Source organism: Megascapheus bottae, chromosome 19 (assembly GCF_031878675.1).
Source record: "Megascapheus bottae isolate mThoBot1 chromosome 19, mThoBot2.hap1, whole genome shotgun sequence".
NCBI classification, from domain to species: domain Eukaryota; kingdom Metazoa; phylum Chordata; class Mammalia; order Rodentia; family Geomyidae; genus Megascapheus; species Megascapheus bottae.
This window is the reverse complement of record NC_143527.1, coordinates 29782828-29851188: the sequence shown is the minus strand read 5'-3', so window position 1 is coordinate 29851188 and position 68361 is coordinate 29782828. Positions and strand designations below refer to the sequence as shown.

General features: G+C 39.2%; 2 protein-coding genes across 7 annotated transcripts; both read left to right on the top strand.

Annotated features, from left to right (window-relative positions):
• The first annotated feature begins 6658 nt into the window (after positions 1–6658).
• Positions 6659–27682, top strand: Rnf125 (ring finger protein 125). The gene is made up of 6 exons (XM_090353582.1): positions 6659–7040; positions 19007–19160; positions 21855–21949; positions 23127–23217; positions 25405–25512; positions 27312–27682. The coding sequence occupies exons 1-6, from the start codon at positions 6877–6879 to the stop codon at positions 27396–27398; spliced, it is 699 nt and encodes a 232-aa protein (XP_090209708.1). The 5' UTR covers positions 6659–6876; the 3' UTR covers positions 27399–27682.
• An 11534-nt stretch (positions 27683–39216) lies between these two features.
• Rnf138 (ring finger protein 138) lies at positions 39217–60703 on the top strand. 6 transcript variants are annotated; one of them, XM_090353281.1, is made up of 8 exons: positions 39217–39311; positions 39843–40031; positions 48474–48639; positions 50665–50780; positions 52670–52720; positions 54120–54228; positions 57449–57556; positions 60520–60703. In XM_090353281.1, the coding sequence occupies exons 2-8, from the start codon at positions 39922–39924 to the stop codon at positions 60586–60588; spliced, it is 729 nt and encodes a 242-aa protein (XP_090209407.1). In that variant the 5' UTR covers positions 39217–39311; positions 39843–39921; the 3' UTR covers positions 60589–60703. The 6 variants fall into 6 exon arrangements, with proteins under 6 accessions (XP_090209407.1, XP_090209406.1, XP_090209408.1 ...); XM_090353280.1 differs by having other exon boundaries at positions 39219–39311; positions 52664–52720; XM_090353282.1 differs by lacking the exon at positions 57449–57556 and having other exon boundaries at positions 39219–39311; positions 52664–52720.
• The last annotated feature ends 7658 nt before the right edge of the window (positions 60704–68361 follow it).

Here is a 68361-nt window from a genome sequence, read left to right as displayed (position 1 = left end):
AAACAACAATTCTTTTTATTGATTATATCTTTAGAGTAGAATTAGGTCATATTTTGTGTTATCTTTGTTATCCAAACATAAAAATGGTTTTGTTTAAAGCCTGCTAGTTCTGTGTACTTCTACCTCTCCATAGATTACTATCAATAGCTTTCTTTTTCTTTTTTTTTTTTTTAAGAATACTTTATCTAGTCATTCTCTTTTGGCAATGGAGTCCAGATGATTTTCAGAAGAAAAAAAAAACTACCATAGTGGTATGCCTTAAAATCATTTGCTTGTTCAGTATTATGATTAGCAACTTCGTTTAGGAAGGTTAAATATTAGAGAAGCTTAGAACTCCTCCATTCCTTATTTCCTTCCTTCCTTCTTTCCTACCTTTCTTTTTCTTTCTTTCTTGGGGAGCAAACCTGAGCCTTAAACATGCAAAGCATGCAATCTTGATCCACTACTACCTTGCCCCCCGCCCTAATTAAGTTTTAATTGATTTTTTAAAAACCTACACATTTATAGGGTACTACGTGATATTTCAATATGTATAATGTTCACATCAGGGTACTTTGTTTCTTTGAGACCAGATCTCACTGGGTAGGTCTAGCTGGCTTCAAACTCGTGATTTCAAGGTTGCATAGAATCCTCTTGCTTTAGCCTTCCGAGTGCTAGGATCATGGGCATAGAGTACTGCACCAAATCCAGTTAACATATCTATTTCCTCAAGTAGTTGGTATTTCTATGTGTAGTGAGGCTTTACTTGTAATTAACTAGAATTATTTTTGGTGTGTCTTATACAAATATTCAGAGTTTTCAATTTGACTATTTATTGATTTATTTTGAAGTTACCATATACAACTTGACAGTTTGTATCAATATATCTTCTAATCAGTAAATTGCTCAGGCTGGCACTGGCGGCTCCTGCCTACAATCCAAGCTACTCAGGAGTCTAAGGTTTGAGGATTCATGATTGAAGCCAGTGCAGCAGGATGTCTTTTTTTTTTTTTTTTGGTTGGTCATGGGACTTGAACTCTGGGCCTGGGTGTTGTCCCTGAGCTATTCAGCTCAAGGCTACTACCCTACCCCTTGAGCCACAGTGCCATTTCTGGTTTTTTTTTTTGTTTTTTTTTTTTTTTTTTTTTGTGGTTAATTGGAGATGAGTGGCATGGACTTTTTAGTGCTGGGCTGGCTTTGAACCTCAATCCTCTGATCTCAGCTTCCTGAGATGGGCTTCCTCCTCAGCCAGGCTTCCAGGAGATTTTTATCTTCAATTAATTACTTAAACTCCAGAAGTGGAGCTGTGACTCAAGTAGTAGAGTGCTATCCTTGAGCAAAAAGCTAAGGGCAGTGCCCTGGACCTACTAAAAGGAGGAGGAGGAGGAGGAGAAGGAGGAAGAGGAAGAGGAGGAGGAGGAGGAGGTGGTGAAAGGAGAAAAAGTTGCTAAGTATAACTACGTTGGCATTTTAATAGTCTCTGGCTTATATGATACAAGGGAAGCCAATTTTGTATTAGAATTAATATAAGAAGAAAATAGGCTGATCCAATTAGATCACATTACATACATAAGCTAAAACACAATTATTCCCTGAGTTCAAGCCCAAGGACTGGCAAAAAAAGAACAAACAAACAAAAAACCACACACACACGCACAATTATTATCATATTATTTTCGTACTGGATCCAATTACACAGAATCTTGAAGAATAAATAGATTTAAATTCTCTTCATAAGATCTTTCATATTTTCTTGAATATTGTGTTTTTTTTAATTTTATGATTATGTGAGACAAGATCTTACCCTTTGCTTCCTGATGCATGCTCCACCCACCCAGGTCAGAATTTGTGCTTTCTTTTTTTTTTGTTCATTGTGGGGCTTGAGCTGTGGGACTGGGCACTGTCCCTGTGCTCTTCAGCTCAAAGCATCATTTCCTGTTTTCTAGTGGTTACTTGGAGAAAAGAGTCTCATAGTCTTTAGTGCCTGGGTTGGTTTTGAAGCTTGATGCGCAGATCTCAGCCTCCTGAGTAGCTAGAATTACAGGTGTGAGCCACTGCGCCTGGCCAGAAGACGTGCTTCTATTGTAAGTGATGAAACATTGCTTTTAGTGTATTGAACTGAAGGGAAGAAATGTTAAGCCTTTCTTCCAATGCTCACAGTTGAAGTCTTAAAATTACTAAGCTTGATTCCAGTGTTCATTGAACTGGGATGTCTCTTCTTTCAACATATGTTACCAGTTATAGGGAACAAACAACCCTCATTAGCTGCTCTGCCACCTAAGCTGCAAAGGCACCAGCCGTGAGAAGGCAGTATGTACCTACCATGACCTCTAGAGAGTCGTCACAAAGTCATTGCTTCATCTAGGCCTGAGTCCATGGGTCATTTAAAAGTGGATTATGTCTCACCACTTCCTCTATTCTCTCTCTTCTCCTGCTTGTATGAAGAACCAAAGGTCTAAAGGTTAACAAGAAAGAAAAGAAAAAAGTGGAACATAAAGCAGTGCCTACTACCCAAACTGTGTTGGCTTTAACAATTTCTTTTTGCAGAGCTAAGGATTATTTTTAAAACACTATGCAGGCTAGGCCCAGCCTCTATTGATATTTTTTCCTTTTTTGCCAGTTCTCAAGTTTGAACCCAGGGCCTGGGCACTGTCCCTGAGCTTCCTTAGCTCAAGGCTAACACTCTACCACTTCAGTCACAGCACCATTTCTGGCTTTTTCTGTTTATGGGGTACTGAAGAATGGAACCTAGGGCTTCGTGCATGCTAAGCAAGCACTCTATCACTAAAACGCATTCTCAGCCCTTCTAATGCTTTCTTATAGGCAATTGTTCATTTCAATATCTGAAGATATGATTTAGAAGGTGCATTGTTTCACAAACATTGATATCCTTTCTCATGTTTTGGTTCCCATTTCCCTCCCCCACCCCACCCCTCATCTTGTTTTCCCCCCTTCCCTATCCTATTTCAAATAACCAAATAAACATATACACAATATATCAGATAACAAAGTAACATACTGTAACAATATGAGATAATCAAGGGCAGCAAAAGAGATATTTCTTTGTCACTCAAAGAGTTGAAAAGTTAATAAAAAAATCAAGAGAACTGGGCTGGGAGTTTGGCCTAGTGGTTAAAGTGCTTGCCTTGCATGCATGAAGACCCGGGTTTGATTCCTTGGTACCACATACATAGAAAAAAGCTGGAAGTGGTGCTGAGGCTCAAGTGGTAGAGCTCTAGCCTTGAGAAAGTCCAAGGACAGTGCTCAGGCCCTGAGCTTAAGCCCAGGACTGGCAAAAAAAAAAAAATCAAGAGAACTAACATGAAATAAAAGCAACAATACAAAATAAAAGTAATAAACTTACAAATTAACATTCAAAAAACATTCAACATGTATACTTTCACTATACACCCATATATCTTAATACCTCCTCTTTCCTTCCTTCATTCTGTTTTTTCTTTTCTCATTCTTTCCTGCCTGCCTCCCTTCTCTCTATATCCCTCTTTGTGTTTCCTTTTGTTGTAATAAAGATTTAACCTAGGACCATGTACATACTAAGCAAGTGACCTACCATTCCAGACAAGCCCCAAAGCTTACCTTTGCCCACTTGTAAAATGGGTATACAATATTTATATCCATTTTATCATATGGATATATACATATTTTTTTTTCCAGTCCTAGGGCTTGAACAGGGCCTGGCCACTGACTTTGAGCTTCTTTTTGCTCAAGGCTAGCACTCTACACTTGAAGCACAGCTCACTTCCAACTTTTTTTTCCTGTTTATATGGTATTGAGGAATTGAATCCAGGGCTTCATGCATGCTAGGCAAGTAATCTTCCACTATGTCACACTCTCAGCCCTTATAGGGATTTTTGTTTGTTTGTTTGTTTTTCTTTTGTTTCTGTTTTTTTAATTAAAGATTTTATTAACATTGATTTTACAGCATATTTCAAATGTCACGTTAAACATATATTTAAGAGGGGAATCTCTCTATATAATCACTGGCACATAGATTTTAGAACATAATTAAGCTGAGTGTTTGTATGTCATAGATACATATTAATATATATAAGAAAACATTATGTTGGGCCGGGGGTTTGACCTACTGGTAGAGTGCCTGCCTAATATGCATGGAGACTCGGGTTCGATTCCTTGGTACCACATATATAGAAAAAAGCCAGAAGTGGTGCTGAGGCTCAAGTGGTAGAGCTCTAGCCTTGAGAAAGTCCAAAGACAGTGCTCACACCATGAGCTCAAGCCCAGGACTGGCAAAAAAAAAGAAAAAGAAAAAGAAAACATTATGTCTATAGTATGTCTATAAAATATATAGACCATCATAGATTTTTATGTCTATGTAATTATGTTTATATCTCTAAGACCATGTCCTTATAGGGATTTTTAAAAAAATAATATAAATGTGTGTGTGTGTGTGTTTCTAGGATTGGGCCCACCACTTGGTATGTACTAAGCACATGTTCTACTAGTGAGTTACATCCCCAGCCTTTGCTATATTTCAAATGATGTATCTTGTGCCTTAAAAAAAAAGAAAAAAAAAAAAGACTTCCAGTTGTGTTCCTGTGGTTCATGCCATGCCTGTAATCCTAGCTACTCAGAAGGCTCAGATTTAAGGATGGAGGTTTGAAAGCAGATGAGACTTGGAAGCCTGAGAGATTTTTATCTTCAACTAATCAACAAAAAACCTGAAGTGGAGTTGTGGCTTAAGTAGTAGAGCAAAATAAACTGGAGGGCAGTACCCAAGCTCTGAATTCAAACCTCAGGACCAACGAAAACAAACTTTCTTTCTTCCTTCCTTCCTTTCTTCCTTCCTTTCTTCTTTTCTTTCTTTCTTTCTTTCTTTCTTTCTTTCTTTCTTTCTTTGTTTCTTTCTTTCTTTCTTCTCTCTGTTTCTTTTTTCTATCTCCCACCTCTTCCCCTTCCCCCACCCTTTCTGTCATGGGCTTAAACTCAGGATCTAAGCATTATCTGATCCTTCAGCTTTTTGCTCAAGGCTAGGGCTCTATCCCTTAGATCCATGACCCTACTTCAGCTTTTCTGGTGGTTAATAAAAGATAAGAGTCTCTTGGGCTTTCTTACCTGGCTGGCTTCAAGCTACAATCCTCAGATCTCAGCCTCCTGAGCAGGATTACAAGCATTGTCACGGAATGGCACAATGCCTTTTCTTTCCTTTCTTTTTTTTTTTTTTTCCAGCTTGAACTCAGGGCCTGGGCACTATCCTAGGACAATTTTTGTTCAAGGCTTGTACTCTGCCACTTGAGCCACAATGCCACTTCTGGCTTTTTCTGTGTTTGTGGTTCCTGGGAATCAAATCCAGTGCTTCACGCATGCTGGGCGAGCACACTACCACTAGGCCACACTCCCAACCCAAGACTTTGATTTCTTTAAGAGATGTGACTTCTTTATATCTTTCATCTCTACCCCAGTGATCTCTGTGTCCTTTTCTCCTGCCTCATTCCTGCTCCCAGTACTTATCAAGTTTCTCTTAAACCTCCATTCTGCTCTAACATCTTCATCCAAAAAGCCTTTTCTGACCTCTTTTCCTCATTCTCACTTCCTGTTTCTATCTTCTTCATGGTTCATATCTGAAATGACCCCATCTATCTTTGTCCAATACTTTCATTTTGTCATTAAGAGTAAAGATTGAGCCAGTGACTCATGCTTATAAACCTTCTTACTTAAGAGATGAGTTCTGAGGATTGTGGTTCCAAGCCAGCCTGGGCAGAGAAGTCCATAAGACTCTTATTTCTTAATTAATCACCCAAAAAGCTAGAAGCAAAGTTGTGGCTCAAGTGGTATAGATCTATCCCTGAGTTCAAGTCCCAGGATTGGCACAAAAAAAGAAGGAAGGAAGGAAGGGCAGGAGACAAACGTATGAACTTCATAAGATTGTTAGGTATTATATGTGTTGTTGTATTCTACATGGTTGCATGTAGACTCATCGTATATGTGAGATGTTGAATATGTATTACTCCTTACTTCTCCATGTGATTATACAATTAACTCAAACTTTTTGATTTTTATGTGTGTGGCAGTACTGGGGTTTGAATTCAGGCCTTTAAATAAACTTTGTGATTCTGTGAGAACTAAGTTTGTTTGCACATTGAAAGCTGTTTTCACCAGACCAAGTCTGGCCCTAATTAAACCTTCCTTAAATGCAGAGATCAGCATTACAATAGTTGATCCAGTTTACAAGTAAGCAGGCAGAGTAGGGAAGAATGCACAAACAGAGAAAAATCCAAAGAAACCTGAATTTCTGTCCTGGGGATTTGAATTTGGATCCCGCAAAACATTCTCCACCACAGTCTACCTTTCCACTAGTGGAGTTATCTAGGTAAATAATGAAGTGTCTCAGAAGGCACACAGCCCATCACAGGCTGGTTCTTGTTCTGACTAGTGCCTGGAGGCTTGATAAGGATCTCTGCCCAACCCGGAGGTGTTATCTAATACCAATAAAGCACTGGCCACTTTGCTCAACTTGTGACAGTGGAGAGGGAGGCCGGGTGAGCGGGTCTGGAAGATTCCCAGGGCCCAGCAGGAGAGGTTTCGGGTTTCATTCCTCCCGGGACTTCAAATCCTGCAGCCGGCCGCGTGCTCCGCGCAGCCTCCCCCTCCGCCCCACCGGCGCGTGCCAACCCCGAAGCGCCCCGGCCCCAGAGTTTCAAACCTTGGGCGGCGCACTGGGCCTGCCTCCACCGCGGTTGGGCGCAGCGGCGGCGGCGAAGGAGGCTGCTTGCTAGGCTGCACTCGCTGAACGAGCTAGGTAGGCGACGGATCCGCAGCTGGGCCTGGACTTCCTTCCTCCAATCGCTGGGACAAAGCCACCACGGGCAGCCGGCCTTTGAGCCCTGGGCAGCTGCCCCCGGAGCTAGCGGAGCAGCCATGGGCTCCCTGCTGAGCAGCGACAGCGGTAAATCCGCGCCTTCCTCTGCCGCCCCCCGGAACCTGGAGCGCCGGAGGGACCCCGAGCTACCCATCACATCTTTCGATTGCTCCGTATGCTTGGAGGTGTTGCACCAGCCTGTCCGCACCCGCTGTGGCCACGTGTAAGTGTCAAGGCAACTGTGCACTTGTGCGCCTGCAATTTAGGAGGGTGGCGACCCGGGAGCCCTGGGGTGTGCGTGCTGTACTGGGAGGAATCCACCAGCCCGAGCTTTAGCAAACTGCTGCGAGGGCGAACCTTCCGGAACCCCGGAAGGTTCTGCTGTATTTGGGAGAGGCCAGCAGCCTCCTGAGGTCCCCTCACGTGCCAAGCTCCAGAGATGGAGAACCCAGGACGCCCACTACGAGGAGAGTGGGCTCCATGGACGCCCTGAGCCCGCTGGGCTGGGCTGAATGGGCTGCGCTTCCTTCTCCCTGAGGAACCCGGGAGGGTTTTGTTTAGCTGGGGCGGTGCACAAGTCCCAGGACTCTTTCCCCCCACCCCGCCCCTGCCCCCCTCCCAGGCTGGTTTTGAACAATTAGGATCTGTGCAAACTGTCCTTACACTCGCACCCCACCTCTGCCTCCCGCTTCCTCAAATCACCAAGTCCAAGTGGAATGTCTTGTAGTGACTTTCTGTCGGGGCCTTAGAATCCAACAACTCGTTAGGGTGGGGCATTGAGCTGCACCGGAACACCTAGTCAGTAAACGCAGCCCTGTAAAACCCAGCCACAAAGTGACAGGAGGTGGCATTCTACCTGGAATACAGATGAAAATAACTTTCTGCAAAACCATGTACTCCTGCATTAAAGTCTGCTGTCAGCACAAAGCAATGGCTGGTTTCTAAGAGGGATTTAAGAAGCAAGTTCCCTATATAAAATTGGCAGATTCTCCTGGTGTGTGAATGACTGGGTAGGGGGAGGTGAGTCTGAATTTGTGGTCACTGTTTACTTGTGTGTGTGTGTGTGTGTGTGTGTGTGTGTGTGTGTGTGTATCTCTTCCACCTCCCAAGCACTCATGCATAGATCAGGAGCTTAGCCCATTTAATGTCAAGGCAGGATAGTGGACTAACTTGCTTGCAGGTGCATATAATCAATGCAAATGCACAAAATGCTTTCAAAAGGGTTTAGGTGGTAGCTTTGGACTTGAGAAACAGTTTTCATCACTAGCCATGAGTGAGCTGGGATGAAAAATGTACTGCTCACATGATGTTTAAATCAAGAATGTTAGGGGCATTGTTTTGTGGGATTATTTTCAGGCCCTGGGTTTTTGTTGTTTTGTTTCATTTTCCAGCTTTGTATTTTAAACTCCAGTCTAAATGTATCCCCTTTGTTGTATGGTCCTGCTATCTCAATGTAGCTCACTGACTTAATATCCAAAGGGCAGGAGAGCAGGGGTGCAGTCTTGTAACAGGATAAGATGTATTGATTAGTTAAGAAGTAATCATAATGACAGTCACATTTAAGCTTTGTTGTTTTATAGTGCTGGGGACCAAACTTAAAATGTTGCTCATATCAGGCAAGCCCTCTATTATTGAGTTTCATCTCCAGCTTTTTAGGTTTAATCTTTCACTAGTATTAAACTTTTTTTTTTTTTTTTTGCCAGTCCTGGGCTTGAGCTCAGGGCCTGAGCACTGTCCTTGGACTTTCCTCAAGGCTAGTGTTCTACCCTGACCCACCACACCATTTCTGGCTTTTTCTATGTATGTGGTACTGAGGAATCGAACCCAGGTCTTCGTGCATGCTAGGCAGGCACTCTACCACTAGGCCAAACTCCCAGCCCCAGTACTAAACTTTTTAAACTTGTACCAAAAATGAACAGTCTTGAATATTCCTTCAAAAGAACTAGAATGAGCAGCTTTGCTGTTGTAATCCTCTTCTGGAATTGTTTTCCAAGCCTGAATTTGGGATGTTATAATTTATTGTTTATAGTCTTGCTTCTACTAAAGGATAATATAAATTTGCAAAAGATTAAATGTTTTTGTTTAATCTTCCTGCACTGTTAGAGTAGATGGGAAACTAGTCACTGGAAAAATAGTCATAAAATAACATAACAAAAGCTGGACAAACTGTCTTCCCTCTTTGTTTTGACAAACCTGTGTCCATTGTTCTGGCCCTGGGCAGAATTTCCATATTCCTCCTTTGGCAAACCTACTTGGGCCACTTCCACTTTATAAATGTTATCCAGAGTCTCTTTCACTAGAGATGGTAAGTGTTGCTAACACTAATTGTATGTTCTAAATGAATTACTTTTCCCCTAGAACTTAAAAGGAATGTTAAGCAATGAGAAGAGAATCTCTATTTTAGATTTGAATTAGGTTGTTTATAAACTTATTTCAAAAGAAACGAGCCTAATAACGACAATATCTTAATAACAATAATACCCTGAATGAATATGTACATAACAATTTATCAATTGTGTTGTGGTGGTAGAAACTGAATATTACAGAGAGTTGGATTTGAAATTCAATAGTGAAGCTAGCCAGCTGAGTGTCCAAGTTGCTTAATTTTTTTGACCCTCAGATTTTTGTAAAAATGAAATTTTAGGAAGTGGCAATGTGGCTTAAGTAGCAGAGGGCTAGCCTTGAGTTGAAGAGCTCAGGGACAGCGCCCAGGCCCAGAGTTCAAGCCCCATGAACAATCCAAAAAAAATTTTTATAAACATCTGTGTGTGTGTGTGTGTGTGTGTGTGTGTGTGTGTGTGTGTATCCATGAGCACTTGTGGCTGACCTTGCACTTAGAATCCTTGTATCTCAGCTTCCCGAGGTTACAGGTGATGCTACAGAGAATATAGATGTGTATCACCATGCCAGATTTTATATATATATATATGTACGTTTTTTTCCCCCCAAGGGCTCTGTTCCTGAGCCTCTTGTGCTCAAAGCTAGTGCTCTACCATTTGAGCCACAACACGACTTCAGAGTTTTTCTGAGTAGTTTATTGAAGATAAGAGTTTCATAGCTCTTTCTGCCTTGGTTGGCTTTGAACCACAGTCCTCAGATATCAGCTTCCTGAGTAGCTAGGATTACCAGCACTCTACTCTAATTTAAGAATTTAAGGGACTGTGAGTTTGGCCTAGTGGTAGAGTGCTTGCCTAGCATGCACAAAGACCCGGGTTCGATTCCTTGGTACCACATACACAGGAAAAGCCAGAAGTGGTGCTATGGCTCAAGTGGTAGAGTGCTGGTGGCCTTGAGAAAGCCCAAAGACAGTGATGAGTCCCTGAGTTCAAGCCTCAGGATTGGCAATAAAAAAAATATGTAAAAGAAGCATATATCTATAGCTCAGTGGCAGAGTATTTGCAACATGCATCAAGACCCTGGATCTAATCCCTATGCCAGGAAAAAAATTTAAATTATAGGAAGGAAAAAGCCTCGAAATTCATTTTCTATTTCCTGTAATCATTTCACAAACAAAACACTCATGAACACTTATGATGTATTATTTCTTTTTGTAGGTTGTGAGTCTGGCCTGGGCACTGTCCCTGAACTCTTTCAAGCTCATGGCTAGTGCTCTACCACTTCCAGGTTTCTGGTGGTTAGTTAGAGATAAGAGTCTCACTGACTTTTCTACCCAGACAGTGATGCTCAGATCTCACTTTGCCTCCTGAATAGCTAGGCAGGAACTACTGGGTACCTCACTGTCATTTAGCTTTTTCCATCAAGGCCAGTGCTCTGTCATTTAAGCCATGGCTCCACTTCTAGCTTTTTGATGGTTAATTACAGATAAGAGTCTCAAAGACTTTATTGTACCAGCTTGGCTTCAGGCTGACTTCCAACCACTATTCTCAGCTCTCAGCCTCCTGAGTAGTTAGGATCAAGACCTGAGTGAGCCATGATATCCAGCTAATCTATAACATTTCTAAAATGTCTCAAATAGCCTTAATCTTTGTTTAGATCTTTTATCTCCAGTGGAATCTTTAGAAGTTTCATTTTAATTTCTGATATACTCATATTACTTCTAGTTTCAAAAATAGATTTGGGAAAAAATTCTATTTTCTTTTTTTTAATATTTTTATTGTAATTAATAAAAGGGTTACATGATATTTGCCAGATAAAAGGTGCATTAATTCACATACATTGTTGATACCCTTTCACATGTTTTGGTACCCATTACCCTCCCCCCTAAAATTCTATTTTCTTATTTTCTCTTGAGAACTGGGTCCAGAGGAGACAGATAAACAGACAGATTCATAGTTCTTTGAATTGAACTAAAAAAGAAAGCTTACAATTAGAAGGAATGGTAAACAGAATTTGTTGTCAGATTAGATAGGAGAAGTCCCAGACAACTTGACTGGTTTCTTTTTGAGCCTGTTCAGTCTGAGGCTTGAGCTCATGACTTTGGGACTGTTCCTGAGCAGAATGCTCAAGAGGCATTCTACCACTTTGTGTAACACCTCCATTTCCAGCTTTTTAGTAGTCCATTGGTCTCATGGACTTACCTACCAGGGCTTCTTTCTAAGCACTGTCCTCAGGTCTCCTGACTAATTAGGATTTCATGCATGAGCCACAATGACAAGCCAACTTCAGGGTTTTAAAGATGATGGAGACAGAGTTTGGCTGTGGAGGAAGTTAATGAACTCAAGAATGACTTTGTTAAATACAACCGTAAACTGATGAGGAGATACACAAATGGAACTTCCCCAAAACTCTGGTTTGGGGAAGTGGCCAGAGGCAAAAGGAATTACTACTAGGGCCTAAAGTTTGAGAATGGACCTAAGCGCCACAACTCCTAAGAGAACAAAAAAGACAGCTCCTCTATGTCATAGGATGTGCCTAATTATCCATAAATGAAACTGTTAAAGGTAATTTTAAAGTTCTTTCAGGTAAGTGGATTAAATGTAACATTTGTGGTCAAGTAGGTGCAGTAAATCCTATCTCAAATTGTTGGTTATCTAAGCAGAGTCTGACAGGCTTCCTGATGAGTAGTAAAAGGATCCAGAAATATGCATCACCCTCCTTCCCCCCTTATTCTCCCCCCTCTCTCCTCTCCCACTCTCCCTCTCTTTCTGTCTCCCACACCTTTCTTCAGCCTGGTATTGAACCCAGAGTCTCTATCCAGCATTCTGAACAAACACTTTACTACTAAGCCATATTTCCAGTCCCAGTGCTCTCATTTTTTTTTTCTTTACTAGTTCCGGGGCTTGAAGTCAGGGCCTGGGCACTGTCCTTGGGCTTTCTCAAGACTAGCATTCTACCACTTGAGCCACAGCACCACTTCTGGCTTTTTCTGAGGAATTAAACCCAGGGCTATGTGCATGTTAGACCAGCACTCTACCACTAGGCTATGCTCCCAGCCCTAGTGCTTATATGTGTAAAATCTCAATGATTTCTTTTTTAGTCTAGGATTGAATCTTTCTTTTTCTATCATAAATGCTTCTCACCTTACCAGACTTATCTACAATCAGAGAAAAAACAACTTTGTGTGTGTGTGTGTATGTGTGTGTGTGTGTGTATTCCTACCCCCATCTCCATGTATTCTTGGGCCTGCTCAAATAAATTGATAAGCTAGCAAGATAAAAGGCACACTGATTCATTACATGCTCAGGTGCATTATAGGAGAATGACTACCCAGTTATTGAATACGATTTAGAAAATTAGACACTTTTTCTGTATGGGAGAGAAGTAGGACCTGTAAACACTTTTAGAGAGGTAGCTTTTACAGAAGATGAATGGAGCTGAAAAGAATAAATAATCTGGTTCAAAGTAGGTCTCGACTCTGACCTGGTGTCAACTCTACTTCTTTCCTATGAGAGAATCTATAGATTCAATTAGAAAGGAGCTGCATTGGAAGGAAAAGGGTTTGGAGGCTTAGATAGCAGTCAGACAGACTAGTTCCAAGATTGTTTCTGTAGTTCAAGATACTCAGCATGTCTGAATACTATACCATTGGGTCTTGCTTTCTGTGTTTCAGCTATATTTACTTAGCCACATGTATATATGTGGATGTGCCTATATAAAAAGAGGGAGAAAGGAAGGGAGGGTTTAAAGAATTCATTTATATTAATCACATCTATAGAATACCTTCACAGCAACATCTAAATGTTTAGCTAAATAACTGCATAATGGTCAGGTTAATAATAAGGCTAATTGATATACACCCCTTGCCCCATCCAGAGTGGGGTTAGAACCTCAAAGCCTTGACACTTGCTAGGCAAGCACTCTACAGCTTAAGCCTTATTCTCAGCCCTCTTTGCCTTAGTTATTTTATTTTTTTGTTTTTGTCAGTCCTGGGCGTAGGCTTAGGCTTAGGGTTTGAGCACTTGGACTTTCTCAAGGCTAGAGCTCTACCACTTTAGCCACAGCACCACTTCTGGCTTTTTTCTATCTACATGGTACTGAGGAATTGAACCAGGGTCTTCGTGAATGCTAGACAAGTACTCTACCACTAAGCCAAACTCTCAGCCCTTAATTATTTTTAAAATAGGATCCTGAGGACTTTTTGTAGTTCTCTGAACTGTGAACTCTGAAGTTAGGCTTATAGATTGTGAGCTACTACCCTTATTCTATTACATCTATTAGGTGAGGGGGGTGTGTGTATTGTGTGTGTGTGTGTGTGTGTGTGTGTGTGTGTGTGTGTGTGCGTGAGAGAGAGGAGAGAGAGGGCGGGGAAATGTGTACTGGGTTTGAACTCTTGAAGTCAGCCTAGCTCTCTCTTGGCTTAAGGCTGGCACTCTACCACTCTCATTCACTCTCTGAACTTTTTGATAACAATTTTAAGACTGAGCACCATAGTCATGTAAAAATGAACCCTTTTACAGCTAATTTGATGCCAACAGAAAATGAGGGTAGAAAAAAAGCTGAGTAAAGGGAAGTGGGTGGAAACAAGATGACTGAGTGGGTGAGTGGGAGTGGGAAATGGGGACAAAAACCTGAAAAAAGGGGCATCAATATGTGAGAAGTAATGCACTTACTACCTAGCAAATGTAACTGTAAACCCTCTATACATTACCCAGACAATAAAAAATAAAATTAAAGAAAAAAAGCTAGGTGCCAGTGACTCAATATCTGTAATCCTAGCTACTCAGGAGGCTGAGATCTGAGGATGATGAATCAAAGCCAACCCAGGCATGAAAATCCATGAAACGCCTTCCTCCAATTAAGCACCAAAAAACCAGAAGTAGGGCTGTTGCTTGACCCGAGGAAGGGGAGAAGGAGGGGGGGGGGGGGAGAGAGAGAGAGAGAGAGAGAGAGAGAGAGAGAGAGAGAGAGAGAGAGAGAGAGAGAGAGAGAGAGAGAGAGAGTTGTAGTGGAATATTTTAGCTTACCCTCTTGCCTCTGAGTAACAATATCACTCCACTTTTTCGATTTCCCATTTGCATGCTGAACACAGGATCTCAAATTTTAATTTATATTGATGAGCGTAGGTGTGTACACAGAGGTACCTTTGCCTTGAGAACAAAGGTGGTTTCTACCATACTGTTGTCAACAAACTCTTCCCAAACTCCATTTGGAGAAATGGCACTGAATACTTGTTTTCTCTTTCTAGCTCTAGGCCCCAGGGATTGCCGTTCTTTTTAAAATCCATTTAAGATTTAGTTTTACCTTAGAGGATTAGATAGGTAAAGTCTACCCAGTGTTTTCAGTTACCTTTCCCTGCTTCCTTTCAGTATTTTTCTGGATTCTTCATTGAAGGGGATTTGGGGCTGATTACTTAAGGGAAAAAAAAAATAAACAAAAAAGCGTTCATAAAATAACAAATAAGAGTGAGATAATTAAGTTTCCAGCTGGTTTCAGAGTTCTTTGAGTCTTTGTGTAGTTCCTGATTGATTTCCTCATGGAGAGCTGTAAACTCAACAGGGCCAAGGCAAGTGATGTGAAGAGGAAAGAGTTCTTACCCCAAAGGCCAAAGCCCCCAACCCCTGTGGTTTCCCCAGAACCAGGTTCCAGAGTTGTAGAAACTTGGTAACACTTGCTTTTGCAAGCAAGGCCAGAAAATTGGATTTGTGTGTGAAATTGGATTTTAAGGTAATGGGACTGCATTTAAGAGGTTTTGAAAACACTGAACCAGCTTTTTAAAAATGCAATTGACTTCGATCCATTCCCCACTTTTATCTTTCAACCAAGTTTTCTTTCTGACCTCATCTTTTCTGATTCATCATTTCCCACATGGAAGAGGTGGGAGCAGAACGGACAAAGGAAACCCTTATCTCTTTAGGTTTGTGACTATTTTTTTGTAGTCAGAAAGACATCAGAGCTCAGCACTGATGGCTCATGCCTGGTAATCATAGCTTCTCAGAAGGCTGAGGTCTGAGGACTGTGGTTTGAAGACAGCCCACGCAGTAAATTCTCCAAGACTTTTATCTTCAATTAAACAATAAAAAGCTGGAGGTGGAGCTCTGCCTCAAGTGATAGAGTGCCATCTTGAGCGAACAATCAGAAGGCCCAGTGTCCAGCTCCTGAGTTCAAGTCTCAGTAGTGGCACCAAAACCACTCAAATACATGAAGAAAAAGCTCTCCCCCTCCCACATCCCCGGCAAACAAAACCAAACCAGAAAAATGTCATGCTCTTTACTAATGGAGTCTCTGATCCCCCCGTCCACCAAATCCTCCTATAGGCAAATCATCAGAGCTCATGGACTTGTTGACCATTTACTGAGTAGCTAATACGTTCCTGAGGCTGTACAAGAGGGAGGCAGATTTCTAAATGCTTTTGTACTGTATGTTTTTTATGATCTTTTTCACTTTTTACTGACATGTTGTCATTCGAGGATTTTCATTTTGTTTTTCAGCTTTCCTGGAGTGATGTAATATAATCCATACCATATATAATAGGCTGAATTGTGAAGGTTGTGTATAGACCTAGAACCACCACCACTACCACAAACAAGACCTAGAACATCTAGTTTCTTTAAGAAAAATTTCCACTTATCCTTTGCAGTCAATGTATGTCCCCACTGCAAATCCCTAGCAAACCCATTTGTGCCTTTTATCCAGCTGTGGAATCATGCATTCAGGAGTCCTTTGTATTTGACTTAGTTTGGTATGATGGGGTATGTATTTTATCTCATCAGACAGGTTTGCAGTCCTTTTGCCTGTTTATTTATCCTTCCCAACTACTTTTTGCAGGTTCAAGGCACTATTCTGTCTTGAACCAACTCTTATATATTTGTACATCTACAATATGTGCTTGGCATGGAACTGAGTGACCAAAATAATATAAATCAAATCAAGTCAATCACCTGCTTAAAACTTTCCTGCCTTCCCATTGCTCTTTGACTTGGCCCTTGTTCAGTTATCTTTTGTTTTAGACAGGATCTTACTAAACAGCTCAGTCTGGCCTCGAACTTATGATCGTCCTTTTGTAGCTTCCTAAGTGCTATGATTACAAGCCAGATGCCACCATGCCCAGTCCCCCTTGACAGGGGACTCCTTTGTCTCCCTCATTCTGTTTGTTCTGTCTACAATTTTACTCTTTTTGAAGGATTTATGATTTATTGGTCTATTTCTTTACCTGCTCATTACCTCTTTTCCCTTTCTAGATCTATGTGAGAGTCCAAATTCTTAGAGCCACAATTTTTGCTGGCATGTCAAAAGCTGTCGGGAAAAATTAAATTGCTATGGAAAAGTTTGCTTTTGCCCAGTGCTAGTGGCTCACGCCTGTGATCTAAACTAGTCAGGGGCCTGAAATCCAGAGGATTGTGATTCCAAGTCAGTTCAGACAGAAAAGTCCAAAATTAACCAGCAAGAAAAGCAGTGCTGGAGGCATGGTAAAATCATTGAGCTATTGTGATGCCCAGTATTCAAACCCTAGTACTAGAAAAAGAAATGCCTGGATCAGTAGTAGGGAGCTTATTTAGCAAGTTTGAAGCTCTGAGTTCAAACTTCCACTTCTGAGTTCCTTCCTCCACAAAGTTTGCCTTTGAATGAATGCTTACAGATAGATTTGGGGAAGATTTGTACAGATTGAGGAGCTATCTCCTAAGTCTAAGTCCTCATCATAATCATGGAATAACTCCCTTACTAAAAATAAAAAGAAATTCAATTTTTTTTTGTGGGTCTTGGGGCTTGAAACTCAGCCTGGGCGCTGTCACTGAACTCTTCGGCTCAAGGCTATCATCCTACCCTTGGGCCTGGGTGCTGTCCCTGAGCTCTTCAGCTCAAGGCTACCACCCTACCCTTGAGCCAACCCCCACTTCCCATTTTCTAGAAGTTAATTGGAGATGTGTCTCTCAGGTCCTTTTGTGACTGGGCTGGCTTTGAAGTTGATCCTCAGATCTCAGCCTCCTTGAGTAGCTAGGATTACAGGTGTGAGCCACCATGCCTGGCTACAAATTCAATTTTAAAAAGTTTTAGATTGCCACGTGTTGGTGGCTCATGCCTGTAATCCTGGGTACTCAGGAGGCTGAAATGTGAGAATTATGGTTCCAAACCAGTCCAGGCAGGAAAGATTTTGAAACGCTTTTCTCCAATTATGCACCAAAAATCTGGAAGTAGAGCTGTGCTCAAGTGGTAGAGAATTAACATTCAGGGACAGAGCCCAGGACCTGAGTTCAAGCCCTGGAACTGGCACAAAAGAAAAGTTTAAAGTTTTCTGTCTTTAGTATCTCTGTGCTTTGTGTATTAACAGTTGTGTAATCTAAAAATTTACACATTATGTATCTTAAAAGGTTTTTTTTTCTCTTGGGCTGGGAAATGTGGCTTAGTAGTAGAGTGCTTGCCTGGCATGCTTAAAGCTCTGGGTTCCATTCCTCAGTACCACATAAACAGAAAAAGCCAGAAGTGATGCTGTGGCTCAAGTGGTAAAGTGCTAGCCTTGAACATAAGAAGCTCAGGGACAGTGGTTCAAGCCCCCAAGACTGGCAAAAAAAAATGTATATTTAAAAATTATATGATGTACACTTTTGCTGTCCCTTGGTTATCTCATATTGTTACACTATCTCACTTTGTTACCTTATATATCGGATATATTTGTATTTGGTTATTTGAAATTGAATAGGGAACGGGGGAAAGCAAGATGAGGGGTGGGGGGGGAGGGAAATGGGGACCAAGACATGTGAAAGGGTATCAATGTATGGGAATTAATGCACCATCTATCTGGCAAATATCATGTAACCCTTCTATTAATTACAATAAAAAATATATGAAAAAAATTATATGATGTAATCTTTTCCTCACAGTGAGTTTGGAATCCTTAAAAGAATTAGTATTTTCTTCTCAAATCATATTCCAGTTATGAGGGGCTGGGGGCTGTTCTGGGGCTTGAGCTCTGAGCCTGGTGCTGTCCCTCATGTTTTTTACTCAAGGTTGATGCTCTATCACTTCTAAAATTCATATTTTAGCATTATATAGGATAAACTCCGTTGCGTCTGCTTTGTTTCACTTATGTTTCTGAAATTCGTCCAGTTACATGTACTGCAAGCTTGTTCTTTTTGATGCAGTGTAGTATCCTATTGTATAAATATGGTTTCTATATACTCAGAATTAGTAAACTCAGTCTCTTCCAAATCCATTGGCCATGTTGTGCTTTCTCTCTACTTGCTAATCTCCCTTTATTGAAATGAGTATAGCTAGCTGACTAATCTACAAAATTTGCAGCCCAATTCTCCCATAATGCAACAGCATCTATGTAATGCTCACTTGAGTTTTCAGGCCACTGTTGTACTCAATTATAGAAGTTGGAGGTTGATGAGGAGGTAATAGTGAGAAACTGAATTTGGAGCAAATAGGCAATGGGTAGGTACCAGTACCAGCTACCCCAGGGCTTGAAACTAGTATTCATTTCCTGCTTAGATTAGCATAAAACTTGCATAAGCTGTGTGATAAAGGAAGACACTTACTTGATAAAACCAAAATGACATCTGCTTGCTCCTTAATAAATAAACAAATAAGTCAGGTCAGAAACAAAGGGAGTATGCTTAGAATGCTACAGTTTCAGGGGGAGGATTCTAAGTGGTAGAATCAACATACATACCACACATACTCTCACTTATAAATACATGCAAGTGCCTTTGTTGATTTCAAAGAAGTCTTACTGGGTAGTATCTTTTTCTCTCTCTCTCTCTCCCCCCCCCCCCAAACATACACATACACACAGTGGTGGCTCCTCTATGTTTCAAGGAAAGTGATGTGCTCTTGATTTGTTTGAGGTAGATTCTGCCGTTCCTGTATCGCTACCAGTCTAAAGAGTAATAAGTGGACCTGTCCATATTGCCGGGCGTATCTTCCTTCAGAAGGAGTTCCAGCAACTGATGTAGTTAAAAGAATGAAGTCAGAGTACCAGAATTGTGCCGAATGTGACACCTTGGTATGTAACTGCTCATGGTCATGGTTACCAGCTCAGGTTTTTCAGAAAAATTATTTCATGTACATTTTCTAAATGTTTTCTCCCAGACTCGTTATTTCTGTTTCTACAATTTCAAATGTGTAGGATGCAAACAACAGGCCTCTGAACTACGAAGACATATTTCTCAAACAATTGCTTTTCAAACAATTGATTCATTGACTATTTCCACTTCCTATTATTTCCACTACTGCCCTGGCTCCTTGCTCCTGGTATGTCATTGCAGCTCATAAATGAGGAAGGTTAGGGGCCGGGAGTTTGGCCTAGTGTTAGGGTGGTTGCTTAGCATGCATGAAGATCCGGGTTCAATTCCTTGGTTCCACATACATAGAAAAAAAAAGCTGGAAGTGGTGCTGAGGCTCAACTGGTAGAGCTCTGGCCTTGAGAAAGTCCAAGACAGTGCTCAGACCCTAAGCGTAAGCCCAGGACTGGCACACAAAAAAAATTGAGGAAGGTTATTATCAGATCCTGGGATAGATTTCCACCTATATGATTCTGAATTTAGAATTTATTCACTTCCTCCTTGTAATTTCCCATCTTTGGCATTATGCAAAGTTAAAGATTTAATCATAGATGCAATAATAAGCCATAGAAAGTGTACATTTTACAGTGCCAAAATTGGGTTAAGTCTAAATTATAGCCCTTTTATAGTTTTTGTTAGTACCCTGTATTTTTCTTTATGCCACTTACTGCTATTTTGTGGGATTGGAGTTAGTGTCAGTTATTCTCATTCAATTTGAGTCCATGAGGGTAACAGGATGTTTGTTTTATTGATATCTGTGTACCCTGTTGCTCAAGTGGTAGCGTGCTATAGCGCCTTGAGCTGAAGAGCTGAAGGACACATCCAGGCCCAGAGTTCAAGCCCCACAACTGAACAAAAAAAAAAGTTATCTTTAGGTAGTTGTGCAAAGGAGTTACTATTTTAAAAAGCAATTTTTAAGTATAATAAGGTCTAAGTTATTAATGTAAGCTTTTGCTTGCCTTTTTTAACTAAGGGAAAAATAATGTTCAATTTACAATGTTGGTGTGACAGTAAATATTTAAAAGTGGCTTTTAGCATGTGATCTGGAATACTCTATAAATGCTAAAAATGAATAGCTCTGCACAATCTTAACAATTGTTTATTATTGCTTATTTTTGTCCTAAAGTAAAATTTAACATTATTCAATTCCTTATCCCACATTTATAAAAAAATTATTCTTGACAGATGACCAGATGACTTTTTTTTTTATGTCTTCTTCAAACTCCTTACATTCAACATCTGAGTTATAAATTTATCTGAGTCAAATTTATCTTGAGAACTTGGTCTCTTTCCTTTTGTGCTTTTCTTCAGTTCAGGAATACTGGTTATTTCTCAATCATAGTTTTAGACCATATTATCCGGGCCAGATGCCACTCCATTCAGCCTGTACTTAAATATTACAATTCTTACATCAAGTGATTTCCTTTTCTTAATAGCTTTCAATACACAGTCCTCAGGTTTCTGATTTTTCTGAAGTATGCTAATCTTTGTTGAACAACAAAAAGAGAAAAAAATTTCCAGTTTCTTGTTTGTTTTTTGTTTTTGCCCAAACTGGCCTTCAGTTCTCACTTCTCCTGCCTTAAGCTTCTGAGGGCTGAGATTACAAGTGTTCAATTTCATACCTACATTAGAAAGAAATTTTTATTGGCAGAAGTAGTAAGGAAAAACATAAAAAGAAAGATGGTGATGGTTGTAAATGTATCTACTTACTACAATACCTAGATCAATCCTGGATTGTTTTTGGTGAATATTTGTAAAACCAGGGTTTTGTTTTTACTTTCCTAGTAGTTAATTTTTGCCTTCTTGTTAAACAATTATAAGTTTCCTTGACGTGGTAGATTTCTTGTTTGAGGTTGCACTTCCGTAGCTTGGGCAAAACGAAACAGTGGTTGGGCCAGCACACCACAGCTGTACAAAGCTTCCTCTAGCACCAGATCTTATCAGAGTTCCTAATGAAACATTTAGTAGAGTCTGTGTTATGTTCACAACAGATCCTTCATGGTTTAGGACCTCTGAATGTATTTCTGGAAGAACAAGGGCTTTTTATTCTGCATTGATAAAAATGGACTTGCAAGAGCTGTCTTTTATGTTTGCTCTTAATAGGGCCATTAAGTATACTGTGTATTGTGAATTCATGTGATAGATACCATTGGGTATGTTATAAAAACATGGTATTTATGTCTTTGCCAAAGACAAGGGATTTCCTTTCATTTTACTATGCATACTTCTGAAATTCACACAATTTTTTTACTTTAATTTTTTATTTCCATCTTTTCTTCCATCATAAGCTCTTCTTTTTCCTCCTCCTCGCTTTTTTCTCTTTACCTGATTTTCTTTCTCTTCCATTTTACCAATGCCTAATTACAAAATGGCATGTGAAATAATTTTTGTTATACATCCTTTTACTCAAAAAAGATATACATTTTCACCAAGAAATGTGTTTTTCAGAAAACCTATATTTAGAAACAGCATTTGGGCTTATAAGTATTAGGAAACTTAATGCCTTTACTTTGTGATACTGCCTCATGAATGCATCCATTTAATCATCTGACCCAGGGTGACTTGAAAGTTATAAAGCTGGATCACATAAAGCCCCCTTTTAACTGGGAGTTTATTTTGAATTTGTCTTTATGTAGGTTTGTCTCAGTGAAATGAGGGCACACATAAGGACATGTGAGAAATACATCGATAAGTATGGACCACTACAAGAACTTTCAGAGACAGCAACAAGGTTTGTTTTAATACAGTGTAATACAATGCTAAATTTGGGGTGTTCATAAAGAAATTATTGGGCTGGAAGCTTGAGCTTTATTTAAAATTAAGGAAGTATTTATGTAGGTGTAGGCTCTTAACTTTAATAGCCAGGTACTAGTGATTATTTGATAATAGTAATTATTTCCTAAGACTTTTCTTGCTTGTACTAGTGGTTCATACATATTAATCCAATCTGTTCTGGAGTCTGAGATTTGAGGATCATAGTTCAAAACCATCCTGGACTGAAACATCCTTGAACTTTTATCTCCAACTAATTATTAAAACAAACAAACAAAAACAAACAAACCATGGCCAGGAGGGAGTTTGGCCTAGTGGTAGAGTGCATGCATACATTCATTCACAGGCATACATACAGTCACAGGCGCGCGCACGCGTGCGCACACACACACACACACACACACACTCCACAAATTTCCTTTCTTTCCACTTCAAAATCTTCATGGGGGATCCAGCCACATTGGAGACATTGGGGCAACTTCCTCAGGCAAATTTGTAGTATTAAGGAAGATCCAAAAACAGAATGCAGAACTGTTACATTTCTGCTAGTGTTTTCTGACTCATAGATTGCTGAAGTAGGTAGTGATTAAAGGGTTTATTCATCTTTAGTCTCCTATCGCCTCTTCTCAGTTCTCCAGCTTACTCCTTTTACGCTTGTTTCATTCACTTGGGAGGGTAGGAAGTGGCGAATCAGTCTATGTTCTAACTGGAAGGGGAAGCCAAGGATGGAGTCATGATTGCTTTGCCAGGTTCTGTGATGCACTAAATCATCCAAAGGGAATAAGATGCTTCAAATATTCTCTGCTCTGTCCTCTGGGGATAAACATTTACATTTCTCATAGGGAAAACTGCAGGCACAGCATGGTTATAAGGACAGGAAAATAGATCAAAGCAGAAGAACCAGGATTAAAGCTGAGCATGGTGATTCACACCTGAAATGCTAGCACTCAGGAGGCTGAGACAGGAGAATTGTGAATATCAGGCCATCCTTTACTAGGTAGCAAGACTTGAAAAGGAGGAAGGGAGGGAGAGAGGGAGAAAAAACTAGGTCCACCTACTTCTTTTCATCTCCTGGTTAAGTAACTACTTAGCTGCTGTTGATTTGCATAATGTTTATAATTCTATGCAATTTTCAGATGTGTGTGTCCATTTTGTCAGAGAGAATTGGATGAAGACACCTTGCTGGATCATTGTATTACTCATCACAGATCAGAAAGGAGACCTGTGGTAAAATTTATTACTCTGTGTATGTGTGTGTTGCTGAGACTGGAACACAGGGCCCTACCTATGACAAGCAAGAAGTCTCTCAGACTTTCTATAAGAGATTGCATCTTTTTTTTTTTTTTTGAGATCCTACTTATCTGAAGTTTGATAATCCCTTCTAATTGCATAACCACTGTATTCCATCTGAAAAAGATGGAAGATAAAGCAGGCTAGGCATGGAAGATTTTTCTTTAAAGATTTTATTAACATTGATTTTTACAACATATTTCAAATGTCATGTTTAACAAACAAGTATTCAAGAAGGGAACCTATACACAATCACTGGCATGTAGATTTTAGAACATAGTTAAAATTAAGCTGAGAGTTTGTATGTCAAAGATACATATTAGCCTATGTATAAAACATTATGTCTATAGAGTATATAGACCATCAGAGATTTTATGTCTATGTAGTTATATGTTTATATCTCCAAGACCATGTTCATAACCTTGGGTACCCAAATATTGTTCTTGTACTGTTTGGATTGAATATTCACATATTAACGATACCATGCATCTGTTGTTCCTTTGGTCTTGACTTATTTCACTCAACATGATTGACTCTAGTTTCATCCACTTCCCAGCGAATGCCATTATTTTATCTTGTCTGTCGGCTATGTAGAATTCCATTGTGTGTGTGTGTGTTATATATATATATATATAATATATATATATTATATATCACATTTTTTGTATCCATTCATCTGTAGTAGGGCTTGTTTGCATCACTTGCTATTGTGAATGGTGCAGAGATGAACATGGCTGAGCAGGTGTCCTTATCATATCCTGGGTTATGATGCTCAGGGTAGATTAGGCATGGTAGATTAAGCTTTTCATCCCAGCTACTCTGGAAGTAGAGATCAGGGTCTGAGATTCAAGGTCAACCTGGCCAGAAAGTTAACAAGACTCGAATTCAACAAATAAAATAAGTATGCTGCATCACAGCTGTGATCACAACTACATAGAAAACATAGCCTGGACCTTCATGTGCCATAGATCCAAAAAGTACCATTGCTGAAAAATAAAGCAGCATGGGCTGGAGGGTGGGTATGGCTCAAGTAGTAGAGTACTTGCCTTGTAAGTACGAGACTGTAAGTCCAAGCCCTAATACTGCCTACTGCCCCACCAAATAAATAAAGCCAGCATCATTTGAATTGTATATTTCTAATATAAGTATTGTCACCTGGGAGCACTTGGGAGAGATAACTGGGATATTGGGAAATTGGTTATAATTAGAGTATCAGTGAATATTTAGGTAACTCGGGTAATAACCAATTTGTCTGTCTACCATTGTTTTCCTCCTTTCTGATATTATTCTCTTCTCTCTCTGGCCATATCGCTCACATAAGGAAACAAAAATGAGTTCTGTGAGTGGTCTAGACTTCAGAGTCCATTGTTTCTCATTGTGGCTTTCTGATAGGTGTCTGCTTATCCATTCAGTTAAATTTTATGTGCACCACAGACTGAAGTCTCACTAGCCCTCTATGTCAGATGGTAAACAGGAACTCCTTTCCTGGAAAACCTAGGTTTGCATTATCTCTGTTCTCTGCTGGGTTTCACTGAGCTCCTCCGTGGTAGAGACAAGGGTGCTGTTATGTCCACATGCCTGGCTCTTAGCCTTCAGATTAGGATGAGATCCTTATTGCTAAGGTAACTGTCCCAGAATTTGCAGGTCTCAGTCTTCAATCCTGATCTCCACTTTGCAAGGAGTTGGGATTATAGGTGTAGAATCATCATGTAACCAACATTTTTTTTTTTTTGCCAGTCCCAAGGCTTGAACTCAGGGACTGGGTGCTGTCTTTGGGCTTTCTCAAGACTATAGCTCTACAACTTGAGCCACAACACTTTCTGGCTTTTTCTATGTATGTGATAATGAGGAATCGAACCCCGGTCTTTGCGCAAGCTAGGCAAGCACTCTACCCCAGGCCAAACTCCTGGCTTAAACAACATTTTGACATGAGAACAGATTAGTGTATATGCAAATAGATGAGAACTGTATATGAAGAAATAAGTGCATTTACAACACACTGAGTTATAGCCAATGGAGTCATGAAACTAAATTTCACTTCGGATGGTTACTTATATTTTTAAGATTCGCCAGAAATAATCATTAAAATGTTTTAATGAATTCTTGGTCCTGTTTCTTTTCTAGTTTTGTCCACTTTGCCGTTTAATACCTAATGACAGCCGAAGCAGCTTCCATGGCAGTTTAATAAGACATTTGCAAGTTAGTCACACACTGTTTTATGACGATTTCATAGTAAGTATATTTTCTTCCCGTCACATTGTGTTTTTGTGCTGTGTTACCTTTGTAATCCAAGTGCATAAAATATGGTAAATATGTATAAAAAAACAAAATTTTAATCACCTGTAATAGGTAGATTAGTTAATATAGTCAATGTCAATATATTTAATATCTAGCATAAATAACCAATTCATGGTTGATCTGATGTAAGGAGCTTGGCAAGCATGCTGGAAGCTTTTGTTTTACTCTCTACTACTGAAGAAAAACAGATGGAAGAAAATTTATATAAAATATAGGTAGTTTAATATTTATGAATGTATTTCCTGTTATCAGAAATGGTAATAGGACACCCAAAATGAACATAGTCTTTGTTCTATATGTTGCCATGTGAGATAATTCAATAATCTCAAAGTTTTTTTCAGTAAGAGTATTAATTAATATAGGGAGATAAATGTCTAGTCTGAATAAACTTTTACCTAAATGCAAGCATGCTTTCTGGTCTGCCCCTTGTGACTGCCTAGATTAGACTCAAGTACTTTGGATTCTGACTTATTTTTAAGTAATAACTCTTGTCAGAGCTATGAATTTAACCTCTAAACTTCAGTTTGTTCATTTGTTGAGTGGGGACTAAAAACATCTCTTTGTGTAGAATAAATGTGAGAATGTATGTAAAGTAATTTATGTGCCCGGTTAAGGCATAGACTAAAGTCAGGTTGGACCTGGGGTGGGAGTAGGGTGATGTTATGAGGACCATTTGAAGAACTGAATAAGGTACGTGACAGAGGCCACATTCTCTAATGCATCCCTCTCATGGTGTCTTTTCTGGCCCCTAATATGCACAAAGGCCCAGCAGCCTGGTTCTGGTCCATGTGTTCTTACTGGTCAATGAAAATGGGCTTTTTTTTTTTTTTTTTTTTTTTTTATCTTAGCTGGCTAAGACAATCTAGAAGCTAGGTTTTACTCCATACCTATTCCAGCTATTCTGTTCAGATAAACCTTAAGTTCTTAAAGACAGAGACAGAATGTGATGCCTAGCTAGTTAGGATGATAACTGATGAAAATACTCCCGAGTACTTAAACATAGTCTTGGGCCAGGGGTTTGACCTAGTGGTATAATGTTCGCCTAGCATGCACAAAGCCCTGGGTTCAATTCTTTGGTACCACATACACAGAAAAAGCCAGAAGTGGTGCTGTGGCTCAAGTGGCAGGGCACTTGCCTTGAGCAAAAAATGTCCAAGGGCAGTCCCCAAGCCCTGAGTTTAAGCCCCAGGACTAGCACAAAAACAAACAACAACACAAACCATAGTCTTAGGTATGGATACAAGCTTAAAATAGTTTTACCTTTAAATTTTGGTGGCCTGAGTTACCTTTGTACGAAGATAAACATGTGAAGTATATTGTCTAATTTTTTCTGCAGCGACTTCTATAGGGTTATCTTTGTTTTGAAATTCCTAAAGCTAGGGGCCGGGAGTTTGGCCTAGTGGTTAAAGTGCTTGCCTAGCATGCATGAAGACCCGGGTTGGATTCCTCGGTACCACATACATAGAAAAAAGCCAGAAGTGGTGCTGAGGCTCAAGTGGTAGAGTGCTAGCCTTGAGAAAGTCCAAGGACAGTGCTCAGGCCCTGAGCTCAAGCCCAGGACTGGCAAAAAAAAAAAAAAAAAAAAAAAAAAAGAAATTCCTAAAGCTCCAGGGCTAACAATTAATTGCTGAGGTAGTTGCATGAGCCAGCAGCACTCAGGTTACATTTCAATTTCTGAAAACCTATGTGTTTCTGAAATGGTATGTACTTCTAATTTTTTTTCTTTGTTGCAGGATTTTGATATAATTGAGGAAGCTCTTATCCGAAGAGTCTTAGATCGGTCACTTTTTGAATACGTGAATCAATCCAACGCCACATAATTTTATTAATAGGAAGAGGAAAAGGGATGGTTCATTTAAATGCTGCTTAAACAACTGGGGAATTGTTTATGGAGGTAAATTGTCAATGTTTGGTGGAGAACAATTTGTTAGTGCTTGCTGTCATATTGTGTTAAAAAACTGCATTAATTTTGATGGTTCAGATCTGTGCATATGTTCTTGAGTTTCCTAAACATGCAACAAGAAATAATCTCTATCAGGCATTACTACATGGGAGAAGGTAGGTGGGGGCAGTTTCCATTTGCAAATAAAGTGGCACCATCTAATGAATGTTCTGTATCAATAACTACAATCATGGTTGGGCAAGGTAACATCTTTTGTTCTGTCTAAAAAGAGAAGAACAGAACAAACTGAAGAATGAAAGAAATTGGAAGTCTGCTTCAATGCTCATGTTCTCATTAATCCCTAGTAGAATAACATGAATTATCTGTTGGAAATAGGAAAGCAAAAAATTTGAAGTCAATGAAGTCACATTTCAACCAAGAAAATTTTGTCAAAAATGTGTGTACTTAACTCTTTGACCTTTTTTCACTGCGCACACACGAGCTGTTAGTATTTTTGAATATTTGTAGCTTATTGTTTAGAAATATTTTCATACTGTAGGCAATTTCTTAGAAATCATCCATCGATAGTTACAGTAAAAGTACTCATGTCCATAATTCTAGTGGAAACCTTAAGAGCTTTATTTTTAACTATTTAAAAATATATAAAATAAAACACAAATACTGAAAAATACAAAATTTATAGCTTAAGGAATTATTTCAAGAAAATCTAGAATTCTGAATTAGAATCATAGAATTTTGCTAGTCACCCTATTTGTCTCTGATCACAATTATAACCCCACAGAAGAAAGCTCTGTGCTGATTTCAACAATAATCACTTTCTTATATTTATTTTATAATTTAGTGGTTATTTCCATTTTTTAATCTTTTTATTCTTTTTTTGTGGGTCATGGGGCTTGAACTGTGGGCCTAGACGATGTCCCTGAGCTCTTCAGCTCAAGGTTACCACCCTAGCCCTTGAACCAGGCCCCACTACCCCTTTTCTAGTGATTAATTGGAAATAAGAGTCTCATGGGCTGAGACTCAACTGTGATCTTCAGATCTCAGCCTCCTGAGTAGCTAGGATTACAATTGTGAGCCACCACGCCTAGCTGCCATTTGAATTTGTTTTATTAGATGTGATTTGTTTTTTTTTGCCAGTCCTGGGGCTTGAACTCAGGGTCTGGGCACTGTCCTTGAGCTTTCCTCAAGGATAGTGCTCTACCACATAGGCCACAGCACCACTTCCAGTTTTTCTATGTATGTGTTACCAAGGAATCGAATCTGGATCTTTGTGCATGCTAGGCAAGCACTCTACCACTAGGTCAATCTCTTAGCCCCTAGCTGTGATTTATTTGTTTGTTTGTTTGCCAGTTGTGGGGCTTGAACTCAGGGCCTGAGCACTGTCCTTGGAGTTTTCTCAAGGCAAGAGCTCTACCACTTGAGCCACAACACAATTCCCAGCTTTTTCTATGTGTGTGGTACAGAGGAATCAAACCCCGGTGCAAGCTAGGCAAGCCCTCTACCACTAGGCCCCTAGATGTGATTTTTTAAAAAACTATTTTGTCAGTCATGAGGCTTGAACTCAAGGCATGGGTGCTGTCCCTTTAACTCCTTTACTCAAGCTTTGAGCCACAGTGCCACTTCCAGTTTTCTGCAGGTCTCATGGACTTTCCTGCCTGGGCTGATTTTCAGCCACAATCCTCAGATCTCAGCCTCCTGTATAGCTAGGAGTACAGGCATGAACCACCAGTGCCTGGCTAGATGTGTATTTTGTATGAAGGCATGGTTCAATGGTAAAACCTTTGCTTTACGTGTACAAGGCCCTGGGTCCAATCCTTAGTGCCCTAAAACCAACCAACTAATCAATGAATCAACAATCCAATCTAAGACTACCTCCCCTCCCCCCCCGCCCCCCCAGTCTGTTTCTATGTCTCTCTTGCAGTGCTGCAGATGGAGATTGAAAGCAGCATGCTAAGCAAATATTCTATCAATTTGTATTTTACTGGTAGTGCACCTGTAGCACAATTCAGATAATCAGATACTCAGATAGTGGTCCATGGGTTTTGAGACTGGAGCAGACCCAAGTTTGGACCTTTGGCAAGAATATGGGTCAAGAAACTTACTTTGATCTCATTTAATATCCAGCCCCTTATTTTTGTGATGCTAGCTAAAGTTAGTACTCAGTACTATCTGGGTGAGATTATTTGTTTCATTTAAATCATCATCATTATTCTTGTTATTGTCGGTCTTGGGATTTGAACCTGGAGTTTGGATGCTGCCTTTGAGTTTTTGTGCTCAAGGCTAGCACTCCACCACTTGAGCCACAGTTCCACTTCCAGCTTTCTGGTGGTTAATTGAAGATAAGAGTCTCATGGACATTCCTACCCAAGGTGGTTTCAAACCATGATCCTCAGAAGTTGGCCTTCTGAGTAGGTAGGATTACAGATGTTAGCCACCAGACCCCAGCTCTGGTTACAATATTTAAAAGAATTATAGCCTGGCACAGTGGCTCATGCCTGTAATCTTAGCTACTCAGGAGTCTGAGATCTGAAGATCACAGTTCAAAGCTGGCCCAGCCAGGACACTAAAGGCCTGGGCATTAAAGACCATGAGACTCTTAGAAAACCGGAAGTAGCCCTATGGGTCAAGGGGTAGGGCTGTAGCCTTGATCTGAAGAGCTTAGGGACAACACTCAGGCCCAGGGTTAGGGCAGTAGCCTTGAGCTGAAGAGCTCAGGAACAGCGCCCGGGCCGAGTCCAAGCCCCATGACCAATTAAAAAAAATATTATAAAGGTGATGTACAGAGCAGTTATATTACATAGTTCAGGTAATGAGTACATTTCTTTTGAGACAATGGCACTCCTCTCCAAGTAACAATATCTTTTGCACGATGCTTCCTCATTTGGTTAACTCACTCTGACAGTAAAACTAAATACTGTATTTTCTTCCTTTATTTACCAGAATTCAGAATAAGCTGTCTCTGGCAACGTTGAGAGATCATTTTTTAAAAAAAGTATGGTGGAGTGGTGCAGTTAAACAGATTTGATTGGCTTCAATATTACTTTCTTGAAACTCACATTGTCTAATCTATAACATCATAGATTGACTCTGAGATCTCATCATGTTGACTCTGAGATCTTTTGCCACTGTAATGGGTTTCTTGCTATCTCATGTAACAAGGTACCCAGACATAATTTGTATTTCTTGCTCTAGATGTGGAATCAGCCATTTCTGTAAGACACCTGGGTTCTTTCTGTGAGGAACACAATTTAAAACTCTCATAGAACAGGCTCCCAAAACGCTGTCTGCTACTAAGTTGATCATAATTTTGAGGAAAGAGCTAGGAAATATATATTTTTTGAGATACAACACTTTATGGGTTTTCTTTAAAACTTACAAATAAATTAGGTACTATAGGCTTTACTTAACTTCATACTACTCTATTTTTTAAATTTTTTTGGTTGTTCGTGGAGCTTGAACTTGGGCCTGGGTACTGTTCCTGAGCTCTTCAGTTCAAGGTTACCGCCTTACCCCTTGAGCCACAGCACCATTTCTGGTTTTCTAGTGGTTAATCGGAGTCTCATTGTCGTTAGTGCCTAGGCTGGCTTAGAACCGTGATCCTTAGCTCTCAGCCTCCTGAGTAGCTTGGATTATCACTACTCTGTTCTTTACAGAAAAAAAGTTCATTTTCAAGGTCATGATAGAGTTAAATGATTACTTCCTTTATTTATGTTAGACAGGAAACTCACAGAATAATGATAGTAATACAATTATAACCAATAGCCAACATTTTTTTAAAATATGTTTTTCCTATTTTATTTTTTTAAATAGCTGTACTATATTAATCATGTCTGGAACATACTCTATCCTATTCCCTTTCCTTCCTCCCATTTAGTTTTAGTAGCAATATACTTAACATTTGTCACTGGCTTGTGTTTGATGGCAGTGTTTTGCATGCTTGGCTATTTAAAAACACATCCAAGATATAAATTAGCATTTTCATCTTGAAAGGCAAGAAAGAAGCAATAAAGACTAAGGAGATCAAACTCTTGTGAGTGAAATGTTATTTGACTTGCATTAGACTTTTAATTATAATCATTACCATTCTTCTTTGTTCTTTACACATAAATACACAACAAATTTTTTCTATAATAAATTATCCACAACTTCCTAAAAGTATTACCTCTCCATCTAGGATAAAGTAATTGGGAAAATATAGGTTAGATGAAACCTAGAAGGCCAGGGATCAAAACCAGGACCTCATGCTCACTACAGCCCTTTGCTATGCCCTCCAATTTACTCATTCCTGCTATGCTGTCCAAAGTTTTTTCCTCCAGCTACTGGCAAAATAAGCATTTTTTTCCTCCAATTTGCATAGACTTTTAAAAATAAAGCAAAACCTGTGAACAGGAAGAGCTAATGGAGAATAATCTTTTTAGGAATGATTATCAGAATAAAAATTTAGCCCCTGAATACTGGGACATTTTTCTAAGCATGTAGAGCAATAGAAATAACATTTTCAAAGTCAGGATTGTGGCCTAACATGCACAAAGCCCTGGGTTTGATTACCTGGAACCACATACATAGAAAAAGCCAGAAGTGGTGCTGTAGCTCAAGTGGCAGAGTACTATCCTAGGGCAAAAAGTGTCCAACGACAGTCTCCAGACCCTGAGATCAAGTCCAAGGAATGGAAAAAAAAAGTCATTTTCATACTTTCAAAACTTGAAAAAAAATTGCAAGACTTAAAAATTCATTAACCTTGATGCAGTAACTGTCTAAATCCTGTGTGAGTTTCTTATGGTCATTTTGCCACCTACAGGACAAATTAGGTGCTGGCCGCCTGAATTATTTTCATTTCTTTAGTGGTAAGTGCAGATATTCATTTTTCACTGTGCCTTTTTAGCCTTTTATATAAAAAGAAATTCTAAGTTAATTTCCTTAAAAAGTGAAAGTCAATATCAAAATCTACTGACCACCCATCGAAGCAGTTGTTTTGTAGTTATAGCTCTGTAATACAACTTAAGGCTTTATGTGAGAAGAAAGCCAATTACCTTTGCTATTTTCCAACCCCTAAAAAGACCATGAGGATTTCACCTGTCTTTAGTGTGTAGGTGTAAGAACTGGATAACTGGTAATCCATGGAAACAGAGCTGCAGATGAGAACCCCAGATCATTGGTTTCCAGTAACGTACTTCCATTATTGTTACAACTGGCTGCTAAATGTCTTATTCTGAACTGAACTTACTCCACTTTTTAAAAGTATTTATGAAACCAGGATTTGTGTCTTCCAACACTGAAGGTATTTTTTTAAGTACTAAGAGATTGTTTTATTCTCAAAAATGTATGACTGAAATTTAACATGCTTAATTTTTTTCTTTTGAAAATTGTATTACTGAGAAATAAATAATGGCAGGACCATTGCTTTCATTAAAACATCTTCTATGTTAATTCTTATATGTTGCTATGGGTCATTTCTTTATTATACAAACCTAATGAATTGGCTTTTTATTTATTTTTTGGCCTTTTTAACAGTGCTGGGAATTGAACCCAAGGTCTCATGCATGCTAGGCAAACATTCTACCAGTGAGTCACACCCTCAGTCTCAAAAAAAAAAAATGTGTGTGTGCATGTATGTGTGTGTGTGTTTGTGTGTATGCATGTGTGTTTGTAGTACTGGGGCTTGAACTCAGGGCCTGGTGCTATCCCTTAGTTTTTTTTTTTTTTCCCTCAGTATTAGTACTCTACCACTTGAGTCACAGCTCTACTTCCAGCTTTTTAGTAGTAATTGGAAATCTGTGTCTCATAGACTTTTGGTTGGCTTTGAACTAAAATCTTCAGATTTTAACCTCCTGAGAAGCTAGGATTACAGGTATGAGCCACCTGTGTCTGTTTGATATGGTCTTAAATTGTCATAATTTAGCAATATTTGTCACAAAAAATTCACCTCCATTTAGGTCTGTGGTTCCTTCACTGCAGATAATTTGTTTCCCAGTACATACTGTTGATGTCTATGGGTGTTATTGTTAATAACTGTACAATTGGCTTGGGCTCTGGGTCAACTGGTTTACAAAACAGACCACAATAAAGATTAATTCTATCTGAAGTATCAATGATGATGAGGTGACACTGAGCACCAATTCGAGAGCTGCTTTTAAATTCTACTAGCAGTGGGCTTCATTGTACTTTAAAAGGTCAGATGCAAGGACTAGGGATTTAGCTCAGTGGTATATGTTTGACTCTACCTGCCAAACATATGACCTATAACCATCATGAGCACAGAGTCTGTGAGAACCATTTAGAGCTGAGTGTTGTGGCACATGCCTGTAATCTTAGACTGGAGAGAATGAAGCAGGAGAATCAGTTCAAAACCAGCTTAGAAGATGCAGTAAAACAGAGCAGGAAAAAAAAAAAGATTTTCAGATTTTTCATGATGCATCCTTGTTTTAAAGAGCATTCAGAGATACAATAACTTTCTAATTTTAAAACTTAATAATTAAGTTCATAGAAACAAAGAATGATAGTTTCCATGAGATAGGAAGAGAAGTTGTTTCATGACTATGAATTTCAGTTTAGCAAGATGAAAACAGTCTAAAGCCTGTTGTATAACATGGTGAATATAGATAATACTAATGTGCAATATAGTTAAAAAATAATCAAAGTGATTGTTATGGGCCTGTGTCCTATGCCTGCAATTCCAGGAGGTGAGGAAGGAAGGAAGGGAGGGAGAAGAAAAGATAAATATTGCTTTATTTTCACAATTTGAAAAACTTAAGTCAAATATCATATATATGTATTATATATACATATATGTGTACATATATATGTACCTACCTGTAATCTTCAGTTTAGGGAATTATAATTGTCAGTGAAATTTTGCGAATGTCAGTGAATTTATTGACAAAGCCCTCAAGGTTTCAAAAATTAAGCACTGAAATACAGAAGCTAAACAGTGCTACTCCTTGTTGCTATTTTCTTACACACTAGCCTCTCCTCAGACTTCTGAAAACGCCTAAAGCACACAGCCTTGTTTTCTTCTTTCCTTTCCCCTTTCCTTTCCTTTCTCTCCCTTTCCCTTTCCCTTTCCTTTCCTTATTTATTTATTTTTTTTTGCCAGTCCTGGGCTTAAGCTCAGGGCCTGAGGACTGTCCTTGGGTTTTTCTCAAGGCTAGAACTCTGCCACTTGAGCCTCAGCACCACTTCTGGCTTTTTCTAAGTATGTGGTACCAAGGAATTGAACCTGGGTCCTCGTGCATGTTAGGCAAGCACTCTACCAGTAGGCCAAACTCCTGGCCCCCCATTCTTTATTATTTGTACCATTTCTTATTTAATCTGATTTGTCAGTCAACTAGTGTCACCCAATTAGTTGTCTTGGTCAGGCTCTATCTCTAGAGTAACATTTTGAGCTTTCAAGGCATGAATTAAGGGAGGGGAACCCAGTTCAGATTATAGCATCTGTCATAATAAAAAATTCCTATTTATTTGTACTGTCAATTGAAACTAGAACTTCCTACATATTAGTCAAGTACTTGCTACTGAGCTATATCGCAGCTCTAGTTTTATTTACTTAAGATAGCATCTCACTATTGTACAGGCTGGCCTAGAATTCATGGATTCAATTGATCCTCCTATCTCAAACCTCTCAAGTAGGTGTATAGATACCATTGGGCTCAGCTAAAATTCTATTAAACTTTCTTTTTTCAAATTACTCCAGGGTTACTCTCTTCTGATTAGACTCAGACTTTGAAGTTATTTGTGTTGATTTGTTTTCCTCCTAAGCATCTTCCCTACAATACAGTAAGACATTTTCATGTCTCCATTGATACTCTGCTGGATGTGCATAAAGAAAAGAAGAGCTCGTAACAAGAATGCTGAGGTCCAGGGCTAGGAAGTACTTGTTTAGCATGCATGAAGTCCTGGGTTTGATTCCTCATAAACAAAAAAGATGGAAATGGTATGTGGCTCAAGTGGTAGAGTGCTAGTTTTAGGCAAAAGAAGCTCAGTGACTGTACCCAGGTCCTGAGTTCAAGTGCCAGGACTGGTAAAAAGAATGCTAAAGTCCAAATCAATAAACCAATCATTTGTTTTGAAGGACAGAAATTGGGTTATTTGATTCACTGTTTACCAGGAAAATGTGAGATCTTGGCATGTAAAGAAACCTCTCCAGTTGGGAGCCAAAATAATTTTTTTTTTCTTTGCCAGTGCTGGGCTTGAGCTCAGGGCCTGAGCACTGTCCTTGGACTTTCTCAAGGCTAGAGCTCTACCACTTGAGCCTCAGCACCACTTCTGGCTTTTTTTTTTTCTATGTATGTGGTACCAAGGACTCGAACCCAGGTCTTTGTGCATGCTAGGCAAGCACTCAACCACTAGGCCAAACTCCCAGCCCCCAAAATAAAGTCTTTTAAAGTTGACTATCTCTAGTGTTTTATTATAGTAACAGGAAGCTCACATATAGCACCTATCCCCAAATAACATGGTCATCTTAATATGCTTTTAGATGGTGCTCATATCATCAGAAATTGTCCCAGCAGGAAGTATTATCAAGCCAGATTAGATGACAATGGAAGTCTCATCCCCTCATCTATCATCTGTACAATATCCATTGGACTCAATGAATCACTTCTTTGCTTTATTCACTCTTTCCAGCAGCAGATTTACATGTCCTATGGTTTCTTCCCACTTGTTCATGTTCTGAACGGAAACTGTATTTATATTTGCCCTTCATTAAGGTATATATAGTAAGTAGTTGATAGGGATCTAGTCAAATTAGATCATGGGATGTCAAAACTGGATCAGATGAAGACTCAAAGGAAGAAGTAAATTAGTTGTAAAAATTTCACTGGAAAATAGTGATCTCCGCCTCTAGAAGAATGACTGGAAGGGACTTTGAGTTATACTTATACTGGAATAGTAAATGCCTATGTACTGAAAACAAAGGCTGGAATAATGGAACTTTACAGAAAGAGGGCTGTATATATGTACCCGAGAGATGTTATAATTAAAAATTATACCTGTAACCCAGTATTCAGGACACTAATCCAGGAGGATTCCCAGTTCAAGGCCATTTTGGGCTACATAGTGAGCCCAATCTACAAAGTAATAATCCATCTTGATACAAACCAAACAAGCTGGATGTTGATGGCTCTTGCCTGGAATCCTAGCCACTCAGGAGGCTGAGATCTGAAGTTTGTAGTTGAAACCCAGCTGGGACAGAAAAAATCCTGAGATGCTTATCACAAATAAATTACCCAAAAGTTAGAAGTAGGGCTATGGTTTTAAGTGATAGAGTACTAGGATTGAGAGGGAAAAGAAAAGGTTAGGGTCAGTGCCCAGGCCCTGAGTTCAAGCCCTAGGACTGAAGAGAAAAATAATGTTTGTATTTAAAAACCATATCAAGCTTTCACTTATGATGAAACTAATCTTATAATAGCTATCTCTCTAATAATTGACAATATAAGTGCCCAGATAATGTCAGTGAACGTGTGAAATAAAAGGAAAGGGATAAGGGAGGGAGAAAGTTGCAGGGTTGAGGGGAGAGGAAAGATGTTTGGCTTCAATTTCTTATCTGTTTCTCAAGATTAAAAGAAAACAAAAGTTGTAATGTGAACTTACTTGTTGAAATCTCTTTGCCTTCATTTGCCTTATCTAGGGCTCTGCCTCCTGGGACAGAGAAGCTTATTCAGTGAAATAACTTTAGCTGTTCTTAGTCTGTTTCATTGTTATTTTGCTTTCATTCTAGTGATATCTTTTTGTGTGTGTATCAGGAGTAGTAAGAAACTGGCTGTTCAGGCCTCACAGTTCCTGTGTTAACACACCTTGAAAGTTGATATGCTTAACAGAGTAACTAGAATGCTGGAATCTGTTTCACATTCCTTGGAGACAAAATGTGACTGGCATGGCTTGGGACTATCTGTTCTAATCAACACCATAGGGGCTAGGTATCATAGGCAAATAGAATAATTGAAACTACAGATAGGAAGGGACATCATTCAAAATAGCATATGTGGAGCAGTTCATATAAACACTGCTAAGGAATGGTAGTTTGGCTTAGTGGTAGAGTGCTTGCCTAGTATGCATGAAGACTCGGGTTCTATTCCTCGGTACCACACACATAGAAAAAGCTGGAAATGGTGCTGTGGCTTACGTGGTAGAGCGTTAGCCTTAAGGAAAGTCCAAGGACCGTGCTCAGGCCCTGAGTTCAAGCCCCAGGACTGGCAAAAACAAACAAAAAACACTGCTGAAATGAAACTCAGTGGCATAAGGTTGAATTTCCATTTGTGCTACTTTGCAAAGGTATGAAGAGAATTTAAGCTCTTAGCTCTCTGTGGAAAACTGTTTCTCTTTTTGGGAAGAGGAATATCTTACAGCATTTCATTCTTGTCTCCTATTCCCTTTTGAAATGTTGACTCAGCTCAGAAAATGGGACAAAACCCAATAAGGAAAGCAGAATGAATAGTTCAGTAAAGAGCGTTTAATATAGAAAAGTAGTCCAAGGATTGGGAAATGTCAATAGCCAGGGAGGCAAACACAAGTGCCTGGGAAAGGGGGCCTCTCTAGCAAAAAGCAAGACATGGAATAAGAGCAATGCTAAGCCAATGTTGAAACCATTGCTAGAAGCAGAGAGAGAGGAGACCATCTTGGCCTCTTCCTTATTGGTCTCTCAACAGAGCCTCCCATTGGCTACACATAGCCCTCAGTCATTGAACTTCCAAATTTCTGGGATGGGGGTGTATTGTGGGAGGCTTGCTTAGGAACTCAGTCTAAGCCAATGGCCTACATTTAACAATATATGGTCAATGTATTTGACAAATGCCAGAACTGAATCAATTTGTCTCTTAAATAGCTTTTAATTAAGAATTCATTCAGACTGAAGACTTTAATAAGACATCAGAATGAAACTTTTCATCCTGAAACTAACTGAAGATGGGAACCTCCCTTTACATCTTTGTGCTCCCTCTTACAGACTTATCATTTGGGTAGATTCATCTAGGAACTAAGGGCTCATTTAGAAAACCCCAACATTTTTGCACATGTGCTGCCAAAGAAAGCACAAAAATAAAAGTTTAAAGAATCATGATGAAATTGGCTTCTGATTTCTTCAAAAGAGTTAGAGGACTGCATCTGTGTATGAGAGTAGTCAGCACATTTAGAAATCATTCACATTGTGTTTCAGGAGAAAGTTAAAAAAAAAAAAATTGTGGAGACAAGGCTGGCCTCTTATTCCCATCCTCCCACCCCAGCTCGGCCTGGGGAATGCTAGGATTGCAGGCATCCATCACCCAGGAGCCATGCGAGCTTACTTTTAGAGTCCTTTCTCCAGAAAGATTCAGACTCGCCCCTACTGTCCCAGAACGTATCTGGACGAGATCAAAACAGTGTAGACAGGGCAGAAAGCGGAGATCAAACTCTCTGGACGTCTCTGGGGGTGTTTTTAGAGGAGAAGAACTCCTGAAGAACTGGGCAACACGGGATGGGAAGGGTGAGGCGCGGGATGGGCGCTGCGGGGCCCGGCGAGGGGACAGGCCGGCTTATGTCACAACCCGGGCAGGTCGCTACGCGGGCCGCCCCGCCCCGCAGGCCGCCCTCCGGGCCGGGGGGCCCCCCCGGGGTCCTCCCACGTTCGGCGACTGGCCCGAACAGGCCCGCAGGCAGCCGCGCGATGCCACGGGAGAGGCGCGGGCGGGAGGACCCCGGTGCACCATGAGCCGGGTCCAGCGCAGATGAGGACTGCGTGCGCCCCCTCTCCATTGGTCCCGAAGAAGCCAGACGGCGGCACCGAGCCACCGCTCCACTAACACGCCGCAGAGATTCAGCTCAACCCCGCCCCCCCCACGCGCCGCTCGGGGGACCTGAGGTGATCCGTCCCCACTCACCGGGATGTGGCCGCAGGGGACGCGCGCCGCCCGTGAGGGCGGACATCGAGGGGAGGCCTGGGACGGGTGGGGAGCGTAGGGCCCGTCCGCTTGGGGAAAAACAAACAAACAAACAACCCGGCCGCCCACGCTGTGGGCCCCCGAGCCTGCCTGGACGGGGCGTGGCCTAGGCGGGAGGCCCGCGAGGCGGCGGGGCGAGGTGTGGTCCGGGGCGTGTGGGGCTGGTCCTGGCGCGTGCTGCCCGCTGGATGGAGGCGGCAGCTCAGCCAATCGCTCCTTCCGCCGACCGGGCCTGCCGCCAAGTCCCGCCTTCGCGCTGTGGCCTCCCGAGGAGACGAACTTGAAGCGTCCTCACCGCAGGCGCGTGTGGCGGTAGCGTTTCCGCGTTCGGCCCCGCCCCGCCCCCTCCCGGGCCCCGCCCCCCCGAGCAGGTCTTCAGGACACGCCCCCTTCCTGGCGCGAGCGGCTTCCTGAAGCTCGAAGCTTCCTCACGCGATTCCCTTCCCCCTCAGGGATCGCGCCCGGGGCCGCCGCCGCCTCTGCGGCCTCCTCCGCCGCCATCGCCTTATTCCCTCACCCCCACCCCTCGCCATGGCCGAGGACCTCTCCGCGGCCACGACCTACACCGAAGATGATTTCTACTGCCCCGTCTGTCAGGAGGTGCTCAAAACGCCGGTGCGGACCGCGGCCTGTCAGCACGTGTGAGTAGCCGTCCCGACCCCGCGCGGGGCCGAGACGGACGTTTAGGCCCGGACCCGGGTTCGGGCTTGGGCCTGGCGGGAGCCGAGCCCACCGCGGCCTGCCCCGAGCGCGATTCCCCACGGCGGGTCCCGTTCCCGGCGGCCCTGAGCCGCTACCTTCCGAGGTCGGGCCGGCTCGCCGCTCCGGGTCCTCGCAGCCTCGGGATCCCCTGGTCTTGGCAGCCCCCCACCCCCCTCGGGGCAGCGGTCAGGCCCTCTCGGCGGCGTCTGCGGGCCCTCGAGGCCTCTGTGCGCTCTGTCAGGCCCTGGAGGAATCGCAGGGAACGTGGAGCCTTTGTGTTTCCTAGCAACCCGGCGAAGGCTGGGGTGTCGAGTGTCAAACCCGCCGCCCGCCCGCCCGCCCGCTCGCCCACCCGCTCGCCCGCTCCGCGATCTGCCGGCTTCAAAGTCCTCCCCTCGCCCTTCTCGATCCAGAACGCTCAATTATCTTTTCAGCCCTACCTCCGTAGGCCGGCCTGGCGTGCATTCTGGATCCTGTACAATTCAGTCCTATGTTAGAATGGTTTAAAGTAAGTTCCCCCACCCCCCGTGTTAGAACTGACAGCAATTCCGTATACACAGAAGTGGTAGGTAAGCTTCCCTTTGTGTTAGTTACCCTTGTCTAAGTACAGGAGTGGAAGTAAGAAGAGGAGTTCTTTTCAGAGGAATGCCGACCCAGGGGGATGAGAGGAGGTGTCATAGTGCTGCCTCGTTTGGTGTATTTACAGAAAGCACTTTGATCACACTCTAGACTACCCAGTGTCAGAAGAGCTTGAAGGAAGAACTTTTCTGGATAGATAGAATGCTTTTGATAAACCTGGCTGATGACCAGAGTTCCTTGGAGAACTTTTCAAGGAAACATACTAATTTCTAGACTCCATTACAGTTTTGCCAAAGAATTTCAGACAGGTGTGCTTGCAAAACGACAGAAGGAAATTGAATCCGTTCTAGATTTTCTCCTTTCACTCTTTTATTTTTAGGAGTTGGGGTTTTATAACTTTGTAAAGAATACAGACAAGCCAGGCTTGCTGGTGCATGCTATATTTCCCGGAGGGTAATCTTGAGTTTCAGACCCATGGGCTCCATAGTGTGGGACTATTTGGTTAAGACTCTGTCTTTAAACAAAACAAAAATCAAAATTGATAGAATTTTGGGTTCTTAATAATTAGTAATGACTACAGGTGATTTCTTTTTACTATTCTCAGGTTTTTAGTCTTTTTTTTTTTTTTTTTCTTGTGCTAGTCCTGGAACGTGAACTAAGGGCCTGAGCAAGGTCCCTGAGCGTTTTTTTGCCCATGGTTACTTAGCACTCTGAGCTACAACTGGACTTCAGGCTTTTTTTGGGTGGTTAATTGGAGATAAGAGTCTTATGGACTTCCCTGCCCTAGCTAGCTCCAAACCATGATCCTCAGATTGCAGCCTCCTGAGTACCTAGGATTACAGGTATGAGCACTAATACCTAGTTTTGCTTCTTAGTTTTAATTACACTGTCCACTCAAACCTTATATTAGTTGTGTGAGCTGAGAATTTAATAATTGAAATTGTGTCAGTTTTTCTTTCTTTTTTTTTTTTTGGGCCAGTGTTGGAGATTGAACTCAGGGCATGGGCACTGTTCTTGGGATTTATCAAGGCTAGAGCTCTGCTACTTGAGCTACTGCAGCATCACTTCTGGCTTTTTCTATGTGTGTGGTACCAAGGAATCAAACCTGGGTCTTTGTCATAATAGGCAAGCACTCTACCACTTGGTCAAACTCCTGGCCCCTTCCTTTTCCTTTTTTAAGGGAGACAAATAACAGTCTGAAATTCCTATATTATTTGTTTCAACAGATGCAGGTTGTTAGAAAAGTATTTCAAACTCTCTAGGGTGCAGGGTATATATTTTTGCCTGTAACCTATCAATATTTATTATAATAACTTTATGCCTCTACTATGTTTAAAATATTTGTAAGCTGGATTGTAGACACAACTTAAGTAGTAGAGTGCTGTGAGTGACAAGCCCATCATCAAGTGTGTGAGTCCCTGAGTTCAAGTCCTGGTACCAGCACAGACAGACACACAAATTTAAGTTCCATGTTGGCAGTGAGAGGAAAGAAATGAAGGGAAGGCTGTCAAGGTGAGAGGAAATTGTAGTAGCTGCTAAGAATATATATACAGTAGAAGTATAGATCTTTTCTGGACAGAATCATCTTAATTGTTCTTTGGATCATTGACCTCACAGAACTCATTTTAATATTTAGGAACCGTAGAATTTTCAGGCAGATTGCTCTAATCTACTTTCCTTGTGGTACATTTTAACTGTATTTTTTGGTCTTTTCTCTTTTTTTTTTTGGTACTGGGGATCCAACCCAGGATGTTGCACTTGCTAGGCAAGCACTTTGCCACTGAGCTATATCCCAGCCCATTGTGGTACATTAAATTAAGAACTATAATTTAGTTTGCTGTCAAAGTGATGGAAAAGAGGGTGGAGTTGATTTTTTTTTTAACTCAGAAATTTCTCAGTGTATTGGCCTTTTGCATGACCAGAGAATAATCCTCTTATCTTCACTCCCTCCTACAGTTCTGGCTGCTGAAAAATTTATTAGAAGTAGGAGGAGGGAGAAAAACCTTCATTTGGAAGGGATGGTAACAATGGAATGTAGTCTTGATTGATTGGAAGGAGTTTGGTGAGGAAACAATCCAGGTTCATGGGTATGTCATATAAAGCACTGTACCTCTTGTTTTTACAAAGGGAAGAAACTGTTCCTTTAAACAAGACATGTTTTTGCTGTAAAATCAGGAGTTTTTGTTTGTTTGTTTTGCTTTATTTATTTATTTATTTTTGGCTGGGGCGCTCTCGATTGAACTTAGGGTTTTATGTATGTACATCTGATTTTTTATCATAGAGAGGGAAACCATGATAAAGACTTGAGGTCTATTAGAAAGTAGAAATATATCTTTGTTGCCCTCTCTAATGACAGGTAATGGTTTTCCCACTTGACTATACTAATAAAAGGAACAAATTTAGTATCATTGGGATAACTTTTTTTTTTTTTTTTTTGCCAGTTCTGGGCTTGAGCTCAGGGCCTGAGCACTGTCCTTGGACTTTTTTCTCAAGGCTAGAGCTCTACCACTTGAGCCTCAGCACCACTTCTGGCGTTTTTCTATATATGTGGTACCAAGGAATTGAACCCAGGTCTTCGTGCATGCTAGGCAAGCACTCTACCACTAGGCCAAACCCCCAGCCCCCAGTGGGATATCTTTACCAAAATATAGATTCCAATTTAATCCTACTCATCCCTTCAAACATTATTGGCTGGCTGTTCTGTATTTGGCACAAAGAAAACTAAATGCTCTTTCATTGGAAACTGTTGATAATATTAATTGCAAGACCTATAGATGAGTGTTACATCTATCGCCAGTCCTGGGGCTTGAAATCAGGGCCTGAGCACTGTCTTTGGGCTTTCTCGAGACTAGAGCCACAGCACCACTTCTGACATTTTTCCTATGTATATGGTACCAGAGGAATTGAACCCTGGTCTTCGTGCCTGCTAGGCAAGCACTCTACCACTAGGCTAACCTCCCAGCCTATGTATAAGAGATTTAGATAAAAATTTTATGTCACCATCTAAATCAGCTTAGGAGTATATGTATGATATCCTGGATGAAGTAAACTTTAAATCAGAATTTTTATTCAAGGCTTGTTGGGGTATAGGTTTATATCATATGCAAAGCTAAGAGAGAGTATAGAGAATGACTCTGTATCCTTATTAAAGATTTTCTGACACCAAAGAATAAGTGTTACTGAGATGGACCCCTAGAGAGCAGCAGGGACTTATGGTGTAAGCCAACTAATTTTTCCTGAAAGCTATTGAGACTTAACTAAATTTTTTGGCTGTAGAGCAGTATATTCATGATTTGGTTTACAAAGTTTACATTAGGGACCAGGAGTGTGGCCTAGTGGTAGCATACTTATCTAGTATGCAGAATTCCTGGTTTGGATTCCTTGATACCACCAACACAGAAAAAGCCAGAAGTGGTGCTATGGCTCAAGGGGTAGAGTGTTAGTCTTAAGGAAGCTCAAGGACAGTACTCAGGCTCTGAATTCAAGCCCAGGACTGGCAAAAAAAAAAAAAAAAGTAAGTAAGTTAGTTTACCTTAGTGTCAGGATTCACTTGGCAGTAGTGATTTGTGATATTGATAATGTATTGATAATGTATAAGGGAAAAGAATGATTAGAACCTGAAAGTAATGATAATTGGAATGGAGAGAAGACTCATGATACTTTAAGGGCATTATATAAAAATGTGATGATTTTCTAATAGATTTATATTTTTGTGTATAGATCTATAGATAAAGCTGTGGGACTGGAATGTAGCTCAGTGGCAAAGCACTTGCCTAGCAAAGACAACGTTCTGGGTTCGATCCCCAGTACCAAAAAAGAAAAGTCAAAAAAAATACAGTTAAGAAAGCTGTGGATATAAATCTAGTCACTGATGGAGGTAAATAAATTGAGATATAGAAGGCCCATGTAGAACCAAATTACTGTAGAACATGCAATTTAAATATTAAGCAAGGAGAAATGCAGCCTTAGAAGAAATGAACCAAAAACAGGAATATAGAATAGTAGAGACTGAGAAATAATTTTTACATGCATTAGAGTGATTAGATACAGTATTTTAAAAAATATGTTGATCATGTATTTAAAATAATATTTCTGAAGAATGTTTGGAGTTACTTAGTGCCAAGGTGTTTATCTCTTTTTGGATCTCTATCCATTTTTTATTTTATTTATTTATTTTTTTGCCAGTCCTGGGCCTTGAGCTCAGGGCCTGAGCACTGTCCTTGGACTTTCTCAAGGCTAGACCCCTACCATTTGAGCCATAGCACCACTTCTGGCTTTTTTCTATGTATGTGGTACTGAGGAATTGAAGCTCGGTCTTCGTGCATGCTAGGCAAGCGCTTACCACTAGGCCAAACTCCTGACCCTCTATCATTTTTATATTAGAATTTCTTTTTCTTTTGGACATGAATATACTATATTTTAATCATACTGCCCTTTACAGTTACTTATACAGGGACATAACTTTTAAAACCTACACACTATATTCATCTACTGTATTGGGTTAATTTTATTTATTTTTTTGCTGGTCCTAGGGTGTACTCAAGGAGTAGGTGCAGTCCCTGAGCCTTTTTGTCCTCAAGGCTAGCTTTCTATTACTTGAGCCACAGCACCACTTCTGGCTTTTTCTGAATAGTTTATTGGAGATAAGACTCTCATGGACTTTTTTGCTTGGGCTGGCTTTGAACCAATCTTCAGATCTAAGCCAGGATTACAGATGTAAAACACTGACATCTGGCTTCAGGTTAATTTAAAATCATGATGATTGATAGTCTTTCCCCCTCAAAAGGCCCCTGTTAGCTTTATGGGTATGAAGTAATTATTTGTTCAGCTCAGTAGCATGGACCTTCTCCTAGCTACCATTATTATAGATAATATTGAGTATAATAGTCAATGAACTAGATAAAAGTGGTTTGATCAAGCTGGGTGTTGGTGGCTTGTGCCTATAATCCTAAGCTACTTAAGAGATGAGATATGAGGATAACGGTTTAAAGTCAGCCAGGGCAGAAAAGTCTCTTGGGACTCTTTTACGTCCAGTGAACCCTCAGAAAACCAGAAATGGCACTGTGACTCAAAGTGGTAGAGCTCTAATCTTGAGCAGAAAAAGCTTAGGGACAGTGCCCAGGCCCTGAGTTCAAGTCCCTCGACTGAGGAGAAAAAAAAATTGTTCAGCCATATATGTTAGTGAACACTGGTTTTAAGGCCAGCACTGGGTTGACTAAGGCAATTGAATTGTAATATCAAGGCCATTCTGCAATAATGGAAACTGAAATGGGGGGAAAAGAAAGAAGATAGCTGCAGATAATTTTTTCATATATCATTGCTTACTAATATTTAATTTATTTTTATCTGTTGCTGTTAAATATAATGTTGAGGCAACTAAAGTTGTACAGTTGTTGTTTCTTTTTTTTTCTCCAGTATTTGTAGAAGGAGCCTAAAGCTACTTATTGTACCAAATTCTAGATTCTGGAATAAGCTGTTACATAACAACTGGAACTTTTTTATATGTGTGTTTTTATTAGCATATGTTGGTTGTACAAGAGGGTTAAATTGTGTTGTGATGTTTGCATATATTCATATAGTGTACTTCAGTGGAACTCATCTCTTGTTCTTCCTCTCCTTAAAACAGTTTCAGCAGGTGTCATTGTTCTGTATTCATTCATGCATATAAGTACATTGAATATATTCATTTGTCCTCATTTAGCCTCTACATTTGCACTCCTTTTACTTTCTAGTTTCTACCAGAACCTGTTTTACATTCAAGTCATTCATTGTGTGTGTGTGTGTGTGTGTGTGTGTGCTTGTGGTACGCGTGCGCGCGCGCGTGCGTGCGTGTTTATGTGTGTGTGTGTGTGTGTATTATATAAGGTTTTGCTTTTTTTGGTTTAGTGTAAGACCAGTGTTCAAGGTTAGGATTTATTTGAATCTAGGGTTCAGTTCTAGCCAGTACTGAGTTAAGCTTTTTAAAATTTCTTATTGATACATATATGATAATTGGTAAGTGTTCTAGCCAAGAGGATTGTAAAGAACTATGGTTTATTTTTAAATATTAGCAATTTGTTCCTAGAGAAAGCCAAATTTATCTTTAAGTTTTAAAAGCAAGCTGGGTGCCAGTAGCTCCTGCCTGTAATCCTAGCTACTTAGGTGGCTAAATGAGGATCACAGTTCAAAGCCAGACCAAGCATGGAAGTTTGTGAGACTCTTTAATTAACCACTAGAAACCCTGAAGTGGCACTGTGGCTCAAGTAGTAGAGTACTACTAGCCTTGAGATGAAGAGCTCAGGGACAGTGCCTAGGCCTAGAGTTCAAGTCCCATGACTGACTCCCCCCCCCAAAAAAAAAAAATTCAAAGCAGTTTTACTTGGCTTGCTAAGATTTGCTGTATGACTTAAAAAACCTGTTCCATATCAGTTCTGTTTTCCTTGATATATGACTTTTGCATGTCGATTCATAAGTAATGTTTATAAAAACATAAAAGTGTGTGTGTGTGTGTGTGTGTGTGTGTGTGTGTCTGTCTGTCTGTCTGTCTGTCTGTCTGTCTGTCTGTGTCTGTCAAGGGGCTTAAACTCTGGGCCTGAGCACTGTCCCTGAGCTTTTCAGCACATGGTTATCACTGTACTATTTTGAGCCACAGTGCCATTTCTAGTTTTCTAGTGGTTAATTAAGAGTCTCACAGACTTTTGTGCCTGGGCTGACTTTGAATCACAATTCTCAAATCTCAGCCTCCTGAGTAGCTAGGATTACAGATGTAAGCCACCAGCGTCGGGCCATAAAGATGTTCTGAAGTTAAAAACCATATGAACCTCCTAAATAGAACTATTTGAATAAATTTGTACTATGTTTAGATGTACTTGAAACAACATATACTGTTTTTGGAGTTTTTAAAGTATTGGCTTAGTGAATTGTTTATTATGAATCTAGAAATAGTATTTTGAATTTTTCTCAAAAGTTTTGCATTCTTTATAAAAACAACAAGTTTCTTAGAACTTATTGGAATAATTCATAGATTTCATTGCTAAATATTAACAAGGCTTCAGTTTTTTTACTGATAGGAATCTTTAAACGTGATTATATAATTCATTTTAAAACACATTGTTGGGGCTGGGAGTTTGGCCTAATGGCAGTGTTTGCCCAGCAGGCATGAAGACCCAGGTTTGATTCCTTGGTAGAAAAAGCCAGAAGTGGTACTGTGGCTCAGGTAGTAGAGCCCTACTTGAGAAAGCCCAAGGATAGTGTTCAGGCCCTGAGTTCAAGCCCTGGGACTAACAGAAATATTGTTTTGGCCAGGTGGCTCATGCCTCAGCTACTCAAGTGGCTGAGATAGGAGGACTGCAGTTTGAAGCTAGCCTACTCAGGAAAGCCTGTGAGATTCTTATCTCTAGCTTACCACCCAAAACCTGGAAGTAGTGCTGTATCTAAAGTGATAGAGTGCTAGCCTTCAAACAAAAAAGTTCAGGGATAATGCATAAATTCACTTAAAAATTTATTTAAAAAAATGTGCTTATGAGGCCCAGGAATGTGGCCTAGTGGTAGAGTGCTTGCCTAGCATATACAGAGCTCTGGGTTCAATTCCTTGATACCACATACACAAAAGTGGTGCTATGGCTCAAGTGGTAGAGCTCTAGCCTTGAGAAAGCCCAAGGACAGTGCTCAGGCCCTGATTTCAAGCCCCAGGACTGGCAAAAAAAAAAAAAAAGCCTGAATTACTTAGCATAAATACATAATAGTCATTTGTTTGTATTTAATTATAGAAATGAAAAGACTAAATTTTTCTGTAATTAACATGTCACAAATATTTGATTCAGTTTCTGTAGAAAATGTTTCTTGACTGCAATGAGAGAAAGCGGAATACATTGTCCCCTGTGTCGTGGAAATGTGACTAGAAGAGAAAGAGCATGTCCAGAACGGGCCTTAGATCTTGAAAATATCATGAGGAAGTTTTCTGGTAGCTGCAGATGCTGTGCAAAACAGGTAGAGTAAATGTGACATAGCTCTTTGAAAGTTCTTACCTGAAATGATTTGAATTATTTTTAGTAATCTCTGGTTTAAACAAAATGTCATTTTAAAAAAGGAAAAAACTGGTTATACATTTATTGAAAACAGACTGAAAGATAAAAATCTCTAAATTTAGCAGTTTAAGCTGGCTTTGAACTACAGTCCTCAGATCTCAGCCTTCTGAGTAGCTAGGGTAATAGGTGTAAGCCACTGGTGCCCAGTAATTTACCATAATTCTTAGCATGGTATTTTCTTCAGAGTAATCATTTATTTATTATTTATGGAATCATTACTTTTGTAATTATTAAAATGAACATTTACCTCATTTTATGGTTATAACTCTTGGTTTTTTTTTTTTGTTGTTGTTTTGTTTTGTTTTTGGTCATGGGGATTGAACTCTAGGCCTGGATACTGTTCCTGAGCTCTTTAGCTCAAGGCTAGCACTTGAGCCTTAAGTGTTCATTTGACAGTAGCATCATTATTGCAGCTTTGCATATAGAAATCTCAGTAGTTTGGATAGTTGATTTATGTAATCAAAGAACCCTATAGCTGTCCACCTATGTATTTAAGAAATCATAAAATGTTTGGCAAAAGACTTAAGTTTTAAGAAACAGGTGGAGGAGCTAGGAGTTTGGCCTAGTGGTAGTATGCTTGCCTAATATGTACAATGACCTGAGTTCGATTCCTCCTTACCACATACATAGAGAAAGCTGGAAGTGGTGCTGTGGCCCAAGGACAGTGCTCAGGCCCTGAGCACTGGCAAAAGGACTGGCAAAACAAACAAAAACTACCAAGCTATTAGCTGGGTATGGTGGCTCATACCTGTAATCCTAGCTACTTAGGAGGCTGAGATTTGAACATCTTGGTTCAAAGCCAGCTTGAGCACTAAAGTCCATGAGACTCTTATATCCAATTAACCACTAGAAAACTGAAAGTGGCATGTGACTCAAGGGGTAGGGTGGTAGCATTGAGCTGAAGGGCTCAGGGACAGTGGCAAGAGTTCAAGCCCCACAACTGACAACAAACAAAACAGCAACAAAAAAAAAAAACAGGTGGGAAAATCAACTCTAGATTTTTATCATTCTATTTTGAGGAGTAAACTGGTAAGGATAGATTTTAAGTGGATCTGGATTTATTAGAGGTGTGTGTGTGTGTGTGTGTGTGTGTGTGTGTACATGTGTGCACATGAACAAGAACCAGTACTGAGACTTGAACTCAGCCTTGCTCTTGGCTTTTTTGCCTATGGCTGGTGCTCTACTTGAGCCAGGCTTTTTGTAGACACTTTTTTTCTAATAGCTAATAGTCATTAAGAAAAACTTGTTGCTATTTCACTCATTCACATGTCAGCTCTGCTTTTCCATCTCTTTGAGAAATGTGTTTCACAGACAGTACAATAAAGTGAAACTGGGATGCATACTTGAAAGATTTTGACTTTTTACTCCTCTGTGAGAAACTGAAAAATGTCCCACACATTAGCCTGAGAACTTCATCTTTTTTAATTTTAATTTAATGTTTTTGCCAGTCCTGGGAACTGAACTCAGGGCCTGAGCACTGTCCTTGGGCTTTCCTCAAGGCTAGCATTCTACCACTTGAGCCACGGCACCATTTCCAGCTTTTCTATGTATATGGTACTAAGGAATCGAACCCGGGTCTTCCTGAATGCTAGGCAAGCACTCTACCACTAGGCTAAACTCCTGGCCCCGAGAACTTCATATTTTATGTTCCTTTAATCTGCCACATTAGTTAAAAAACTACCTGGTAGCATAATGCAGTCCTTTAGTCCTTAAAAAATATTAGTGGTATTATTTCAAGTGTAAAATTAAGTTGCATCTAATAGACATTGAATTCCTACTTAAGAATTAAATAATTTACTTATTTTTCTTTAAAGAAACCACCTTTTGTTTAAATGAAGCATTTAGTTACCTATTTTTATCTTTTGTTGATATTCTCAGTTTTTCTATATTATAAATTAAAAATTACATTTTAATCAACAATTTACAGATTAAATTCTATCGAATGAGACATCATTACAAATCTTGTAAGAAATATCAGGATGAATATGGTGTTTCTTCTATCATTCCAAACTTTCAGATTTCTCAAGATTCTGTAGGGAACAGGTAAGCAGCATTTATTTCTAAAAGCAACGTTTAAATAATTAAAATGGAAACTGTGAGTATATAATTTTTTTTGTTGTTTTTCTTTGTTTAAAGTTACTATCCCATCATAACTATAGCATTTATTTTCAAATGTCACACAGAAAATTGTATCTAGGAGAGTAAACTTCAAGATGTAGTTTAGTTAAGCTTATATCATTTAAAATCATTTTGAGAAATGGCCTTTGAATATAAAGTAGACAAGAATTTTGAAGGCTCTTTTTCTCATTGATTTTGTGAATAAAATCATTTGAAAACTAGAGACAGTTATTTTAGTAATGTATTTGAAAGCAGACTTTTTTTTTTTTTTTTTGGTGCTAGTTCTGGGGCTTGAACTCAGGGCCTGGGACACTGTCCCTTAGTTTCATTTTATGAACTCAAGGCTAGCTCTCTACCACTTGAGCCACAGCATCACTTCCATCTTTTTTTGAGTGAACTTTGCTGGCCTGACTGGCATCTGGCTTTGAACCTCAATTCTCAAATCTCATTTCCTGAGTAGCTAAGCCTATAAGTATAAGCCACCAGTACCCAACTGAAAGTAGACTCTTTTTTTTTAAAATTGCTAACAAATAGAGTTCTTTGAAGTTTTTATTCTGATGTATTATGAAAGTCAGAATGTGGTTTTACTAAGTCCTTAATTCTATTTGAGTCTCAGTTTTAAAAAATTTGGTTTTGACTTGATTTATATCTTACTGCAGATTTATGTGTATTAAATATGCAAAAGAGATGTATTTTGTACAGAATAGCCAATATACATAATATATGTGATTTTAGAAAGTGACAAATGCCCAGCTCCCCACTAAAATTGGTAAAAAAAAAAATTAGGAGTCCTGGGAGCCCTATACATTTGAAGTCTAAACTCATATATAACATTGTTCTTTCATTAGCATGAATATTCTCTTGCTTTTCTTTATATTTTATCATCTGTGTGTGTACTCTAAATAATGCATTAATAGACCTGTGCATAACTGTGAGCAAGGCAATTTTGCTACTGTTAACAGAAGTTTCTAGGAAACAGTCAGAGTTTTCTTTTCATCACTTTTCATTACACAAGTTGCTGATTTCGGTAATTTATAGTCTTTAGCATTCTATATTCATCTTCCTGCAGTAAGTCCATTTGGTAAAGATCTTAAGAAATTTTTCCTGTTGCCGACTGTGCAAATTCTTTGAGATTCTCAGTATTAGACTTATTGCTATTTGATGATAAGAGGGGCGTTATTCCTTCACTCTTGTTATTTCTTCGCCTCTATAGTCTCTTTCCTCATTATGCCAAACCATATTTGTTTAGCTCCTGGACTCTCTTCTCTTTTAAAGGCTTAGACCAAGTGTCAAGTGCCCTGTGAAATCTTTCCTCACCGCTAGAAATACACTTTGAATCCCACTTAAACCCTTTAAATTTTATAGTTTGTTTTCTGGTATATCACCTTATCTAGAATGGGCTTCTTAGTCTCTTCTCCTAAGTAGCTGTGATTAGCTAGGATTACAGGGGATCATGGGTGCCATCTCTGAGCTCTTCAGCTCAAGGCTACTGCCCTACCCCTTGAGCCAAGCCCCACTTCCGGTCTTGGGTTAATCAGAGATAAGAGTCTTAGGTCCTTTTGTGCCTGGGCTGGCTTTGAACCTTGATCCTCCAAGCTCAGCCTCCTGAGTAGCTGGGATTACCGGGGTTCTTTAAAAGATATGAATAAGAAACAATAAGCAGTCATATCTTAATATGTCTGAAAAATAATTAATGCTGTGATTATGTCAAAGATATTTGAAGTTCAGACTTTCAAACAAATTAGACTAGGCTTCATCATTAACAGTTTTATTTGTGATCTTGACGCTGTTCTTTTGTGCTTCTTAAGTAACAGGAGTGAAACATCCACCTCTGATAACACAGAAACTTATCAAGAGAATTCAAGGTAAGCTCTTGAAAACAACCATTTTAGTAAATAATTTTTTAATCACAGTATCTAATAGTAATAGATACATTTTTCCTTTGTTGTATCAGAGATTTAATCCAGGGCAGTGTTCATGCTAGGCAGATAGGCTCTCTACTATTAATCTCCAATAAAGGGTGATTTTTTTTTTCCTTTTTGTTACTGTGTTTTGTTTGAAGAAAGTTTGAATGTATGTTTGTGTGATCCTCTTGCCTCAGCATTCCAAGTGCTGAGAATATATATATATATATATATATATATATATATATATATGCACACTACAATGCCTGGATCAATGCAAGCCTTTACAAAGTTTTATTATTTTTTATTATTATTTAAATAGTTGTACAAAAAGATTTCGGTTCGAGGTTGGGTTGGAGGAAGGAAAGTAGGAGAAAAGCATGGAAGGAGTAACAATGTCCAACAAGAAATGTATTCACAACCTTATGTATGTAACTGTAACCCCTTTGTACATCACCCTGACAATAAAGTTAAATAAAAAAGAAAAAAAATATTTCAGTTCAGCATGTTTATTAACAAGAAAAAAAAGCTTTAAGGTCCTGCATACAAGGTTTCCACACTCATAGGATATTTAGATTTCTCTGTGGGTGTTGTGTGTATGTATGCGTGTGTGTGTGTATGTGTGCGCATTGGAGCTTGAACTTAAACTGTTAGTTTATTTTGCTCAAGTTTGGTGCTCTTCTGCTTCAGTTGCATCTCCACCTCCGGCTTTTTGCTGGTCAATTGAAGATGAGAGTCTCTTAGGTTTGCCTGTCTAGGCAGGCTTTGCACTACAATTTTCAGATCTCAGCATTCCGAGTAGCTAGGATTACCAGTGTGAGCCACCGATGACCCAGATGGATATTTAGAATTGTAAAGGAAAACATAGTAACTTAGTTTTCTCTGAGGTAATGATTATAATTAAGCTTGAATTTAATTAAAAACAGGTATGGGTTTTGTTTGCCATTTGTTTTTCTGTTGTTGCTGTTTGTTTCTGTAGAAGTTGAAAGTGTTGAAATAGGGTCTGAATAGGGTATGTAGTCCACATTGGTCTTTATTCTTTCTGGCTCTGCCTACTCGAGTATTAGAATTACAGATGTGTATTTCCATGCTCAGCCTGGTTTTTTGTTTTTGTTTTGGGCTAGGAGAAAAATGAACCTAAACACTAATAATGTAAACTGAGGTTGTTTGCTGTTAAATGATTTACTGAAAACATTCTCAAAATGAGAGAAGTCAAAATGAGAGAATTCAGAATGAGAGAATCCTTTAATAGTCTAACAGAACCATTGAAAAACTAAGTGATTGGTCAAAAAATAGGAGAGCATAATTTTTATGTTAATTATTTTGAATTAAGTATTCTTCATTTAAAATTGCTTTGTAGTTCTGGGCATCCTACCTTTAAGTGTCCCTTGTGTCAAGAGTCAAATTTTACCAGACAGCGTTTACTGGATCACTGTAACAGTAACCACCAATTTCAGATAGTTCCTGTGGTAAGTACACATGTTTAGGACAGTCTTCTATTTAAGCATGTTTATTTCACTACACACACACACACACACGCACGCACACACGCACACATGCAAAGGACATTCTTTTAAATTTTGATGGAGCATTATGAATTGCTTTTTTTATCAAATGATGACTATGAAGCAAAGTGAGATATGTGAAATTTTAGTAATGCCTGTCATAAGGAAGAATATGCTTACTATGAAGTAATGTAGAATAGTCTGGAGAAGAATAAAGCCATGAAAGATGAATGGGAGACTGGTTATTGAACAGTGACAGAAACTAATTCTGTTGGGTTCTTTTAGTTTCATGCTTTATAGAACAGAGACAACTGGATCCAGTCAGGTGGATGTGATGCAGTGAAAAATAATCATAAATAAAAATTAAGAAGTCATTTTTAATTGTGTTCTTGCAGAGTCTTTTGTATGATGCATAAAGCTGAAAGAAGAACTGTACTTTTTCTTTGATGCATCCATGTATATGTTTGTGTGGTATTGGAGCAAGTGCTCTACCACTGAGCTGTACCCTAGACCAATACACATTTTTTTTTTTTTAAATAGGTTGTGGAGCTTGAACTCTGGGTCTGGGCACTGTCTTTGAGCTCTTCAGCCCAAGATGCCACAGCTCCATTTCTGATTTTCTGGTGGTTAATTGGAGATACGAGTTTCACTGACTTTCATGCCCCAGCTGGATTTGAACCATGATCCTCAAATCTCAGCCTCCTCATGCGTGAGCCACTGGTGTCCAGCCAGTACTCATCTTTTTGATGACATTTTGAGGGTGACTTATAACATGATAAGGCCTTTTTGGTGAATGACATATAGTTCTAACATTGTACTAATGGACCTTGGACACTTTGTTCAGTGCTAGCACTGTGCCACTTGAGCCACAGCGCTACTTCTGGCTTTTTCTGTGTATGTGGTACTGAGAAAATGAATCCAGGGCATCATGTATGATAGGCAAGCACTCTACTGCTAGGCTACACTCCTGGCCCCAACAGTTGCTTTTTACTGTGTTTGCAGAACAGGGAAAAGTATGCCTATGAGAGATACTTCCTACTGGGTGCAGGTGGCTCATGCCTATAATCCTAGCCACTCAGCGGGCTGAGATCTTAGGATCACGGTTCAAAGCCAGCCCTGGGCACAAAAGTCTACAAGATTCTTATCTCCAATTAACCACCAGAGAACTGGAAGTGGTTCTGTGGCTCAAAGTGGTAGAGTTCTAGTCTTGAGCTGAAGAGCTCAAGGACAGTACCTAGGCCTAGAGTTCAAGCCCATGACCAACAACAACAAAAAAGAGACACTGGTAAACATTTCAATATACAAATATTATCTTCAAAAATAGACCAGGTGTGGTATATACTTGCAATCCCAACATTTGGAAGGCAAAGGCAAGAGGATATAGCGTTCACCCTGGGCTATGCAGTGAGACTGTCTCAAAAAACAAAATAAAAAACAGGGCTCTGTCTGCAGTGGCAGTGAGAGCAAATAGTAGAAGGCCCTAAGGCCCTGGGTTTTATCCCCAGCACCACACCAGAAAAATAAAAGTAGAAAAGAAAACCCCTTAACTGAGGGAAACATGCTACTCCATTTGCCTGCTAGAAGAAAAGGATCAGTTTCTGTTATATAAATACAGATTGCCAGGTGCTGGTGGTTCATGCCTATAATCATATCTATAAAAAGGCTGAGATCTGGGAAGAAAAGTCTTTTGGACTGCTTTCAATTAACCAAAAAAGCGAGACTGAAAACATGGCTCAAGTGTAGAGCACCAGCTGTATGAAGACTGAGTGAGAGCTTAGGACCCTGTGTTCAAGCCCTGGTCCTGCCAAAAAAAGACAAACCCAAAACCTGGTCCAAAACAATCACAGAGTTAAACAAGATTCCAGGAAATTTCTCATATTTAAGAGGTTTTGCTTAGTTTTATATTGGATTAGTAATTCATTTGTACAATATTCCGTCTATCATTTTTTAGTTTAGTTACTATATAACTATATTATAATTGGACTGTAGTCCAGCTATTGTAGTTCATGTGTATCATTACTATAATTCATTATATTATTATCTTCATTATCTTTATTATATTGTAATTCATGTAATTGATTATGTCATTTCAGTATGTCATCCATTTTCTCTTTTTAATTTGTGAGATAGAATCTTACTTTCTTGTCTAAGCTCACTTGGAATTCTGTATAGTCTAGTGTGCCTTCAACTTGTGATCCTTTTGTCTCCCAAGTGTTGGTATTACAAGTATGTGCCACTGTACTCAGTTCTCCTCTCACTATGTAAAGATGAACTTCATTCAATACTTTAAGGACACAATTGAAACTTTATAATTTACTTCATTTCCCTTTTACATGGAAATAAAGCTAATAATTATATATTATATAGATCAAATATAATTATATACTTTTGTGTGTTGTGGGAAATTAATGACAGTTTTTGTTACAACTGGTGTTATTAAAGCCTGCCTGTGGAGTTTTCTTTTCAGTTGTATTATTGGAGATTTAAGTGATAGAACAAGTTCTCCTTTATTATATTGTATTATATATTAGTATCATTTTCTAAGATAATTTGGTTGGAAAATGACCTAGTCATGAAATTTGGCTTATAGAAATGAGGTTTACATATGAATATACCTCGGACATAGTGTAAATTTAATTTCAGAGCATTGCAATAAAACAAATACAATGTGAGACACAAAGCATTTTTAATTTTTTTTCTTGAACTCAGGGCCTGAGCACTGTCCTTGGGCTTTCTCAAGGTTAGAGCTCTACCACTTGAGCCACAGAACCATTTCTTGCCTTTTCTATGTATGTGGTCTGGAGGAATCAAACCCAGAGCTCTGTGCGTGCTAGGCAAGCACTCTACTGCTAACTCCCGGCCCCACAAAGCATTTTTGATTTCTCAGTTCATATAAAAGTTGTGTTTATATTTCATTGTGTAATAGTAACATGTCTTAAAATGTATATTAGCTATTTTTTTGCTAAAAATGTTAATGATAATTTGAATACTTGGAAAAAATTGTGCTAATAGACTTACTTGAACAGGGTTGCTACAAATCTTCAATGCAGTAAAGCAGAGAACAGAAAAAAAAGATATGCCTGATGTTTTTAGTAACATAAGCTTGTGCCTTAATACTCTTGATAATTTACAATGTTTGATTATCTTCATTGTTTTTTTATTTAAAACAATCTGTTTTCCATAGACATGTCCTATCTGTGTATCTCTTCCTTGGGGAGATCCTAGCCAGATTACTAGAAATTTTGTTAGTCATCTAAATCAAAGACATCAGTTTGATTATGGAGAATTTGTGGTAAGTGAATTCTTGAAGATTAAGAAAATACTATTTTCATGTTCAAGTTAATTTTGTGATCTAGATTTGAGTTTTGAGATAAGCTTGTTGTACCAGTGATTGGATATCTAGCAAGATATTTGGGGTCTAGGAATAATATCAGTGAACTTTGTTTTATTTCATTCAAGTTTGTTATTTATTACTAAGTAGTTGTACAAAGAAGTTTCAATTCCATAAGTCAGGTTATGAGTACAAGGTATCTTTATTAATATCAACCCTTTTATCATTTTCCCCCCATTTCATCTCCTCCTATCCCTACTTTTGAGGTAAACTTTATTTTATAGACCATAATCAAAGTTGGTTTATGTACTAGAGAATTAATAGAAGAGCAAATCCCCAGATTAACCAAATTATGATCTATATCAAACTATCTAGAATTGTTATACCTCCTTAAAAATAAAGTAGTAACAACATGCAAAGGTGAATGTGTTACTTTACCTTCAGGTATTTGGGATTTTTTTTTTCCTAGAGAAGACTTAATAAATTACCTATTAGATCAGGAAAGTAAATTTCTTATATCTGGAATAGGAGGTAAGAACTTTATTGTAGACAAAGCTAGGTTGTCTACAGTAGCAAGGTAAATGAGGGAAGTTAACAGTACATAAAAAAGGCTCAAACCAAAAATGTGGCATTAGTTTCTACTTCTTGACTATGTCCTAATAACTTTTTTTTTTAAAGAAAACTAGACAATGACATTCTTCTATTTTGAAATTTCATTTTACTCAATTTTAGTTAATTCATACTTTATTTAATTGAGTAATCCTTCCAGGCTTGGTGGTGTATGCTTATAATCCTAACACTGGGAAGGCTGAGGTAAGAGGATTGTGAGTTTGAAGCTAGGGGTTGGAGTGGGGGAGGAAAGAGGAAAAAGTAAGAGATCTTGCCTGAAAAAAAATTCATCCTGACAAAGGCTGGCTGATACTTGTTTTCCTGTTTAGGTAAGAACAGGTTTGTACAATTCCCACAATGACATGAAGTACAATTTATCTTCTCAGCTCTTAGATATTGAAATTATATTATTCTTGATAAATTTTTAGGTATTTTTTTGCAATTTGCATATCGATTTCACAACAATTTAAATATATGATTCACATGGTTACTGTGTTTTAGTAATTTTTATGGAATAGCTATAGATTCTTACTTTTTCATTATATAAGAAGAATTTAGAAGATTGTTTTGGAAAATGGAAATACATTTTATCAAGTAATTTTTATTTGTCAGATTGTTTTACCTCGCCATAGGTAACCATTCATAGTTGTCAATTGGAAGCCTTGAATCTATGGGTCAAATTTATAGTAAAGAACATTTTTTTTTTTGCCAGTCCTGGGCTTGAGCTCAGGGCCTGACTTTCTCAAAGATAGAGCTCTACCAGTTGAGCCTCAGCCACCAGTTCTGGACTTTTTCTTTTTCTTTTCTTTTCTTTTTCTTTTTTTTTTTTTTTTTTGCCAGTACTCAGCAGGGCCTTAGTGCTGTCCTTGGGTTTTCTCAAGGCTAGAGCTCTACCACTTGAGCCACAATACCATTTCCAGCTTTTTTCTATGTGGTACTGAGTGCATGCTAGGCAAGCACTCTACCACTAGGCCAAACTCCCGGCCCTCAGTAAAGTTAAAAAAAGCCCCCCTTTTTTTGGTGTGTGTGCCTGGGGATTGATCCACAGGGCCTTGGTACATGCTAAGCACATATACTGCCATTGAGTTACACAACCAGCTAAGGACTGATTGTAGAATTAAAATGAATGAGTTGGGGCCAGGAGTGTGGCCTAGTGGTAGAATGCTTGCCTAGCATATATGAAGCCCTGGGTTTAATACCTGGGTACCACGTATACTAAAAAAGCCAGAAGTGGGCTTTGGCTCAAGTGGTAGAGCTCTAGCTTTGAGCAAGTCCAAGGACAGTGTTCAGGCCCTGAGTTCAAGCACCAGGACTGGCGAAAAAAAAAAAGAAAAAAAAATGAGTTATATAGAGTTTAGTTTATGAAAGTGGTTTAGAAGCTATTATTAGCCAGAAGTTGGTGGCTCTTGCCTCCAGTCCTAGCTACTCAGGAGGCTAAGATCTGAGGATTATGGTTTGAAGCCAGCCTGGAAGGGAAGTCCATGAGATTCTTACCTCCAATTAACTACCAGAAAACTGGAAGTGGCACTATGGTTCAAAGTGATAGAGTGCTTAGCCTTGATTGAAAAAGCTCTGGGACATTGCCCAGGCCCTGAGTTCAAGCCCCATTACTGACTAAAAGTTACTACTCAACTCCCAGATCAGTAAATGCCATTTTCTTTATAATTAGTTTTCTTTCAGCTATTTGGTATTTTTTTTTTAGAGAGGACACAAATTTATCACTTAATGGTATAGTTAAGTATAATTTTGATGAATGATTATCAGGTAGTATAATTTTTATTCTCTGCTGATATATTGTTTGTTATTCTTAAATAATTACAGCTGAACTTCAGTTAATGTATTTTAAGTCTTTTAATCTTTTGAGACTGAGTCCCTCTGATCCAGACTAACCTCAAAATTTCTGGGCCAAGTGATTCTTCCTTAGCCTCCTGAGTAGTTGTGATACAGGCACATACATGCTTGAATGTGTGTGTGTGTGTGTGTGTGTGTGTGTGTGTGTGTGTGTGTCTGTGGCCATGGCTTTGTGGCTGTGTGCCCAAGGCTACAGTTGCTCTACCACTTTGAGACAGCTCCACTTCCAGCTTTCTGGTGTTTCGGTGTTCTGGTGATTTTGGAGATAAGTGTCTCCTGGGCTTTCCTGCCTGGGCTAACTTTGAACACCGGTGCCTGGCCTTGATCTTACATTTTAAAGGATACTCTATATTATACATAAACTCTCCTGATTGCATATAATACATATTATGATAGAGTGTATTGAACAAAATATTTTAATATTGAATTATTTTCTTGTTGACTCGTTATTTCTTTTTTATAAGAATCTTCAGCTAGATGAAGAAACCCAATATCAAACTGCTGTGGAAGAATCTTTTCAAGTAAACATCTGAAGTCTGTAGACATCTCTGCATCTTTGTACCTGCAAGTGCCATCTTTAAGGGGAAAACTCCATGAAGTCACCATTTCAGTAACTTCATATGTATATTAATAAAGTAATTCAATCTATTGTTTCAGTTTTTAATTGAAAAATAAAAATAGGCCACCGTAGTAAACTTCATCTTCTTGAAAAGTTAAAAAACAAAGTTAAGGTATTTCAAATTATAAAAAGTATATTTCACTAATGTAAAAGGAAATTCCTGTTGTACTTTTATGTTTTTTTATATTACATAGTCTAAAATTTTTTATTATGTTGCCTTTAAAATTTGGTGCAGTTCTTTTTACTATTTTGTATACACATAGTAGGTTTTAAATATGTGATTGATATAAACCTAACCAATCTGAGCCAGTCAGAGTTGCAGAATGAAAACTTGAAGCACTGAATAGATTAATCCAAAGGAAAAATTTTTTAAACACAGATTCTAGCTGAAGAATACAACTATAAACAAATTGTATTTATATAGTACTTAGTATATTTGAAGACTAGTGATATTTCTCCCCATAATTTTATCTTTGAAACCTTATTGTAAAGCTATTTCCTTCTTGTTACAGAAGGAAATACTAAGAACATTATTTCTTTCATGCACAATTGATAATTGCAGTCTCATGACTAAGATATACTAAGCTGTGTAATAGTTCTTCGCCTCAGACTTAAATAGTCAATGTTTCTCACTAGCTAAAATTAAACTTGTTAGAAACTTGATACTGTATTCTGCAAACATACCTAAATTTAAAGAGATGCATTCAAAGCTGAAGGTGTATATGTATGTATGCTTTCTATGTGTACGCATATACACACACATCTATATATACTCACACATAATTTCGCATGCAGTTTTTCAGGTTGTATACAGAATTTCTATTAAGGGTTTAAAAATGGACTACCAGTATAGGTTTGAAGTATTTCTCTGATTTGATTAAATTTTGTATGTCACCAAATTTTTAAAAAAAATAAGTCATGTTAAATGGTATAGTTGGCTGCTATTACACCTTATAAATTAAGTTTACACACACAAATACTTGCTTATCTATGGTGCTCATTTGTTACTCTCAAAAATAATGTGTGACTGACGTAGTGAGATAGATTTTGCCAGCCACTATTTCACTACTTTTAAGTCAAAACTAGGTTTGTTCTTAATATTCAGTAACAGGAATTATAATGTATCCTGTAGGTGGGCCAAATCATAGGATAAAAGATGAAGGATGGTTTTACTGACATTCCATACTAATATACAATGTTTATGCTTTCTTTGAACACAAAACCTCTGAAGTAGTTTGCTGCTAATATATCCATATATTGTATAAAAAGGTATATTTTGGTTTCCTTAAAACCCTTGTTGACTTTTCTACAGTGAACATTTTTTTTACTTGATTTAATAAAAATGTTAATTTTGGAAGTGGAGTTTTGTAAAAATGCTTTTAGTCAGTTACTTTATTTATAGATAGTAATACAAATCACATACAAAAAGCCATACATCTTAATGCCTTTGTTCTGCATTCTAAGAATGGTGTTTACTGTGTGGCTCAGCATTTTCTCTGTGTTACATGATTGTAATTTTAAGAATAGTTGTATAATGCACTCTTTTTCAAAGGAGACTTCTGACAGTTTTTTCCAGTTTAAAGCAATAATTTTAGTAGATTCTTTCAAAGTTTAATGTATTGAGTATGTCAATTTAAACCATTTTGGGCTTTGCAAACTTTATATTAAAAGAAAAATTGTAGTAGAGATCACCTTGTGTTTTAAAGTTTGTGGATGACAAATAATAATAGACTTTTGTGTATCTTATATAGATGCTTTTCATAAGGAAAATAGTGACTTTTCCCCTACTTTTCTCTAGGACCTCCTAAGTAAGGAAATAATTGTTTAAAATCTCCCTCTTTTTATGGGCTTTACAGTTTTATTCATGGACATTAAATTCATAGAGAGAAGTCCTTATTTCAGTATTTCTAACAGCTGAGTCAGGCTAAAGGATGAAAACTGTATTAGTACTCTGATAACTAAATTTCCTAATACCATTTAGAAAGCTATTCTCTCAACAAATTATAGTTTATGTTAAACACAGAGTCTTACTTGAGATGTATTACTTTATTTTTCAATTAAAAGTGGTTTTCTCCTAGTTGTGTATCTGAAGTTTTGTCTATAGTCATACATTTAACTCTTAGTTAACAATTTAACTCTGATTTAACTCAGTACTCAAAGACTTCAATATTGCAAAAATACCTTTTGCACTTTAAAAGGTGGACAGTGGAGAACTACCACATGCTTGTATTTACTATTTTTTGGATAAAGAAAACCTGTTTTCAAATCTATTTCAAATACTAAACACATTATAAAGCTGGCTTTTTTTGGGAGGGGTGGGGTCATGGGGCATGAACTCTGGGGCGTTCGTTGTCCCTGAGGTCTGCAGCTCAAGGCTATGACCCTAATCCTTGAGCCACAGCACTTCTTCTGGATTTTTAGTGGTTAATTGGAGATAAGAGTCTCAAGACTTTTTAGTGCCCGGATTGGCTTTGAACCGTAATCCTCAGATCTCATCCTCTTGAATAACTAGGATTACAGGCATGAGCTATTGCGCTGGCTTATAAAGCTATTTTATAAAGTGTCCAGGCAGCATGGTTTTAAGACCTACTAAGTAGAAAGTTAATTGGTTAATAAATACCTTTATATAGAAAAATTACCCTTAAATAGCATCTTAGGCAAGAATACATTGCCAAATACAGCAGGCTAACTTTTTTTGAATTTCTTGCTCAAGTAACAAGATGTAGAAGAGGATCAGGAACTTTGAGAAAGTGGTTATTACAACCCACATCCATACTAATAGTAATTGTTTTATGTGGGGTTTACAGAGAGCAATCACTGCACACTGATCTCTTCAGCTATCTTAGAATTAACTGTGTAACAAGTGTTCTTTTCTTTTGGTGCTTGAGATTGAATTTGGGATCTTGCCTGTACTAATAGCAGATGCTGCACTGCTACATTATGTCCCCCAGTCCCTGAAAATGGGGTTCAGAAGAGTGCAGTAATGGAAAGTACTTGGTGGTGGTACATGTCTGTAATTCTATCCCTAAGAAGACTGAGAGTGTTCGAAGCCAGTCTGAAGTTAATATAGACTCTGGAAGAGGTGACATTAATCAAGATGCTTTGCAAGGATAAACATGTTGAATTGTGTTTTCTGTTGACAGGGACTACTCATAAACATTAGGCTTAGTTCTTAAAATTCTTAAGTAGAGCTGGGTGCCGGTGGCCTATGCCTGTAACTTTTCAGGAGGCTGAAATCAGAGGATCGAAGTTCAAAGCCAGGCCAGGAAGAAAACTGATGTGACTCTTTTATCTCCAGTATATTACCAAATTATGGGGAATGGAGCTCTGGTGCAAAGTGAGAGAGCAGTAACCTTGAGCACAGAGATAGCTCCAGGCCCTCAGTGCAAGTCCTAGGACTGGCACAAAAGTAGGTTTTATTAAGTTCCTTCAGTCTTTTCTCCCTTCAAGGCTAGTACTGTAGCACTTGAGTCACAGTTGCACTAGGGGTCTTTTAGTGGTCAATTGGAATCTGACTTTACTGGCCAGACTTTACGGACCAGGTTGGTTTCAAAATTCAGTCCTCAGATATCAATATCTTGAGTAGCTACGATTACAGGCATGAGCCACCAGTATATACAGGAACTGTACAAGGGTATTTTATTGAGATTTTCCCATGCATGCATTAGTGTACTTTGGTTAAATCCACTCCCACTTACCCCTTCATAACTTCACTTTAAAAAAAAATAGTAGTGCCTCTGGGTGCACTTATTTAAATTTTAGCACTATTATTTTTCCTTCTTCGTTTTATTTCTCACTTCCCCATGTGGTCAGTTTCTCAGTCACAGGGTACAAGTCCAAGGCTACACTGATCCATTTAAGCAATATTAAATCATTTGTGACAGTGAAATATTTAATCTGCCAGTGGCTCAAATGATATTGTGCCTGGTAAGTACAAAGCAAGCCCCAGTATAATCACAAAAACAATTACAAATCACTTGTGTAAGATGCAGTGAAATACTGAGGGTTCAAGTATATTTTTTTTTAGTATGTGGTCCCATAGGATTTTAAGTTGTGGCCAGAATAGGCTCTGTAATTACACCTTACCTCAAAGACAGGGAGCAGGAGAAGATAGATCTACTGCACAGAATTTAAGAGCAATTAAAGGGTGACTGTGAGCTATGGAACACTGATAAAATCAGAGGAGTTGCAGCCATTCAGTGGTAAGGGAGGGCATTTCAGCTCTGTGAATGATGAACCATGTTGAAAATGCAAACAATACGAGCACTTGGTGCCCACATCAAGAACTCGCAGCCCCAGTTTTGGACAACTTTTTTTTTTTTTTTTTTGCCAGTCCTGGGCTTGAGCTCAGGGCCTGAACACTGTCCTTGGGCCTTCCTCAAGGCTAGCATTCTACCACTTGAGCCACTGCACCACTTCTGGCTTTTTCTATGTATGTGGTACTGAGGAATCGAACCCAGATCTTCGTGCTTGCTAGGCAGGCACTCTACCACTAGGCCAAACTCCCGGTCCCTGGACAACTTTCTTAGCCTATACCCCTATACTTTGTGAGGACTAAAAGAATCAACATACACAGTGCCTGGGTTAGAACCTGCTGTCTTTACTGATATCCAATGTCATTCTGCCTACTGTTTTCTTTTCTTTTCTTTTTCTTTTTTTGCCAGTCCTGGGCTTGAGCTCAGGGCCTGAGCACTGTCCTTGGACTTTCTCAAGGCTAGAGCTCTACCACTTGAGCCTCAGCACCACTTCCGGCTTTTTTCTATGTATGTGGTACCGAGGAATCGAACCCAGGTCTTCGTGCATGCTAGGCAAGCACTTTAACCACTAGGCCAAACTCCCGGCCCTACTGTTTTCTTTTTATATGTGGTAGGTCTTCACTTTTTTATGTTTATTGGGAATGCTGGAAGTTTAGTTTGGGGTAGGTTTTTTTTTGTTGTTATTGTTTTTTTTTTTTTCCCTTGCCCTTTAGGACATCAGAACCTAAAGGGTTATTAGTCGCTATACATAGTTCCAACTTTTGTAGGAAGATCTGAGACACTGAAAATTTGGACTTTTAGGAAAACTAGCCAAGATGGGAGGAACAACTGATGCTTTGTTAGGTCAGTGATACATTGCTCGCGCAGGAGGACTTTGAAGTTAGGAAAGTTGCAGAAAGCAGACAGCAAAGTAGATGAGAACATTTATGAATAGTAGCCACAAGGTGGCAGTCTAGAACTGTCTTTCCCCACAGAGCGTTTGGAGACAGCAGCTTGGAATTGGGCCAGGGAGAACTGGGAAGGGAGAAAGACTGTGATTTGTAATCTCTGCTGCACATAGCTTCACAATTGTGTTTTATGTGTGAAACAGGACAGGTACATGTGCATACCTGAAGAGTCAAATTTCACCCATTTGCACAATTCATGAGCCTTGCTCTCAAGAAGCCTCAGAGTGGTCTGCCTTACAGGAATGGCTGCTTGCTTTCTGTGGTCTCTTTCCCACCCCAGTATGCCTTCCAGTATGTCTTCACAGGCCAGTTCAGGAATTCCCAGGGTAATTTTATTTGATTTTCATCCAATATGCCCACTTTAGAGCCCCACCCTCATGAATTGCTACTCTATTTCACTTAAAAATGTACAAATTAATATATCTCACAAATTATATGCAATCATTTCATAGTTATGTATATATATATATATATATACACACACACACACACACTGATTTGTGGGGAGGGCTTTCTCTTACTGTGTGCTTTCTCACACAGTAAGCTTAACTGAACCTATGGGAAAGAGGGGGAAGAAATCTGGAAAATGGCAGGTATGGACTGAGTAGCTGAGCCAACATTCAATATCAACCTGGCACTGGTGGGTCCTGTCTGTAATTCAGCTACTCAAGAAACAGAGACATAGTGAACACCAGTTTAGTATCAAAGTCCTCAGAAATAATCAGCAAATAATCAGTCCTCCAAAATAATCAGCAAAAGGTCAGACTGGAGGTGAGGCCCAAGTGATACTGTGTGCAAGTGAAAACAAGCATGGGGCACTGAATTCAAACCTCATATCATCATAAGCAAAAAATCCAAATGCTAAGCACTGAACTAGGAGACTCTAAGGGTTTACTGAAATAATTAAAAAGGCATGTTACTTACAGTGAATCCTATATACACTACTTAAATTAGACCTACAGCACTTGGTTGAAACTATGTACTATGGGTGAAGGCTGTCTTATCCTGTTTTCAAGGACTTATCACCTAGTAGATAAAGACAATAAGTCCATAACATATTCACCAAGGCACAGAAAAAAAAGTGTAGAATCTCTGGAGGAAGTCCCCATGAAGGGAATTGGAGTTGGCCTGGACTTTGAAAGCTGAAACAAGCTAGATAATAACTGGAGGGAGAAGTGTTCCTCCAGGATATGGCCAGGAGACAGGAAGGTGTGTGCTCAGGATAGATTAAGACAGCCAGAGTAGATAGAACAGAAAATGATTCAGGGTGTGGTGGGTAAGATAAGAGAGTCCTAGATGAGGCAGATCAAAGACTCCTGCAAGTCAAACCCGAAGAGTCTGTACTTGACCCCAGAAGAGCATAGGTCTTGATATGGTAAGACCCTGGTAGAGGATAAACTTTGGGAATCATATTTAGGATATAGTAGTCTGGGTGTTATTCAATTTTAGCATTTTGTTTTCTTAAAAGCAGCATCCAGCCATGCACCACTGGCTTCTGCTTGAAATCCTTGCTACTCAGGAGGCTGAGATCTGAGGATCACAGTTCAAAGCCAACACTGGGAAAGAGTAGAAAGAACTCTTTTAAACATACTAAAGTATATGGGCATACGTTACATCAATACAGTCTCTCCTATGAAAACATTATGTATATATATATATTATAATTCTTTTAAAACAATTTGGTGGTAATTTTTAGTCTTTTATTGTGTGTTTCTAATTTTTTTCTATTGTTATAATAAAGGCAATGTACAGAAGGGTTACAGTTACATACATCAGGTAAAGAGTACATTTCTTTTTGAACAATGTTTTCCTTCCCTTGTTCTCTCCCAATTTTTCCCTCCTGTCACCGGCTCACAAGTCGTAGAGTTCATTTTCAACATAGAATGCAGTGAGTACTACTGCTGCATTTGTCCACTTTTTGTCTCTCTATTTCTGTGCTCCCCTTACCTTCCTAACAACAGACAGACAGACAAGCACGACAGAAGGAAAAGATAACAAAAACAGCAATGGAGAAAAATGGTTTCCCTTTTTATGGAGTTCATTTTGATAAATATTATTTTATATGATCAGATGCGTATAAGCATCGCACCTTTTTGTTCCTCACCTAAGAGTATCCTCTGTTGGTCTTAAAATATATGTATTATATAATATATATACATGTATATAGATAAAACCATGTTTTTTTGAGATTACTTCCAAAATGAGAAAAATCTGATCTGTGAGATTTTTTTTTTCAATTGCAAAAATATGTATGAATATTAAATGTAACAACCAATGAATCTGACATATGATCCTTGGCAGAAGGTTTAATTAGACATTTATTGATTTTTGTCTCATAACTTTATTTCTAGTTGAAAGCAAATGATTTCCCCTGCTAGGTCTGTCTCAGGCATTTCTGTAGACAGCATTGTTCACACTCATTGGCCCTGGGCCCTGTTTCTATGGTGCTAATGGATAAAGCAGCTTGCCCAAAGTCCCATGCCT

Bases quoted from the DNA above. Each gene is read 5' to 3' on its own strand.
- Rnf125 (XM_090353582.1), top strand. From the start codon at position 6,877: ATGGGCTCCCTGCTGAGCAGCGACAGCGGTAAATCCGCGCCTTCCTCT. The intron at 19,161-21,854 runs GTATGTAACTGC...GTCTTTATGTAG, and splicing joins GTGCCGAATGTGACACCTTG to GTTTGTCTCAGTGAAATGAG. The intron at 21,950-23,126 runs GTTTGTTTTAAT...TGCAATTTTCAG, and splicing joins CTTTCAGAGACAGCAACAAG to ATGTGTGTGTCCATTTTGTC.
- Rnf138 (XM_090353280.1), top strand. From the start codon at position 39,922: ATGGCCGAGGACCTCTCCGCGGCCACGACCTACACCGAAGATGATTTC. The intron at 48,640-50,664 runs GTAGAGTAAATG...AACAATTTACAG, and splicing joins GCAGATGCTGTGCAAAACAG to ATTAAATTCTATCGAATGAG. The intron at 52,721-54,119 runs GTAAGCTCTTGA...ATTGCTTTGTAG, and splicing joins ACTTATCAAGAGAATTCAAG to TTCTGGGCATCCTACCTTTA.